A 72,089-nucleotide genomic window follows, 5' to 3' on the forward strand; every position below is an offset into this window, starting at 1 on the left:
GATTGATGAGTTAGGATTTTGTCAAGTCCTCGCTCATTTGATCATATCATCTTGCCCTGAAAAGCAAGATTGTTCTCGAGCTTAGTAACATATCGGTGGTTCGTGATTTTCCGTATATCTTCTCGGAAGTATTACCAGGTTGTCACCTGACCGCTATGTTGAGTTCGTGATCAAGTTGGTTTATTCCTGTAAACCACCCTTTCTCCAAGAATTCGTGTTGGATACCCTGAGCTAGTTGGATAAGCTAAACAACAACTTGGAGAGTTGGAAGATAAAAGCTTGTCCGACTTAGTTCATGTTAAGGGATATCTTTTTGTCTGTGTGTTGAAGAAAGATGATATCTTCATCAATTGGTCCTTGTGAACAATTGTTGGATCTATTATCTTACCCAAACCTTTGATTGAGTATGGGCTATCGTCAAATCAAATTAGAACCAACGATATTCGTAATGTTGTCTTACTCGTGGTTTTTTCCTCGAGCATACACCATTATATTCTTTGGTCTGACCAATGCTATCACCGTGTTCACTTAACTATGGAATTCCTTTTAAAAAGGGAACCCGGATGAGTTGTTGTTGAGCCCATTGACAACATCCTTATCTCCTCCATGATTTTGTTGAACATTAGGCTATTATTGGAAACTTCTATAAGCATTATCTTCATGTTTCGTGCATGAAGCATATGTTTCGATGAAAGAAGTGACTTCCTTTGATTCACGTGCATTTGATGTAAGTTGCCGTCATGAATTCGAGAAAGTTTGTTTTTGCTCCTCTGGAATCATGCCAAGTTAGTCATGCATGTGCAAAGTATACTATGGTTTGGTAGATTAATTACCTCCACTCCATATGTATTCCGTAGCACCCCAAGCCACTAATTGATTTGTTCAAGGAGAAGGAGTTCCTTCATAAGAGCTAATCTGGACTTATGAAAGAACTTCGATATCCTCAATGATGGTTCCCTACCAGAACTCGGTAGTGTTTTATTGTAAGACTACCATGTGATCATGTTTGCCTGGAACAGCGTGTTCACACGTGCGTAGCAGAACCAGCTCATGCTTTGGAGCTTGCTATCGTAGTTCATTTCCCGAGAATCTCGCAACGTCATCTCGTCGATTTGTGTTGCAAACTTTCATTTTTCTTCCTAGACTTGATGAGTCTGGAATATTCTGACACCAACCAGTTCTGAATCTCAGGCAGATATGATGGTTGGAACATTTCCCAAGAACTATAATATTGGTCCCTCGATAACCAGTAAAGTGGATGTCGTGGCCAACACACCCAGCCGGAAGACCTATAATTGTAGTATCTTGTTTGAAGAAGTTGGCCACCTCCCCATAAGGATTTCGCAGGATTTACCTCCGTAGTTATTCCTTATGGATTTTTGTGTTTCCGAAGTCCGACCTTTACTTGATGTTCTAGATATTAAACCATAATTATCTATGGATTACGCTAGCACATCAAGGAGAATATTAGAAGCGGAGTGCTAAATGTCTCTCGGTCGATCATCCAGATTTTGTTTCCTTGGCCTCGCCAAGGGTGAAATCTGAGAAAGTGTTATCTTCCTTTGCATCTGCATCATCCATCATCATTCATCATGGTAGCAAGTTGTGTTGCCAGGATCCTTGACACGGATATTGGTAAAATCTTGATGATTATGGAAATGCTCAAGTTCTTGAGAGCACGCGCAAGTGCTAGGTTTGATCGTCGGCATTAACTGTATAGTGCTCTCAGTTTCCTCGGCAATGCTATGACCTTTTCAAACAGTGAATTCACTCTCTATTGTTGGGTTCTTCCCCAGTTACCAGAATCATTCCCAGCATTTGCATTTTGTTCCCAGCTTGCACCGCCAATGTGCCATTCTACCATGGCTCTCTTCCATTTCCGGTGGTAAGCAAATTCATCCATTACGTTGTCTTCAACAAGGTAATCCACATCATCCAAGTCCGAGTATGCCATTCTACCGACCCCCTCCAAACAATCGCTCGAGAATTGCCTTAGCTGGTATAAAGAGTTCCAATGATCTTTGAATCAAAGATAATTCTTTTTGCCACTGAAGGGGATATTTCTACGAGTCACCATCCCTAAGGTGCCCCATTATGGTATCATGGCAATTCAACTCCTCGCTACGTTGACAACCGATCACCACATTCTTAAGTCTGGAATTGTTGTCTACCTAGTGAACCCTCGTCATCTGTCTCACTCCAATTCTTTAGATCTATGCCTCGTGTCTCAGCTCAAGAGATGTGTCAATGTCTCATCCCATGAGTTGATCCTGAGTTGTTCGATCTTCGAGAAGATCGATCCTTCTAGAGTTTTCCTTTCCTCTTCTTGTCATGATTAGCTAGAGTTCTCAGAGGAAGACGTCGAGACAATGATGGTGATCAAATCAACGTTCTTTTGAAGTGCAACCTGGATCGTGAAGTTTGTGTTAGGTTGCGTTCCCCATCGTCTTACCCTACGCTTGAATCTCGGGACGAGATTCTTGTTTAGTGGGGGTGAGTTGTCACATCCCTAGCTTCTGGTGCTGCCTAGTGTTTGCATCATGTTTAAATTTTTGAAACTTGAACTGAGGAAATTTGGAAGCCTCAAAAACTTAAATAAAAGAAGGGCAAAAACCCTAAAATCTCATTCATTGTTCCAAAATGCTCTTCTTAGATGTTTAATATTTTTGGCAAGGGTTTTGATCCAAACCAAAAATAATGAACATTTTAAAAGGATTTATTTTTGGGACTTTGAATTTAAATCATTAGTTATTTGAATTTGAATTATATTCATATAATTAGAATATAATTTCAAATACCCCTGAAATATTTTATGAGCTTTTGGAAAAGTCCATCTAGCAAAACAAAAATATTCAGAGGAGTTTTTGGCATTGTTTGAATTATTTTAAATTCAAAACAGTGGCAAAACAAATTTAAAAAAATAAAACAGAACAGAAAAATAAAAGAGAGAAGCCCAGCCACTTACCTGGCGCTCACCTGCAGCAGAGCCGGCCCAGCTTCTGTTGGCCCAGCCCATCTTTCCCCCCCTTGTCTCCTTCCAGCTCACGCCAGAAGGACTGGAGCGCGCGTGGCCAACGCCCGCCGGCACGCGTCCGGCCACCTCCTGCTTCTCCGCCACCTCCTGCTTCCCCGGCCACCTCCTGCTTCCCCGGCCCCTCCTAGACGATGCCACGGAGCGCCACGCAGCCCCTGGCTCTCTCTCACTCTCTCCCGACCCCTTCCCCCTTCTCTGCTCTCTCCCTCTCTCGCGCCCGAGCGCGCTCACCGCCACCGCTCGCTGCTGCCATGGCCACAGCCACTGCCCCGCCTTGCCGTTGCGCCCAGAGGCTCCGCCTCGACCCCCTCTTCCTCTCCACCGAGCCACGGGGCCCCGAACGCGCTGCAACACCGCCACCATCGCTGTTCCCGTCGCCGGCCACCGAAGCTCACCGCCGTCGATTCACGACGTCTGGCGCGCCCCCGAGCCCACTGACCTTCTGCGCCGCCTCCCTGTGAGCTCCTCATCTCCTCTCTTTGCTCGCCCCCTCCGTTCTCGTCCCCTAGCTAGCTGCCCCGCCGAACCCGAGCTCCGGCCGCCGCCATGGACGGTGAGCTCCGTGCCCCGAGCACATCTGCCTCGCATAGTAGCTCCGACATGCTCCTGCTGCCCTTTAGGTGCTGCCTAGCACCTCCGTTCACTCACCTACGAGCTGCAGCACCGCGCCCGCACTTAGCCGAGCTCCGGCCGCCGCTGCCGAGCTCGTAGCCGTCGCCTCCGGCCACCACAGGCCCGGCTAGCACCTCCTAACGACGCGCGCCGGCGAGGGCACTCCGACGCGCCTAGCCGCAGCTCGAATCGTGCCCTGTGGGCGATTCCCGAGCCTCCGCCGCGTCTGGTCATTGCCGGCGGCTAGACGCCAGTGGATTAGCCCCGGTTGACCAGGGATTTGACCCCCCTGGGTCACTAACGTGTGGGCCCACCCTGCTGATTAAACCTAAGATTAGGACTAACTAAGATTAGTTAGTCTAATGACTCTGACCCCTGGGTCCCGCGCCACAGGTTTGACTCTGGTCAACCCTGTTGACTTGCTGACGTCACACAGGCGTCATGCTGACGCAGTAAAGTATTTCTGGAATTAAAATAAATCAAGAAATGATTTATAAATTTCAGAAAATACCCCAAACTTCTAAAAATCATATAAAATCAACCGTAACTCCAAATTAAATAATTTATATATGAAAAATGATCAGAAAAATCCAATCTATCCATATGTACCATTTTCATGCATGTTAGAACAACTTATGACCACTGTTTAGGACAATTCAATTAAATGGCATTTAAATAACCACATGTGGAATTTGAATTTGAATCCTGGATTCAAACCAACTCCATTTAACTTGCTGCTAGTTGCATTAGCCCAATCAACAACATATTGCCATGTCATGATCATGCATCATATTGTGCATTGCATTGATTGTGTTTCTTCCTTGTTTGTCGGTATTTGTCCCCTCTCAGTAGACGATGTTCCAACGATGAGATCGATGACACCGATGAAGAGCTATATCATCTTCAGAAGTGCCAGGCAAGCAAACCCCCTTGTTCATTTCGATAAAATCCCACTCTCTCGCTCCTGCTCTCTTTTACTGCATTAGGACAACAACGATTCATCTGTTACTTGTTGCGGTAGCTGAACCTCTTTATCCTTTGCATGACCTGTCATTGCCACAGTAAATAGATGAAACCCACTAGCATGAGTAGGAGTTGTTTGAGCCCTGTTGTGCCTACTCATTCATGCTTGTTTGTCATGCCTACTACTGCTTAGAGTTGAGTCAGGTCTGATTCATCGGGGATGAACCAGAGGTGTGTGAACATGTCCTACCGTTGAGAGCTAAGTGTGTGAACACGATTTGGTAAAGGTAGCGGTGAGAGGCCATGTAGGAGTACATGGTGGGTTGTCTCATTGCAGCCGTCCTCACAAACTGAGTTCTGTGTTTGTGATCCATGATCAGTTACTACCACACATTGGGCTCCGGGCGCTCCAAGCTCTCTCAACTTATTAATCAACTTGATCTCTGTCCAGGAGTTGCAACTAGTTTCTGGTGTTTGTAGGTAGTGTTAGTAGTCTACCAAGTGGCACCCGGTACAGGTGGGCTTGGGACAGACTAGGCACAGTGGCCCGGTGTACCAAGTAGCACCCGGATGGTGGGCTTGGGAACCCTGCTCACATCGTTTGGGGCCGTGAGCGACACCCCGGCCGGATCTCCTTGCGGATGGAACCCGAATAGGCGATAAACCTGGACTAGAGACTTGTTCGGTTAGTCAGGTCGTGGCCGACTCCCTCGCCCGGCTTCCGCTTGAAGGTTGCCGAGGTACATGACGTGTACAGGGCGATAAGTGGAGAAAGCGTGTGTGAAGAAGTACACCCCTACAGGGTTATCATTATCTATTCGAATAGCTGGATTCCTCGGATATGGAAACTTGGACCCCTTGCATAGTTCATAGACAAGTGAAAGTGGATACTCTAAAATACGCAAGATAAGTGTGAGTGCTATGGATGGCGTTCTCGTAGGGAGACGGGAGCGGATCCATAGTGGTGTATTGATATGGTGAATATGTGGACTCGTGTGCACCACCTCAAAGAGTTACATTGCAGTCGTAGTTCAGGATAGCCACCGAGTCAAAGCTGGCTTGCTGCAGTTAAACTCCACCACCCCCTTTGTTGATAATGATGCATATGTAGTTAGTTCTGATGTATGTCTTGCTGGGTACATTTGTACTCACGTTTGCCTATTTTATGTTTTTGCAGAGAGACTTTAGTCTCACTAGTAGTTCCACGTGGACTTCGATGTTTAGCTTGTTACCTCAGCTACGATCTTGTGCCCTCGGCAGGATCTGGTAGATAGTCAGGCTTCTCAGCCTTTTTCATTTATAGATGTCTGTACTCAGACATGATAGCTTCCGCTTGTGCTTTGATTTGTATGCTCTAAATGTTGGGTCATGAGACCCCTGTTTGTAATATCTCGCTCCTCGGAGCCTAATGAATACTTACTTGTGTCGTAGAGTCATGTTGTGATGCCTTGTTGTATTTGCACATATCGAGCATATTGTGTGTATGATTGAAATGCTTGGTATGTGTGGGATCTGACTATCTAGTTGTTTATCTTTAGTAGCCTCTCTTACCGGGAAATGTCTCCTAGTGTTTCCACTGAGCCATGGTAGGTTGCTACTGCTCCGGAACACTTAGGCTGGCCGGCATGTGACCTTCTTCGTTCCTGTGTCTGTCCCTTCGGGGAAATGTCACGCGATGAATACCGGATTCATGTTAGCCCGCTACAGCCCGGTTCACCGGAGTCCTGCTAGCCCAGTGCTACAGCCTGGATTCACTCGCTGATGACCGACACGTTCGATGCTGGGTCATGGATGCCTGTCCCTGTAAGTTTGTGCCACTTTGGGTTTACGACTAGCCATGTCAGCCCGGGCTCCTTATCATATGGATGCTAGCAACACTATCATATATGTGTGCCAAAAGGCGCAAACGGTCCCGGGCAAAGGTAAGGCGACACCCGTGGGGATACCGTGCGTCAGGCCGCAAAGTGATATGAGGTGTTACAGGCTAGATCGATGTGGCATTGAGTCGGGGTCTTAACAAATATAGCATGGAGAAATCAAAAATTATAGATACATTGGAGATGTATCACTCCTCAGGGTGGCTCACCCAAGCCCTAGGGGTCATCGCTTCGGGAGTCCCAGGCAACGTCGGTTCTTCAGCAACACGTCGCTACCGTTCGACGACAATCGCCCCCCTGCGCCCACTTCTGGGGCGAGCGCCATGCTGGTGGCGGGCAAGGGAACCACAAAGATAGGGATCTCACGGGGCCGTTCGTCAGATGGGGGCATCTGCCTCGCGAACTCCGTCCTATTCGAGCATCAATAGAAGAGGCAACCCTCCTCCAGGGGATTGGCTGGCGTCGAGTCACCCGTCAGGAGCTCATGCACAGCCCGTTGCGCCTCAGGAGGAAGCTCGGGCGCGTGAAGCCTTATGGGGTCCTTGCTGCCGAAGAAGGTCCACATCGGTCGAGAGTGGCGCTTGAGCGGAGCAATGCAACGCCGGATGAACTCCTTTGACACCATAGGCGCTGTCACCCCGAGATCCTTCATCCTGGTCAACCGACGCTAGCCATGGGTCAACGAGCCTTGCATGACCCCAGTCGGAGCTAGGAGCAGCTGGCGCCATTGGAAGCAAGAGCAGGGGCTGAGCACGCTGGCATCCACGAACACCCACCGCTTCCAGAACCGGCTCACAACCGGCGAGATATCGAAGTCAATCCTCGAGCCGGCCGTCACCATGACGGCCTGGAAACTCAAGCATCCTGAGCAGTGCGGGGCATCAGTCAGATGCAGGGAGAAGAAATGGCGAAGCAGAACCACGGAGGGAGCAATGCCCACCATGGCCTCGCAGACAAAGGCGAAGACGGCAAGGAGAATGATGGACTGGGGATCCAGGTGCAGCGCATTGACTTGATAGTGATAGAGCACGGCGTTGAAGAAAGCAGAGAAAGGAGGAATCAGGCCATCCCAGAGGGCATGAAGATGAATGGGGATCTCGGTGGCCGTCTTATCAACCGCGACGCGGGAAGTAGTCCAGACCATCGTCGCCCTCCATTCATTGGAGTCTGCAGCAAGCGTAGGACGGACCTTGTCCATCGCTTCTTGGTTGAGCACCACCTACCGCTCGACGGCGGGCTCGAAAGCCGATAGCGCTTCGGCTGAGGCCTGCGACTTCTTCTATCCCTTGTTCTTCCGGCTAGGCGCCATGACAATGGAGAGGGTTGGATCTCGGTCGGGTCAGAGGAGGAGACCACTGTTTTTTGGAAGACGGAGGACTTGGGGGAGCGCGCTTCTAGCGATGGCGGTGGAGCTGTGTAGACAATGGTGGCCGCCTAGCCTGGCGGATATCAACGCCGCGTGGGGAAGTGGAGGCGCCCACGTACCATCAATCATCACGCGTCGACCGAGGCCACTGGCTGTTGGGTCCCGCGGTGCTCTACACTTGCCCTTTGGCTTCGCCTCGAAGCCAAGCTCGAGCCCGCCTTGGGACCAGGGGCTACTATTAGCGTTCTGGGACAGGGGTGCCCAGACTTGCCTGCCTGCGGCCCAGAGCGTGGCTCCACCAACGACCTGGTACGGCCCATCTTCAGCAGCAGCAGCTCAAGACCCTCGTGAGGGGCCTAGCCTCGCGAGGCAGACGACGCGAAGACCTCCCTAGGGGCATCTCCCTAGGTTGTCTAATGACCCACAAGTATAGGGGGTCAATTGTAGCTCTTTTCGTTAAGTAAGAGTGTCAAATCCAATGAGGAGCAGAAGGAAATGACAAGTAGTTTTTAGTAACGTATTGTCTACAAGTGTTGAAATTGTAAGTAGTGAGTAGTTTGGTAGCAAGATAATCTGTAACAAGCAAGTAACGATAATTGGAACAAGTATGCAGCAAGGTGGCCCAATACTTTTGAGGCAAAGGACATGCCAAAACGGTCTCTAATGATAGACAAAATGTTCTAGAGGGTACATGGGAATTTCATCTAGTCACTTTCATCTTGTTGGTTTGATTTGTGTTCGCTACTTTGATAATTTGGTATGTGGGTGGACCGGTGCTTAGGTGCAAGCATCCGCAACTACGAGAAAAGTATTAAGGATAAATCCTAACCATAGCATTAAATTCTAGGATCCAATCGGTCCCTTACGGGATAGTGCATAAAATGGGCTTTAAGTTTTTGTCACTCTCGCAACCCACCATCTATTTACTACTCCACAATGCATTCTCTTAGTCCCAAATATTGTGAAGTGTCATGTAATCGACGTTCACATGACACCACTAAGGGAATCATAACATACATACTATCAAAATATTGAACACATATCAAATTCACATGATTACTCGCAAAATGATTTATCCCGTGACCTCAAGAACAAAAGTAACTACTCACAATCAACAAACATGCTCATGATCAAAGGGGTATTAATATGCATAATGGATCTGAACATATAATCTTCCACCAAATAAACCATATAGTAATCAACCACAAGTTGTAATCAACACTACTAGCCACCCCTTGCAATAGTCTATAGTTCGGTAACAAGATTGAATACAAGAGATGAACTAGGGTTTTAGATGAGATGGTGCTGGTGAATATGTTGATGGAGATTGCCCTCCCCGAGATGGGAGAGTTGTTGGTGATGATGATGATGGTTTCCCCCGCCAGGAGGGAAGTTCCCCCGGCAGAATTGCTACTCCGGAGGGCAAAAGTGCTCCTGCCCAAGATCTGCCTCGAGGCGGCGGCGCTTCATCCCGTAAGTACTCCCTTTATTTTTTCTAGGTCAAAACCACTTATATAATAGAAGATGGGGACCAGAGGTGGGCCAAGGAGGCCACAACCCACCAGGGTGCACCAGGGGGCCTGGCGCGCCCAGGTGGGTTGTGCCCACTTGGTGGTCCCCCCCTCTGGTGTTTATTGACTCCAATATTTGCTAAATAGTCCATAAAAATCTCCGTAAAGTTTCAGATCATTTGGAGTTGTGCAGAATAGGTGCCCTGGCGTAGCTTTTCTAGGGCCAGATTTCCAGTTGCCGGGATTCTCCCTCTTGGTGTGTTCCTTGTAAATTATGAGAGAAAAGGCATTAGAATTACTCCAAAAAGCATTATTATGGATAAACACATTATAAATAACAGCTAGGAAACGTGATGCAAAGTGGACGTATCAACTCCCCAAGCTTAGACCTCCCTTGTCCTCAAGCGAAAACCGAAATCGAAAAACATGTCCACATGCTTTGGGAGAGAGGTGTCGATAAAAACAAAATACGGACATAGAGGCATCATGTTGATTATTATAACAACAACAAGATTAAACAAAGGACTTTTATCATAGGAATTTTATCATATAATTCTCATGAATAAGTAATGGTTCATCAGACAATCGAAGTATAAAGCAAAAACTCTATTAGAAACCAACAAACTATGTTCTCAATCAACTTTGCAACTACAATTCATCATCTTTTCAGGAAGAGTTGCATGCTGGAGCCTTTAAAGCAAGTCCACATACTCAACCATCATATAGCCCTCTATGATTGGTAACACTCACCTTGTACCCATGAACAAAACGTTTTAGCCAGACAGATAGAAAGATAGGGTCTTATGATTTTGCCTCCCAACATACTCACCTTAAGGGTGATGTCAACATTAATAACTCATGCCATCTATATTCAATTGGACATATGTGCGTAGATCTTTCCTCACCACATGATGCTTTCTGAAAGAGAAAATAAAACGGAATATAAGGGAAACTTTGACTCTTTGCATAAAGGTAAAGGATAGGCCCTTCGCAGAGGGAAGAAGAGGTTGCCATGCGCTTATTTGTTTGCGTGCTCAATCCCTTAGTGCAAGAGAACGTCATGTTGTATTGCCCCTTAAGATGACAACCTTTATTATGCAGTATGTCGCTTTTATTCTTTGTCATCCAAGTTTGTACAACGCTCAATTTTCTCTTACATTAAATGATCTCACATATTTAGATGTAATTTTTATTGTCTTTTTGCACCGATGACAACTTACTTGACGGATCTTGCTCAATCCCTAGAAGGTATGGTGGTCTCTTTAAAAAGATTTGGGTTTAAGGGTTTTTGGATGCACAAGTAGTATCTCTACTTAGTGTAGAATTTTTGGCTAGCAAAGATAGGAGGCAAGCATCACATGTTTAAGGATCTATGACAATATTACTTCTATGTGAATATACATAAACATAAACCATTAAGTTGTCTTCCTTGTCCAACTTCAACAATTTTGGCATATAATATTTTGATGAGGGCTCACAATTACAAAAGATTTCTAGGATAGTATATCTATATGTGATTCTTCTCTTCCCTTATTAATTCTTTCATGAGTTGCATCATTGACTAATGCTATGTTTGTCAATCTCTAATAAAATTTTCTTACTTATACTTTTCCTTATGTGGTGCTATCACCTACCATAGGATTAGTATATGATCTTATTGATCCATTTCCTTTCTTTTATTTATTTCTCTCTTATTTCTTTTCTTTATTTGCAACAAGGAATTAAATAAAGTAAAAAGTCAAACTAAACTTCATTATATAACTTGCACATGATAACAATGATGTATCACTAAGATCCTTCTGAAAGAAGAAAATATCGGACTAAACTTTATTCATCTAAGCAAAAGATCCAACTAAGATAAGTAAAAGCAAAAGATAGTGGGATGATACGATTCCGAGGCACCTCCCCCAAGCTTGGCGGAAGCCAAGGGGAGTGCCCTTACCCGATATTCAATTCTCCTTTGTTGGTGTCCGTAGACTCCTCCCGCTTCGTCTCGATCTTCATCAGCCAAACATCTTCTTCCATGTGTTTGGAGGAGCAGGAAGACATGATTCCTAGCTTGATAAATCTGACCGAAAATAGCAAGAAAAGAGAACAGAGGATTTTCTCTGCGATACTGTGGTTAAAAGGTTAGGGAAGTATATATGGAATTTGTATCTTGCAAGGCAAGCATATAGAAGAAAAACGGAGTACGGGAGGTGTCCCAAGTGGCCACAACCCACCTGGGCGCGCGAGGCTGCCTGGCACGCCTTGGGGTCTTGTGCCCACCAGGGGACGACCCCTGGAAGTTTCTTTATTTCCAAAATTTTAAAATATTTCAAAACTGATAAAAAATATTTTCGTAGATTTTTTGGAGTCTGTTTGCTTATCGTACTATGTACCTCCTTATTTTTACGATTCTGGAGTGTTCCGGAAGGACTCTTTTATGTCTTCTTCTGGTGTCAAAGTTTGGATAATATTGCTTTCAACATTAATAGGCATACCTGAGATATAATGCTTTATTCGTTGTCCATTGACAACATTCGGGTTAGTGCCTTCAGAATTATTTATTTTGATAGCACCGGACCGGAAAACCTCCTTGATGACATAAGGGCCTTCCCATTTGGAGAGTAGTTTTCCTGCAAATAATCTGAAACAGAGTTGTAAAAAAGAACATATTCTCCGACTTTAAACTCACATTTTTGAATTCTTTTGTCATGCCATCTTTTAAATTTCTCTTTGAATAACTTTGCATTGTCATATGGTTGGGTTCTCCATTCATCTAATGAGCTTATATCAAATAACCTCTTTGCACCAGCAAGTTTGAAATCATAATTGAGTCCTTTAACTGCCCAGTATGCTTTATGTTCTAATTCAAGAGGCAAATGACAAGCCTTTCCATAAACCATTTTATAAGGAGACATACCCATAGGATTTTTATATGCTGTCCTATAAGCCCAAAGTGCATCATCTAATTTCCTAGACAAATTCTTCCTGGACCTATTAACAGTCTTTTGCAAATTAATTTTATTTCTCTATTGCTAAGTTCAACTTGACCACTAGACTGAGGATGATAAGGTGATGCAATTCGATGGTTAACATCATACTTAGCAAGCATTTGACGGAAAGCACCATGAATACAGTGTGAACTACCATCAGTCATTAAATATCTAGGGACTCCAAACCTTGGGAAAATAACTTCCTTTATCATTTTAATAGAGGTGTTGTGATCAGCACTGCTAGTTGGGATATCTTCTACCCATTTAGTAACATAATCAACAGCAACCAAAATATGTGTATACGCATTAGAGGAAGGAAAAGGTCCCATGTAATCAAATCCCCAAACATCAAAAGGTTCAACAGAAAGTGAATAGTTCATGGGCATCTCCTGTCGCTTACCGATATTGCCTATTCTTTGGCATTCATGACAAGATCATACATACTTAAGAGCATCCTTGAAGAGAGTAGGCCAATAAAATCCAGACTGTAATACCTTATGAGCAGTTCTATCTCCAGCATGATGCCCTCCATAAGCTTCGGAGTGACATTTCCGTAGGATTTTTCCATGTTCATGCTTAGGTACACAACGTCTAATTATACCATCTACTCGTTCCTTATAAAGATGTGAGTCATCCTATAAGTAATGTCATAAATCATAGAAGAACTATTTCTTTTGTTGGTAAGTAAAGCTAGGTGGTAAATATTTAGCAACAATGTAATTAGCATACTCAGCATACCAAGGAGTACTATTAGCAACATTTATTACAGCTAACTGCTCATCAGGAAAACTATCATCAATAGGAAGTGGGTCATCAAACACATTTTCAAGCCTAGACAACTTATCAGCTATAGGGTTCTCAGCTCCGTTTCTATCAATGATATGCAAATCAAATTCTTGCAACAAGAGAACCCAACGAATAAGTCTAGGTTTAGCATCTTTCTTTTCCATAGGATATTTAATAGAAGCATGGTCTCTGTAAATAGTTACTTTGGAATCAACAATATAAGGTCTAAATTTATCACAAGAAAGCACCACTTCTAAGAATTCTTTTCCAGTTGTAGCATAATTTCGTTGAGCACTGTCTAGAGTTTTACTAGCATAGTGAATGACATTCAATTTCTTATCAACTCTTTGTCCTATAACAGCACCAACAACATAATTACTATCATCACACATGATTTCAAAAGGCAAATTCCAATCAGGTGGTTGAACTATATGTCGGAGTAATGGGCCACGGCTAGGCCAACCCGAGCCCCATGACCTTTCAAGACATCGGTGCAGGCTGCGCCCCTCAAGACCCCAGGACAAAGAGCCGCCTCCTGAGGCTTCGACGGCAAGGCGGCCGAGTGCCCGCTCACGACCGAGTCCCAGGGACGACTTCCAGAGAAGCCGGCTTTGGGGAGTCGGCCTGCGACTCCAACAAACCCCATGACCTCATCAAAGGGGACGAGGCAGGGGCGTGGCTACAGCAAAACCCACCTGCGCCCCTCACCAAGGGCAGGCATGGCCATAGCATGCCGTACCCCGGAAGATCTCCGTGCGGCGTGGCACTGTTGCCATGCCGGCCCTGACATCAGCACCACAGGGCCGAATCCTACACCCACGACGCCTTGTCTGTACGGCCTAGAGGCAGCAGGGCCCGCTAGTCAGTGAGACCTCAGGAGAAGGTGGGAGAAGCACTAGTCGGACCCGTCGGGAGTCGGCCCGGGGGAGTCGGCCGAGCCCTCCCCGGGGGCCCACGTGCCATTAATCAAGATGAGATGGGGAGTGGCAACAGTGATCGCCCGCCAGGCGGCGGGGCTGTTGCCACGACCTCATGATCAAGCCCACGTCATCGGAAGTACGGCTACAGTAATTAGCAGCCGGCAAGACCCGCCCGCGGCGGACGCGGCCTGTCGGCTCCGTACCCGGCCAGTCGGCGGGCCCCAGCGGTCAGCAGAGAAGACGGAGGCCCGAGACACTGACGACTGGGCCCACACCCAGCCGGATTACCATTGTACCCATGAGGGGGTAGGCCTATATAAACCCCCCCAGGGAACCCATGCAAAGGGTTGGAACCCATGAGCTCTAGACCAGATCATATAGAAGGGAGAGAGCTAGCCTTGCCCCTCCTACCACCAGAAAACAGCTCAAGGAGCAACCGTGTAAGCACTTTGCCATAGTGATCATGCGGAGACCCCGCAGAGCAGCTGTAGGGGTATTATCTCCCCGGAGAGCCCCGAAGCTGGGTAAGATTCGCTGGCGTGCATGTCTTCGCCTCATCCCGTTTCCAGGCACCGGCAATGTTCTACTCACCCCCACCATGATACGCCATCCGTTGGCATATGTCGCACCAAACCCCCGACATTTGGCGCCCACCGTGGGGCCTGGTGCACCACCGTCCGGAGATCTATTCTGGACGGGAACACTTTTCCTCCCTGGCGAGCACAGCCAGCCTGGCACGCGAGATGGAGTTTGCTCCGACGCGCTAAGCGGCGTTGAGATCGCCTGTGCGGTCAGCTCCTTGGCCGAACTCGTCGGCGAGGTCCGCCTCTCCGACGAACCTGCATCCAACGCAGGCACGGACGGCACCAAGAACCTCCTCGCAGGCCTCCTCGATCAACTCCACGTTTCCGGCGAGCCTGCCGTAGACTTGGAGTCCGTAGGCTCCACCGACTTGATGTTGGTCGACTCCGATATCGTGTCGCTCGACGCGTTCCCCACCAATGTGGTGGTCTACGACGAACCACTCCCCCACATAGAGAGTGACGGAAGCACCGTCACTGAGGTCCTAGTCATTAGTCATGACGAGTTCCCCGGCGGAGGAGCGCCCGACTCACTCGGTGCGGCGCTGCAAGACCTAACTGCGCCCATTCCGGAAGACGCTGACGCAGAGACGTTGGAGGCGTGCCGCCTTCAGCTCGTTGAAGGCGCGAAGAAGCTGGCCAGCATGAGGCGCTTGTCAGAAGCCTACCAGCGGGAGATGGATCGCGCCGTCGGCGGCTCGCCGGCCCCGGCGGAGCCCAGCCGCCTTGGCGCAGTCCGGCAGCGCGGCGTAGCCATCGCCAACCTGTTTGGGGCAAGCCGCCCTGTGTACGCTACACCAGCAGAGAACATCCGAGCCGCCCAGGAAGCGGCGGACGAGCTGGACAATTTTGAGGGCGAAGAACGCCGCCTCATGATGGAGCGAGTCCAACAACTTCTCGACGCGGCCGCCGCGCAGAACGAGGCTGGCTGCCATGCGGAGGCGCCTCAACGGCCCAACGACGACCTTCACCGAGACCAAGGCGCGACCTCTCGGACGCCGACTGGCGGCGGCCGAGGAAGAAGAGACAAGGAGCTGACTGTCAGCCACAGTCGGACTCGCATTACCATAGAGCGCGACCGAGACGGCCGCCCAAGGACAGTGGAATGACGGGACGACTGTCCGCCTCCCCCTCCCCGCAAGGAGAGGCGAGTCTCCCCGCCGCCTATTGACCATCCGACTCTCGGTGACCGCCTTGGACGCCGAGAGGGAGTTGGAGAGAACGACGCCCGCCATCGGATCGACTGACTTCACCGATCCTTAGCACTGGAAGAAGAAGATGAGCTGGGTCCGCCTTATTTTGGGCCCCGCATTCGGGATGAGCCCTTTCCCAGATGGTTCACGCTCCCAAGAGACATGCCCAAGTATACCGGCTCCGTGAAGCCGGAAGACTGGCTAGTCGACTACTCCACGGTTGTCAGCATAGCAAACGGCAACAAGCGTGTCGCCGTAAAGTACGTTCCGCTCATGCTCCAGGGCACGGCCCGGACATGGCTGAATAGCCTAAAGCCCCGCAGCATCAACAGCTGGGTCGACTTCTCCGAAGCGTTCGTCCGCAACTTCACCAGCACGTACAAGCGTCCTCCCAAGCCTCGTCAGCTCTCCTTGTGCGTGCAAGGCCCCAAGGAGTCGACTCGTGATTACCTCACGCGTTGGGCCGAGCTCCGGAACTCCTGCGAGGGCGTGCACGAGGTGCAGGCTATCGAGTACTTCACGGTCGGGTGCAGAGAAGGCACCCTCCTCAAGCACAAGCTCCTTTGCGACGAGCCAGAAACCCTCGACGAGCTGCTGATCATAGCGGACAAGTACGCCACGGTCGACTCCTCCATGAAGGCAGAAATTCAAATCAACACAACTGGCAAAGTGGCTCCTCAAGCTCCAAGAACTCCGGCGGCAGACGCCGGCCGGTGACAATAGCAGGGCGACAACGAGCGCAAGGCCCCGTAGCCGGCTTCTAGCAGCCGGCAGGTCGCGACCGTTGAAGCCCAGCTGCCAGAAGAGCAGCCCCTGCCCAAGCGACAGAAAGGCGGCAAGCCAAACTGCTTGCCGGCCTTCTCCTATGAGCAGACCTTGGATGGACTTTGCAAGTTCCACAGCTGCGCAAAGCCGTCGAATCACACCACCCGGAAGTGCCACTGGCTCACCAGGATCGCCAAGGGAGACGACCTCCTACCTCCCCCGTCTGCTGGGCAGCCGCCTCCACCTCCGCCCCAGCAGCCAACTGTCAGGCCAGTCGGTGCAGTACAAGACGAATACCCTGAAGAGCATGGAGCCTATGTGGTGTTCACCAGTGTGGCTGACGATCGATGCAGCAGGCGGCTGCAGCGACAAGAGGTGAATGCGGTGGCGTCAGAGACGCCAGAGTTCATGCACTGGTCTGAAAATCCCATCAGCTGGAGCAGGGCTGACCACCCAGAGGTGATGCCGAGTCCGGGCTCCTACGCCTTGGTCTTGGACGCCACATTTGCTACGGACAAGCGAGCCGCGCATTTCTCATGAGTTCTGATAGACGGGGGCAGCAGCATCAATATCCTGTAAAAGGACACCATGAAGAAGTTAGGGATCAAGCAAAGATAGCTTCAGAACAGCCGAACTGTGTTCCACGGCATTGTTCCTAGGCTTTCCTGCTCCCTAATCGGCAAGATCCTGATGGACGTCCTCTTTGGGGACAAAGATAACTTCCGTAGAGAGCCCGTTTGGTTTGAGGTGGTGGATCTTGAGAGCCCATACCATGCGCTGCTTGGCCGACCTGCCTTGGCCAAGTTCATGGCGGTCCCCCACTGCGCCTACCTCAAGATGAAGATGCCCAGTACCAAGGGAATTCTGACTGTGGCTGGCGACTACCGGAAGTCGTCCGCTTGCGCAGCAGAGAGCAGTCGGCTGGCCGAATCCTTAGTAATTGCGGCTGAGAAGCGGCTCCTTGAGCGAGTTGTGGCGATGGCCGGCAAGCAGCCTGAGGTGTCGCCCAACCCAAAAGAGTCGGAGACTGAGGGTTCGTTCAAGCCAGCGAAAGAGACAAAGAAGATACCATTGGACCCGGAGCACCCAGAGAGGTACGCCGTCGTAGGTGCAAACCTCGACAGCAAATAGGAAGGCGAGCTCATCGATTTCCTCCGTGAGAATAGAGACATCTTTGCAAGGTCCCCCAAGGACATGCCAGGTGTACCGACGGAATTCCCCGAGCACAAGTTACATGTCCGATCTGATGCAAAGCCGGTCAGACAGCCCCTGTGCCGCTTATCAGAAGAGAAGAGAAGAGTTGTCAGAGAAGAGATAGGCCGACTCCTAGCAGCCGGCTACATTATGGAAGTATTCTTTCTAGAATGGCTAGCAAATCCGGTCTTGGTACTAAAGAAGAACAAGCAGTGGTGAATGTGTATTGACTACAGGACCCATTTGCTTTACCAAGAATCTATCAGGTGATAGACTCCACAGCCAGATGCGAGCTGTTGAGTTTTTTGGATGCATATTCAGGATATCACCAGATCAAGCTAAACCCGGCCGACCGACCGAAAACCGCCTTCATCACACCGTTTAGAGCCTTCTGCTACCTCACCATGACGTTCGGCTTAAGGAACGCCGGCGCCACCTTTCAGCGTTGCATGCAGAAGTGCCTCCTCAAGCAGCTCGCACTACTAGGAAAAGGCCTACTAATGGCGCACCACCGGTGCGCCATTAGTATCAGGCCACTAGAATTTTTTACTAATGGCGCACCACTGGTGCGCCATTAGTATCTGGTATGCTAATGGCGCACCAGGCAGTGCGCCATTAGTTTTGTCCATGGTGCGCTAGTGTCTGCTATACTAATGGCGCACCACATGGTAGTGCGCCATTAGTAACAATTTTTTTAATTTTTTTTCTTAATCTCAGGTCACTATTTCACCTATGAGATATCCAACACATATATATACAAGAAGCATCCATATAACAATCATAGCCAACACACAAGTTCCATCATATATACATACATAGCCAACACACAAGTTCCATCATATATACATACATAGCCAACACATAATTCCATCGTTACATATTACAAAAGTTTCACATTGTTCTTCCAACACCGTTATCCATCAATTCACAAAAGTTTCACATTGATACAAAATAAAAACACAAATGGAAAAGAAGCACTCCATCCATGCAAGCTTCCGTGAATTAAATCAAATCTGCAAAATGATAAACAAGAAGTTAGAAGAAGAAAAAGAAGAAGACTAGAAGAATACTAGAATAAGAAGAACACTAGAAGAAGAATAAGAAGAATTTTGGAAAAGAAGAAGAATAAGAAGAAGACTATAAGCTTATTATGTAAACTTGATCATTTTGTGCTAACATAAGTTATTTTGGAGCTAACCTATAGGAAACTAAGCATATAAGCTCTAAGTTAGTATATTAGAGCCAACTTAGGTAAAATGAAGCTAACTTATGTCATTTTGGAAAAGACGAAGAATAAGAAAAATACTATAAGATTATTATGTAAACTTGATCATTTTGTGCTAACATAAGTTATTTTGGAGCTAACCTATAGGAAACTAAGCATATAAGCTCTAAGTTAGCATATTAGAGCCAACTTAGGTAAAATGAAGCTAACCTATAGGAAACTAAGCATATTAGAGATAACATAGGTAACTAAGTATATATATATATATCATTTTGGAGATCTGACATACCTGACAAAGTTCAGTTCTCATGCATTGTTCTTCTCCTTCTCCTTCCTCAGCCTGATGCGCCAAGAGCGGCGAGGCGGTGGAGGCAGTGGGATGTAGTCTTCTACCTCAATTGGCGTGGTCATGTCGCCCAGCTGTGGGATCGCCGACGCCACCACCGGTGCGTGGTCATTGTCAGGCACCACCACCATCGCGAGGCCACCTTCAGGCACGACCATCGCTAGGTCATCCCCAGCCACCTCCATCTCTTGCCCATGGCCAGCCACCACCATCTCTTGCCCATGGTCAGCCACCACCATCTCTTGCCCTTGGTCAGCCACCACCAGTGCTAGGTCATCCTCAGCCTGATGCCCATCGTCATCCTGCAGCTCCTCATCCCCACTCTGCTCCTCTTCTCCCGCACTCCAGTCCGGATGATCCTTCTTGTTGTCTATGTTGCTGCCAGAATCGCTGCTGCTTTCGCTACAACCAGAATCGCTGCTGCTTTCGCTACAGCCATAGTCGCTGCTGCTTTGGCTGTAGCCAGTGTCGCTGTTGCTGCTCCCATTACCTGTCCAAATGCAACAATGACCGTTAACAATCGATGTGAGACAAAGCCAAATGTAGAGGAATAAGAAGAGGTAGAACGCACCGGCATCATCATCGTCAGCGTGGCGCATGCGACACATAGTCGCGTTGAACACCTTCATGATGAGCATGGTGGCGTCATCGTCGTACCTGAAGAGAAGGAAGTACCCCAGCCGCAGGTCGTAGGCACGGTAGAACTTCTCCCACCCACGAGACAAGTACATGTGGCCCTCCTTGATCACCAACTCCACATCCCACTGCCTACGAAACCCGCTGCCGTCCTATCGCAGCTTCACATTATTTGGCGGATCTTCACCCATCAGCATGTTCATAAAACTGTCAGGCAGCCTCTGCAGTTTGGGACAATGAGTGATGTAGCAAACAACAGATATCATAATGAGATGGGTGAAGGGGAGATCTCTCATTTTATATACCTGCGTCATGGAAGATATTGAAGTCCCAAGTATGATAGTGAAGAACTCGGAAGCATCCAACTCATACTGCGTTGTCGTAGAGCGGCGGTGGCTGCTTCCCGCCATCTCTGATAAGCAGCAGAAGAGACCAATTAGTACCCTTACAACAGATCATAAAACATGCATGATAACAGGCATTAATCGCAAGTACCCCATATGTTCTATTTTTAGCAAAGTCATGCTAAAATTCACGGAAAATTTCAGCATGACCTTTGCTGAAAATAGGACATATGGAGTACCCGAATTTGCCAGAACATAAGTTAATCAACATTCCGGCAAACTCAAGGGCCTCTCGGGGTACCTGCAAAATCATTATCCCCGCGTAATGAAGTCGCCAATGGGTCATTTCAGAAGATCACAAGTAGCATCATCACAAGTACAACATCATCACAAATACAGCAGCAGGGATATTTTTATGATACAAGAAGAAAGCAGCCACAACTACAGTAAAAACAAGCAACTACACACACATGAGTTGTAAAATATCCCTGCTATTCTTTTCTACATAAACATGTAATTAGTCAAGACAACTTCTCTCATATTTTTAAACTTCCATTTATTTTAATCTACGGTAGAGACATGACATCATCACCCTCCAGAAAAAACCAACAAATATGGCATCAGAAATATATGTGCCACCTATCAGAAAATATAGAAAAGAAAGCACATAGTTATAAAGATTAGTATTCGAGACTTTGTAGCGAGCTCTGGTTTCTCTTAATGGCAATTTGGGTGAACCTTTCCATGTAAAAAAATTAAACTTTTATACAGATTTTGGAACCCATCATACGCTAAGCAGGTGTGATGGTTCAGGCTTAATATGAAGCAAGCAGTAGATGAGGTGCAAACAAACATTTTTTTTAAACAAATTGTGGTGGGATATTTCAAGACATTGCGGTTCGAGTGCTTCAGAATGGCTGTGAGATGAGAACTACAGACAATCAGATCCTCTTGACTATAGTACAACATAAACTGAAGGATAAAAAGGGTGTTTGGATTCAGTTAACTGAATATGCTACTCTAGTTCCTGGAGTTGGTTACTTAATTCTGTCTATTCCCATTGGTCTAGCTGACCTTTGGATAATAGCTACTTATACTTGTTGTTACAGGTTACTGCTATTATATATACTTACAGCAGCACTGCTAATGATACTAGCCCAAGTGCTTGTGGTTGTGGTGTCCTATTTGCAGAAAAATACCATGTGTAAGTGGAGTGCAGTGTTCTGCAGAAGCAAATGTTCAGTTGGGTGCTACCCTGTCTATTTCTTCTATGCTATCCTTATACTCTGCTTAAGAATATATGCTACTTGTCTTGGCTATATTCTACTTTCTTATCTATTTTTCCATCCCTCTCTCTTCTATTAAACTAATAAGAACAGATGTTGCCTGATCTTATTGCCTATGATGCTGGTCTGAGGCCTCTCTGGGTTCTAAAGTTATTTTTGTGGCTACAAGAACTCCTACAAATCCTGTGATGCATGACACAACCTTTCCGTGTGAATTTTTTTGTAACTGTATCTAACTGTACCTAACAGAAAAATTTACTTGAGAATCAACAACAATTTACAAGCCATGGCCATGGTCTCCACTCCCAAACCCTAACCCTATTTACAAGCCATTTTTCTGTAACTGTACCTAACTGTCACCTGCGTGGTGGTGCCCTGCATAGCGGTCGTTGAGCTCGCGCGGTGTGGTGAGCTCGCCGGAGATGGACGGGCCCTGCATAGCGGTCGAGACTCAGAGCAGAGGTTGAGGGCAAGAGGAAGAAGAAGAAGAAGGAAGTGGAGGGGAGGGGCTCACGTGTAGTAGAGGGAGTACACGGTGCTGGCCTGGCTGAGCTGAGGTAGGGCAGAGCAGCGCGCGGACGGCGGCGTCGCGTGGCCTGGCTGAGCTGGCGGTCGTCGTCTCCTCCTCCTCCTCGTCCTCCTCCTGTTCCTCCTCCTCTGGCTCAGGGCGCGGGGGCGGCGGCGCGGGGGAGCTACAGTGGTGGGGGGCGTGGGGGCGTGGGGGCGGCGGCGCGGGGGAGCTGCAGTGGTGGGGCCCGCGGGGGCGTGGGGGCAGCGGCGCGGGGGAGCTGCAGTGGTGGGGGGCGTGGGGGCGCGGGGGCGGGGGTCGGGGCGGCGGCGGCAGGGGACGGAAGGGACGGAGGGGGCATGCAGGCGTGGCGGTGCGTACGGTTGGGGCGGAGGGGGCAAATTAGGTCGAGTGGGGAGGAAGGGAGGGAGGGGAATAGGTGGAGTGGGGGGGAAGCTTACTAATGGCGCACCCAGGAGCGGTGCGCCATTAGAATGTTTTTTATTACAGTTCAAGCCCTCAGGTTATATTCCACCTAACCCAATCTAAATCAGAACCTGCCCACTAGCCCGACTGGTCAGCACACAGCACACACACTAGAGGTCCTGGGTTCGATTCCCAGGCTCCCCAATTTTTATTTTTATGCATTTAAAATGCTGTTTGATATTTATTTGTGTTTAAATATGTTCAAACTTGTTTAAATCATAACAGTAATATTTTTTTATAAAAATAGTAATAATTTTTTTAAAATATATTCAAATTTGTTATTTGAAAATATTTATGAATATGAAAAAGGTGGAGTGGAGGGTGCGGTGGGTCATCAGCGCCGGTGGAGTGGGGGAGGGTGCGGGCCGGGGGTCGGCGGCGGCGGCCGGTGGAGCGGGGGAGGGTGCGGTTGATTGTCAGCGGCGGTGGAGCGGGGAGGGTGCGGTTGATCGTCGGCGGTGAGGGGGACGTCGATGTCCCATGAACATGGTTTTCTAAGACCCGAGATCTCTATCTAGCTGGCGATACGTTGTGTCATTTATGCACCTTACGCATCCAAAAAATCCGTGGACTACCTGCCCCGCGAGATAACCGTAACCGAGATAGTCGTGTAGTAGTGCATTTAAAATGTTGTTTGATATTTATTTGTGTTTAAATATGTTCAAACTTGTTTAAATCATAATAGTAATATTTTTTTTATAAAAACAGTAATAATTTTTTTAAAACATATGTTCAAATTTGTTATTTGAAAATATTTATGAATATGAAAAAGGTGGAGTGGAGGGTGCGGGGGGTCATCGGCGACGGTGGAGTGGGGGAGGGTGCGGGCCAGGGGTCGGCGGCGGCGGCCGGTGGAGCGGGGGAGGGTGCGGTTGATCATCGGCGGCGCTGGAGCGGGGGAGGGTGCGGTTGATCGTCGGCGGCGAGGGGGACGTCGATGTCCCATGAACACGGTTTTCGAAGACCCGGGATCTCTATCTAGCTGGTGATACGTTGTGTCACCCATGCACCTTACGCATCCAGAAAATCCGTGGACTACCTACCCGCGAGATAACCATAACCGAGATAGTCGTGTAGTAGTGAAATATATATATATACTAATGGCGCACCGCGTAGTAGTGCGCCATTACTAGTTTAAACTAGGAATAGCGCACTTTGACACGGTGCGCCATTAGTTGTTTTGCAAAAAAAAGAATAAAAAAAATTCAGTACTGGCGCACTCCTTGTCCGGTGCGCCATTACTAGTTAGAACTAGTAATGACGCACTTCCGTCGGATGCGCCGTTAGTATGTATGTAAAAATGAAAAAGAAATTATCACTAGTGGCGCACCTTTTGTCTGGTCCGCCATTAGTGTCTTCCACACTAATGGTGCATCACCAACAGGTCCGCCATTAGTATATAGTAGTGGCGCACTACTTCCCTGGTGCGCCATTAGTGTCAATCCTATCTATTGCCCTTTTCCTAGTAGTGATGGCAGGAACGCCCATGTTTACGTGGACAACGTGGTGGTGAAGACAGAAAAGCATGGGACGACTCGGTACGGTATACCACACAGCATCATCACAGACAACGGCACAAATTTCGCCAAAGGCGTCTTGGCCCATTTCTGCGCAACACAGGGCATCCGACTGGACCTAGCGTCCGTCGCCCACCCGTAGTCAAACGGCCAAGTGGAGCGAGCAAACGGCCTCATCCTGTCCGGCCTCAAGCCTCGGTTGATCGAGCCTCTGGAGCGCTCGGCTGGCTGTTGGCTCGACGAGCTGCCAGCCGTCCTCTGGAGTCTGCGCACGACTCCAAACAAGTCAACCGGCTTCACGCCCTTCTTCCTCGTCTACGGTGCCGAAGCCGTCATCCCAACGGACATAGAGTTCGACTCCCCACGAGTCACCATGTACACCAAGGAGGAAGCAGAAGAAGCACGACAAGATGGTGTCGATCTGCTGGAAGAGGGCCGGCTGTTGGCACTCAGACAGTCCAGCATCTACCAGCAGAGCCTGCGCTGATACCACAACAGGAAGGTCAGGCCAAGATCTTTCCAAGAAGGCAACCTTGTGCTCCGGCTGATCTAGCGAATAGCCGGCCAGCACAAGCTGTCGACGCCTTGGGAAGGCCCTTTCATCATCAGCAAAGTACCGGGCAACGATTCCTACTTCCTGATCGACGCTCAGAAGCCCCGAGCACACAAGAGGGACGACTCCGGCAAGGAGACAGAGCGGCCATGGAATGCAAATCTCCTCCGAAGATTTTACAGTTGATGCAGTATGTACCACGCTACCTTTTGTATTAAAGTACCAAGACTTCGGCCCCCCCGAGGCGAGCTCGGGGACTGCCCTCTTTTGTCTGTATGATAAAAATTATGACTGCGAGTATGTTACTCCTTTTTATGCCATTTGGCACCGGGCTCGACAAGTCGGCCCAGGGACTTGCCGCCTTGCACTATGAAATGCTTCCTGCGGTCGGACAAGTAGTGTGTAAACGCCTAAACCGTCTCCTGTCAGAAGCCGCAGCTTGCAGAGCGACTGTACGGTGGGCAGCAGTCAGGTAGAATGGGCATTTGCATGAAAAATGGCTAAGGACTCAAAGCATAAAACATAGCTCAAGACAGCTTCCAGCCTTTCTCGCAAACAGACTCTCGGATAGTCGGATTGCCGTCTTCTATCTAACTCGCTCAAAAAATCTTGAAAACGGCTAAGTACTTGCTTTCCCAAAGTAGCCTAGCACTTGATCCTGCGATAGTCCGCAGAGCGGCTGTCCGATTGGCAAGGCAGGCAACTAAGAGAAAGTGGCAAAGGAAAAAAGCCAAAAGAGCAATGAGCAAGAAAAGATATATATATATATATATATATATATATATATATATATATATATATATATATATATATATATATATATATATATATATATTTACATAACATAGGCCCTTCGCCGAATTGTCGAGTAGAGGTTAAAAATACACCCGTGGGAAGCAGACAAAACAAAGATACAGCGGCAGCTTAGGAAGCAGCAAACAGATTCGGAGGGTCGGAGGAGGCGCCACCGCCAGGCATCGGGGCGGCCGACTGGCTAGTCTCGGCTTGATCGCCTCCGGCAGCAGTCGGGTCGGTTGCACGCAGCTCGTTGCTGGAGGCACGGTCGAGCTGAGGCTGGTCGTCTGCTCCGTCTTCTGGTGCCTCCGCCTCGCCTCCGTCCTCCGCCTCGCCCTCTTCCTCGACGCTGGAGCCAATCACCTCCATCGAGTCCTCGCCGTAGTCTGGGTTCATCCCAAACCACTCCGGCGGTACCTCCTCGCCATCTTCAGACCACTCGGGGACGAAGATGCTGGTGTCGGTGTACTTAGCGATCGCCGCAGCATGCTTGACGAGGGCGTCTTCTGTGGCCGCCAGCTCCGGCTGGGCCTCCGACCGAAGCGTGGCCAGCCGATCTAGGTCCAGCCCCGGATACCATGCCTTGACGAACTCTAAGTCCCGGCGCGCTCCAGCTCGGGGCGAAGAGCCCTTCCAGGCCTCAAGACGACCAGCCGCGACCTCCAGCCAGTCAGCCGTCAGGCTGGGGGTGCGCGGAGCCTGCATATCCGGCCACAGGGCGGCAATCACCTGGGCACCGACACGCTGAAGCCGGCGCAGCATCCGGTGAGCCGGCCGGAGGCGAGCCTCGATGCTTAGGATGTGCTTGTCAAGAGTTCGGGGGGCATCGGTGGCAATCTCTGCGCCCTCCACCCTCCGACCTTCACGGTCAGCCTCGATGGCTTGGATGGCGGCCTGCGACTGCCCAGGGAAGAAGTCTGCAAAGACGCGAAGAAACAAAGCAGCTAGTCAAAAACCAGGAGTCGGCACGACTTAAATCGGCAGCTCGAAGAAAGAAAATAAAGAGACTCACCATCAATGATGTCTTCAATCTCGTGGAAGCCGGAGGACAGCAGCGCCTCCTTGTCAGACCAAGAGGAGCGCTCGCTCGCGAACTCGGCCAAGAGGGCGGTTTCCGTCTCCTCCGCCTCCCTCTGCGACTTCACAAGCAGCTCCTTCTGCTCTGCCAATTGAGTGGCCAGCAGATCGCGCTCCGTGGCGAGCTTGCTGCACTCCTCCTCTTTGGTGCGCAAAGCGGAGTTGGCGTCGCTCAGCTGCCGTTGAAGAGCAGCATTGGCCCCTGAGAAGAAAAAAGAAAGAAGGCGTCAAGCCAACAGTAAAGAAGGTCGCCGGGGAGATCCGGCCCGACTGCTCAGCAGTCAGCCCGAATCTCAGGGACTACAGCCCGCGGGTGTGCCAGCGCGCCCCCGTGAAGAAGGAAAAGGACTTACTCTGGCTCTCCGACAGATCAGCGGTCTGCTTGCCCAACTCTTCAATGTTACGGTTGAAGGCAGTGACGCGGAGGTTGTGGTAATCCTGCGACGAACGTTTCAGACAAAAAGTTAATACCCAAAGTTCATCAATTGAAGTTCCGGGCTGCCTGCTCAGCAGCCAGCCCGAAACTCGGGGACTACACCCAGTGGGTGCGCTGGCGTGCCCCCACAGAGAGGAACAAGAAAAACAAAGGCCAAAAGGAAAAACATACCCGGACGGCTGCCCGCGACGCCAGGTACGCCTTGGTGCAATTCTGGAGAGCGTCGCGCTCGGCACGAAGCTTCGCCTGGACGTCCAGAAGCGCCTGGTTCAGCGGCCCTGTGCCGCCTCCTCGCACCCACCCAATGGGCGCGGCGCTCGTCGCCTCGGCGTCTGGGATCGCCGAGATGGCAGCGCCGGTTTCCAGGGGACGGGGCGCCGAGGTCGCCTTCTCTAGACGGCGGCACGTTGGCGAGCCGACTTGGAGGAGTAGCTTCACCACGGCCTCGTCTTCGGTCGGCGGCACCAGAGGGCCCGCCGGCTGCTCGCCCTGCGCACCTTCAGACGGCGGCAGAGGCGGCGGCGGAACGTTCGCATCCGGCGTATAGGGGTCGCCGCCCTCCCCCTCCACGGCGGGGTTCTCCCCGTCGGCTTCCCCAATCTACCCCGTGAACTCTGGAGGCGGCGACACAGAGTTCAATGGGGTAACGAGCACTGCCGACTGGCGGCGTGCGGCTTCCTCAGCCTGCTGCTTCGCCGCGGCAGCGGCTTCGGCCTCCGCTAGTTTTTTCTTAGCGGAGGCCTCCGCCTTCTCCAGGCGGAGGGCCTCTTCTTCGTTGCGCTTCTCCTGCGCATTCCGCTCCGTCGCCTCCCGCAAGTCAGCAGCGGGGTCAATCCGTCGAGTGGTGGCGGACGTCTCCGTTGACCCCATGACGGAGGCGGCGGTGACCCTCTCAAGAGAGAGGGGAGCCCTGAAGCAAGAGGGGCAAGCAGAGACTCAGACAAATCACAAAGAAAGAATAAAACTTTGAAGACAGAATACTTACGCGGAGACCAACGGCGGCTTCTTCACTTCCTTACGGAAGCGGATGGCCTTCGCGGCCGCCTCGTCCCGCCGGGTCGCCGCAGCCGAACCCTTGGGCTTCTTCGGCCGACTGCCGAACAAGGTCGGCATGGCCCTGGGCTTCTTCCCGCTGCCTGGAGCGCCCGGCGCGGTAGAAGAGCCCGCGCCAGGCTGGCTGGCTCTTGGCCGATGGCGAGGGGCGACTTCTCCCTCGGTGTTATCGTCAGGCCAGTCGGTGAAAGTGGCCGAAGGCCTGAAGTCGCCCACTGTTCCTCCTCCCTCGGCGTCATCTTCCAAAGACGCTGCCCCCAGATCAGGGTCGTCGGCGTCGCTCTCCGCCCGGTCGGCGAGGAACTCGCGGGCCGGCCCCGAGGTGCCGGCTGGTGGGTGAAGGAGGGGATTCTAACCAAAGCCGACTGGTCAAAACAAAACTCGGCAAGAAGAAGACAATCCAAAGAAAGAAAAGAAAGGTGACCCACCATGGCGGGGGGTTGGCACGGGAGTACGGCTCCTTGCCGAATCGCTAGTCCTCCAGGAGCCTGCTGTCCGAGAGATAGTTCACCATGAAGGTCACCTCTTCGTGAGGCATGTCCTTGGTGCACATCCGACTCGGGTCGCGGTGCCCGCTCATATGGCATAACATATGAGGGCGGCCTTGAAGTGGGAGAACCCGGCGCGAAACGAAGGCGGCCAGCAGATCCGAACCAGTCAGACCCTCTGACTACGTCAGCACTTGGAGTCGCGTGATGGCGTCGGCTCCCGCAGGCGTCAGCGACTTGGTCCCGTACGAACAGTTGGGCAGTCGCCCAGCCGGCGGGCCGGCTTCGAAAGCCAGCAAGTTGACCCAGTCTCCCCTCGCGGAGGCGTTCTTGACGTAGAAGTAGGATCTCTGCCACATCTTCACCGACTTGATCAGCGAGATGGAGGGGAAGGGATTGTCGGCCCCCGACCTTCACACGACGATGAAAGCACCGCACTGAGCCGGCATGCCCGCAGCTTGGGTGCCGAGCTTGGAGAAGAAGAACTCCCCCCAGAGCTCGAGGGTGCAGAGGACTCCGAGGAAGCCTTCGCACATGGCCACGAAGGCGGATAGTAGCAACACTGCGTTGGGGGTGAGGTGGTGCGACTGGAGGCCGTGGAACTCCAGAAATGACCGGAAGAAACTGCTCGCCGGCAGGCTCAACCCGCGCAGGCAGTGCGAGCAGAAGATGACTCGCTGGCCCTCCCGCGGTGCGGGGAAAATCTCCCCTTTTGGCGCAAGACGCACCTGCACGAGATCCTCGCCGGGAAGACGACAGGTCCGGCGGAGGAACTCAATGTGGTCTTCATGAACTTCGGAGCCGTCCCAGGTGCCGGAGCGCACTGGGGGAGGCGCGGCGGCGGAGGAACAACTCATCGCGAGTTGTCGCCGTAGCGTTCGCCGGAGCTTGGGCGTGCGGCGGAGCGAAGAAGAGAAGAGGAAGGAGGAGAGTGAGGAGCCGCAAGGAGGAAGAGAACAAGGATTAGTGGGAAGGAGGGGCGCGCGTGCCCCCCTCTTCCCCCTACTTATAGCCTCGTGGGCTGCGAAGTCGAGGGAGCGGACGTGGGGATTTACTGCGCCCACAACCCCACTACCCCCACGATCCACGATAAAGTTACTGCGCACAGTAACTCCGCAGGAATCCCAACCGTCCACCGGGGCCGCAACAGATCTGCTCGGGCGCCAAGGCGCGGTAGTGGCGAGCCCCGCCTATGGGCCTGTCCCGTCACGCCCGTAGGCTGGCAGGACGGCCTAGCCATGTGCCCTCGCATGACAGGCCAAGAACGGGCGGCGTCCTGGAGGCTTAGCTAGCACGCCACTTAAATCCCGCCGCGACGTTCGAAATACTGAGCGAATCGGAATTGAGTGAGTCCGAGTTGAGCAAGTCCGACTCCTTCTAGTCGGCCCGGCAGAAGTCAATCAAAGACCATGTGTTGAGCACCCAGAAAGAGAAACTGCTAAGGCTTCTCGGCCGATCGTCCGCGACGCCTCACCAGCTTCGGGGACTACTGTCGGAGTAATGGGCCACGGGTAGGCCAACCCGAGCCCCATGACCTTTCAAGACATTAGGGTAGGCTGCGGCCCTCAAGACCCTAGGACAAAGAGCCGCCTCCTGAGGAGTCGATGGCAAGGCGGCCGACTGCCCGCTCACGGCCGAGTCCCAGGGACGACTTCTAGAGAAGCCGGCTTTGGGGAGTCAGCCTGCGACTCCAACAAACCCCATGACCTCATCAAAGGGGACGAGGCAGGGGCCACTAGTAGAAAAAGGGGCTTTTGTCCCGGTTGGTAAGGCCCTTTAGTCCCGGTTTTCGAACCGGGACTAAAGGGTCGGTACTAATGCCTCTCCCCTTTAGTCCCGGTTCAACCCAGAACCGGGATTAAAGGGAGCGGCCACGTGGAGCTCCACCTTTAGTCCCGGTTGGTAACACCAACCGGGACTAAACGAAATTTTATGATTTTTTTTTTGAAATTTTTTTTTGAATTTTTTTTATTTTCAAATTTCTTAATTATTTTAACCTCTAGTGTGTAATCACCACCCCTCATCACTGCTCAATTTATCCTCTAATCACCCCTCATCATTCCAAATCATCTAACTTCCCGAACAGTCACCCATCCTCCCACTCCCCTAGCCTGAGCACGGTTAACTTCCGGGTTCTATTCTCTCTTTTTTCCAAGTCTGCACTTGTTGTTTTCCTAACAATAGTAAGATGTCAATCCTATTAACCTTCATGAATTTTGCTTGAGCATGAAGTGACACATTTCACTGTTTGAGTTTGAAACTATTGTTTTAAAAAACAATAATTATTTAGTAACACTAATATTTCTTGAATAATTAGTTTGACCATTGTTTGACCACAGTTTGAACACAGTTTGACCAGATTTGACCAAAATTCAAAATAACTGAAATAATTATTTAGTAACACTAATATTCTAGAATAATTAGTTTGACCATTGTTTCACGACAGTTTGACCACTGTTTGACCAGATTTGACTAGTAATTTTTTCGATTTTTTCCACTCTAGATCTTAAAAGCCCCGTAACTTTTTTTCTGTTAGGTTTTTGAGGATTTTGAAAATGTTTAATGGGGTTCCCTCACTTAAATTCGGAAGTAACTTTTCAAGTAGATGATTTTTCATATAAAAAACTTTTTAATCCGAGTTCATATGCAAAAGTTATGCCCATTTTACAAATTCCACAGAGATTTTGCAAATAAAGTCGAAATTCATATTTGTAAATTTTCCCAACAAGTAGACCACATATCACATGGGAAACTTAATTTATTTATTTTGACATTTCCATCATTTTCTTTTGTTTTTTCTAAAACTGAAAAGGCGGTCCACGGGGGGGGGGGGGTTGAAAATGGGACCTTTAGTACCGGTTCGTGCCTACTAATGCCTAAAAACCCATTAGTACCGGTTGGTGGCACCAACCGGTACTAAAGGTCTAACCTTTAGTCCCGGTTGGTGCCACCAACCGGGACTAATGGGCATCGCACCCTTTAGTCCTGGTTCGTGGCACGAACCGGGACTAAAGGGCCCAGGTGAACCGGGACTAATGCCTTAGCCGCACGAACCGGGATAAATGCTCATATTAGTCCCGGTTCTTGACTGAACCGGGACTAATGGGCTGACTCGGCCTGGACCAAAGCCATGTTTTCTACTAGTGGGCATGGCTACAACTAAACCCACCTCCGCCCCTCACCAAGGGCAGGCATGGCCACAGCACGCCGTACCCCGCAAGATCTCCGTGCGAAGTGGCACTGTTGCCATGCCGGCCCTGACATCAGCATCGCAGGGCCGAATCCTGCACCCACGACGGCTTGTTTGTATGGCCTGGAGGCAGCAGGGCCCGCCAGTCAGTGAGACCTCGGGAGACGGCGGGAGAACCACATGTCGGAACCGTCGGGAGTCGGCCCGGGGGAGTCGGCCGAGCCCTCCCCCGGGGCCCACGCGCCATTAATCAAGATGAGATGGGGAGTGGCAACAGTGATCACCCGCCAGGCGGCGGGGCTGTTGCCATGACCTCATGATCAAGCCCGCGTCATCGGAAGTACAGCTATAGTAACCAGCAGCCGGCAAGACCCGCCCGCGGCGGACGTGGCCAGTTGGCTCCATACCCGGCCAGTCGGCGGGCCCGCCAGTCGGCGGGCCCCAGCGGTCAGCAGAGAAGACGGAGGCCAGAGACACTGACGGCTGGGCCCGCGCCCAGCCGGATTACCATTGTACCCCTGGGGGGTAGGCCTATATAAACCCCCCAGGGCACCCATGCAAAGGGTTTGAACCCATTAGCTCTAGACTAGATCATATAGAAGGGAGAGAGCTAGCCTTGCCCCCTCCTACCACCAGAAAACAGCTCAAGGAGCAACCGTGTAAGCACTTTGCCATTGTGATCATGTGGAGACCCCGCAGAGTAGCAGTAGGGGTATTATCTCCCTGGAGAGCCCCGAAGCTGGGTAGGATTCGCCGGCGTGCATGTCTTTGCCTCATCCCGTTTCCAGGCACCGGCGACGTTCTACTCGCCCCCAGCATGATAAGCCATCCGTTGGCATATGTCGCACCAAACCCCCGACACTATAGGTGCAGTAATTAAGGCTTTCTTGAGTGTTTCAAAGGCTTCAAGGCAATCATCATCAAAGACAAAAGGAATATCCTTTTTGCAAAAGATTAGTGAATGGCCTAGAAATTTTTGAAAAGTCTTTGACAAATCTCCTATAGAAACTAGCATGACCTAGGAAACTACGAATACCTTTGATGTCCTTGGGACATGGCATTTTCTCAATAGCATCAACCTTAGCTTGGTCCACTTCAATACCTTTTTTAGAAATTTTATGTCCCAAGATAATGCACTTCTCCCAATTCAAGACAAGATTTGTTTGTTCACATCTCTGCAAAACTCGACCAAGATTGCTTAAACAATCGTCAAAAGACTTCTCATAAACAGAAAAGTCATCCATGAAAACCTCAACAATCTTTTCACAAAAGTTAGAGAATATAGCCATCATACATGTTTGAAAGGTAGCAGGTGCATTACATAAACCAAAAGGCATACGTCTATAAGCATAGGTTCCAAAAGGACAAGTAAAAGTGGTCTTTTCTTGATCAGGTTGAGAAACAGGTATTTGCGAGAAGCCAGAATATCCATCAAGAAAGCAAAAATGTGTGTTCTTAGATAATCTTTCAAGCATTTGGTCAATAAAAGGCAAAGGGTAATGATCTTTTCTAGTAGCTTTATTTAATTTTCTGAAATCAGTTACCATTCTATAGCCTGTAAAAATTCTTTGTGGAATAAGTTCATTCTTATCATTAGGAGCAACAGTTATACCTCCTTTCTTATGGACACAATGAATAGGACTTACCCATCTACTATCAGCTATAGGATAGATCACTGGTGCACGTCGGTCGTAAATAAACGGTTTTAACCCCTTTCCACGGTGGCATTTGGAACCGTTGCCAAGTGAGTGTGTGCGATAGGGTGTCCTTCCCACACGACCCAGAAATGGTCGGGGATAGGCCCTCCTGGGACCTAGGTTGGGGCCGTGTGTGATCGGGCGAGGCATCGAAACCCAATCATTTCCGTAGGTATGTACATCCCACACGGTAATCCGAGAAAATCATTTCCGTAGGTATGTACATCCCACACAATGATCCGAGAAAATCATTTCCGTAGGTATGTACATCCCACACGGTAATCCAAGAAAATCATTTCCATAGGTATGTACATCCCACACGGTGAATCCCAGAAAAACATTTCCGTTCATATGTATATCACACACAGTTAATCCAAGGAATACGTCTCTGTTCTTATGTACATCCCACACAGTCAATCCAGGGAAAATGTTTCTGTTTGGACGTACAGCCCACACAGTTTTATGTGTAGGCTCATGTCTGAAAGGTGTAACTATCACACACGGTCTTCCTTGGTTGACTGTTTGCTTTTATGAACTATATCACACATGATTTGATGAAGAAAATTGTGTGGCATTAGGCTATCCATCACAAGCGCTTTTACTGCTAGAACCATTTCCAAAGATCCATGACACATTTAGCAGTTTTATTAGTTTACAATTAATAATTCTAGTATTACGCAAATTCACATTTCATATCGAACAACTATTTGCCAATTTCACATCAGGCACATAAATATATTATAACATCATAGTGCGGTAGCTACATGAAAAACAGCACAGTACAACATATATCTAGTTCAACTTCACAAGAACAATATATTCATTTCCCTAATCAAGACCATCCAGGCTCGTCTTAGCCACCTCTGCTTTCAGTTCAGTAAGAACCCATTTTGCACGGGCCAACTAGGAAAGTGCCTCCTCCTTCGCCAACACCATCTTAGCAAAGACTGTGGCCACTCTTGATCAACCCACTCCAATTATAACACTTCCGTTCATGCTATAATATTTAAAACTAGATCAGTAACAATTGTAGGGGAAATGGGTTTATAGCAACATAGAAAATCATCAATGCTTATTTTGAAAAAACTGAAGAAACATGTTAATCATGACATATCTTCTCAAAAAGATCAATGTGCAAATGAAATAATTGGTACCGAGACAACAAACAAATTCTAGAACATTAGAAGCTATAATTAACTACAACGATGCTACAAGTTCTTACTCATGTACAATAAATAACAAATTGAACATTTTATGAGGAAGGTAAATATAACGGCAACAGCATAGTGACAGTGTTTGGATGACAGCAAATTGTTACTAACAGGTGTGTACATGCAAAAATTTAGTAACATAGAACTAATAGCACTAAGGCCGTCCACTATGTATGTGAAAACAGGGGTAAAGACAATTGTTCCTACATCTCGCACCGGTGCCCTGCACTGGCGAGCCGATGCAGCGGAAAAAAATCAGGGACCCGGACTCCGGAGCACGTAGTTGCTCCGATGCCCAGTTCCTTTGTGCCATAAAGATTTAGTATTTTACTGCTTGGCTGCTCGGATGTGTGGACCAAAGTGGGCTGCACAAATTTCTAAAGCGGTGCCAAATAATTTTCTAATGGCACCGCCGATAAGATGACACCAATTTAAGATACTAGGTACAAACTATGACAGTGTGCGTTTGGTTGAAGGTGTGGTATGAATGGGTTGGGACCGTGACAGTGTCTGAATCACATCTAACAAATGATTTGTAACAATGAAATAGGGTCTAACCTTCTCTGCACTAGGTTCACGCATGAAGATTGATGGTGACAACGAGCGAGAGATCTTCAGCCACCCCGCTCCATTAGTTGCCACTAATGGTCTTAGGGATCTACAAGTGGAAGAAACGACTCAAATCGACCTCCGGGTGAAAATCCTTCATTCCAAGTCATAGCCCGAGAAAGAGAAGAGAGGCATACCCAGGTGGTGCTGGAGGAGGAACTGCTGGAGATGTCTTTGAAGAAGACCATGGCGACCCCGGCGGTAGTATGTGAGACGGCGAGAGCGAGGAAGCGGCTATAGCTTAGAAAGGAAGGAAGGAAGGAGGAAACAAGGGAAATGTGACTTGTGATCTGGGAGAAAAGGTGGTGGGGAAGGGGGGAATGGGGGCGGGGGTAGATATGTTGGCGGTAGGCCAACATTTTGGAAATGTGGAGGGAAACTTTGCGCATGGTGCCGCCGGACCATTCAATGTGAACGATTGTGTGCATCGCAAACGTTTCTTCTACTTTACATGCATGGGATGAGTTTGATAATTCAAATTTTGGTCTCAAGGCATGGGCACACTCACTTTGAACGTGCGCGGTGCCGCTGGACCATTCACTTTGAATGATTGTGTGCTCACAAATGATTCTTCTGCTTTACGCGCATGGGATGAGTTTGATAATTCTAATTTTGGTGGAAATTTCCCCGGGTACATCATTGCATAATTTAACATCGCTTGCTAATTTGGCCACACAAAAGAGAGTACAGCAGATAGACCACACTTACTGAATCAAGCACTTTTAGTAATTACACAGAGCAAGTTGACCTAAACATTGCTCTAACAAAAGACCAGCATTAAAAACAAAGCCTAAGTACGCATAATTAAAAATCCACCGCCGCACCGGCCTATGCATCGCCGGTGTGAGATGAGACGTCGATGACTTGTCCTGGCGACATGACGCCGTTGGTGGACTCCGCGTCCCGCCTGCCGAAGTCGACCGCGTCCTCGTCCTCGTCCTCGGCGCCACCCTCAAGGTTGTAGTACTCGTAGTAGTGGCTACGCTAGAGCTCGCGTTGGTAGTCCACTGCCGATTCCTCGACGAACAGACTCTTCTCTACCTCGACCTTGGCCATGTGCAACTCCTCCTCCCGGCGCTCCTCGATCTCCGCCACCTCATGCATCTCCAGTTCCCGCTCGGCGACCTCATGAGGAAGCAGGTGCTCCATGGCCACCACAGCCTTTTCAGATGTGAGTTGCATGTTGGAGTCCGAGGTGGCCTGGAATATCTTGGCGTGTGCATCCTCGATGTTGCCATGGATGGCCTCGACCCAGGCCAGGGCGACATCAGCGGCACATATGGCAGCTCAAGCACTCTCGGCGTTTGCAGCCGCCGTCACAGGAGCAGCTGCAGCCGTCTCGGCTACTGCTGCTGCCCTATCAGCTACCGCAGACGCCCTCTCGGCAGAAGCGCCAGCGCTCAATGCGGATGCGGCAACACTATCAGTGTAGGCGGACGCGCTCTCGGCGCAGGCGGCAGCGCTTGGGGGGGTGGACGCGACCATCGTACATGCCTTCACGAAGCATTTCCACAATTTCATCTTTGTAAGAAGGGGGTGTAGGAATGGGGATCAGGATTCGGGGGTTGCCGGCACTAGAGCAGATGAGCCAGCGAAGCTTAAGGAGGGAGACTTAAATAGACCCCGATATTTTCATCGCAAACGGTTCCTAGAAAACAACTGTGTGTGATGTTGTAGATATTTTTTATTAGCTATGAAATACGAATTTGGAATAAGGTGCCAACAGATGGTGTTTTAAATGAACAAGAAATTTTGTAGTACTAATACAACTATCATGTCAAATTATGGAAAATTCCATTGTTAATTTGACCTTCAAAGACATTTAAGTGATTTTCTAGCCATTTAATGACCGTAATTGAAATTTGAACTACATGTACATGCAGCAGCTAACCATAACGGTTTGAAAATTCATATTTCGTGTACTTGTTTGCGATTTAATTCCATGTGCAGTAAATTGGAAGGAATTTTCAAACATATTGGTCTAACAGCTATGACACAATTAAGCATGGAGTGACATGGCATTTCAATTCCAAAAAATATTCAGAAACACATGAAACCTTGGTTGATGTAATGTCATGCCACGAAGATGATGTGGTAAAAAAATTGGCATGTTTGACCAAAGTTTGGACACACACCCCTCACAAACCGGAGCAACTTACTAGAAGGCTCGTGGTTCCGAGAGGGAACAGTGCATCTTGATGACGAACGACAGATAGCTTCCTCTTACGGCCTTCAAATTTTTTCTACGTCTAATGTGCACTATTACAACTGTAATGTGAATTTTTTGAAAATTCTAGGGGTCATTTGACCTTTTAAAGACATTTAAGTGATTTTCTAGCCATTTAATGACCGTAATTCAAATTTGAACTACATCTACATGCAACGCCTAACCAAAACGGTTTGAAACATCATATTTGTGTACTTGCGTGCGACTTAATTCCATGTGTAGTAAACTAGAGGAAATTTTCAAACATATTTGTATCACGACATGGACACATATGCATGAATATGTATGCATGGAGTGGCATGGCATTTTAATTGCAAAAAAAATCAGAAACACATGAAACCTTGGTTGATGTAATGTCATGTCACCCAGATGAGTTGGCAAAGAAATTGGCATGTTTGACAAAAGTTTGGACACACACCCCTCACAAACCGGAGCAACTCGCTAGAAGGTTCGTGGTTCCGAGAGGGAACAATGCATGTTTGATGACGAAATGGGAGATAGCTTCCTCTTACGGCCGTTAAATTTTTTCGACGGTTAACATGCACTACTACAACTGTAATATAAAATTTTGGAAAATTCTAGGGGTCATTTGACCTTTTAAAGACATTTAAGTGATTTTTAAACCATTTAATGATTGTAATTCAAATTTGAACTACATCTACATGCAACACCTAAGGAAATCAGTTTGAAAAATCATATATGTGTACTTGTGTGCGAGTTAATTCCATGTGCAGTAAATTAGAAAGAATTTTCAAATATATTGGTCTCACAACATGGACACATGCATATGTATGCATGGAGTGACATGGCATTTTAGTTGAAAAATACAAAAATGATCAGAAACACATGAAACCTTGGTTGATGTAATGTCATGCCACCAAGATGATGTGGTAAAGAAATTGGCTTGTTTGACGAACGTTTGGAAACACACCCCTCACAAAACGAAGCAACTCGCTAGAAGGTTCGTGGTTCTGAGAGGAAACAATGCATGTTTGATGACGAATGGGAGATAGCTTCCTCTTAAGGCCTTCAATTTTTTCCTATGTTTAACATGCACTAACACAACTCTCATGTGAAAAATGGGTAAATTTTAGGGGTCATTTGACCTTTTATAGACATTTAAGTGATTTTCTAACCATTTCATGACCGTAATTCAAATTTGAACTACATCTACATGCAACGCCTAACCATAATGGTCTGAAAAAACAAATTTTTGTGTACTTGTGCGCGAGTTAATTCCATGTGCAGTAAATTAGAAGGAATTTTCAAACATATTGGTGTCAAGGCATGGGAACATGCATGGGGAGTGGATGCCATGGAATTTTAATTGCAAAAAATTAAAAAATATCAGAAAAACATGAAACCTTGCTTGATTTAATGTCATCCACCAAGATGATGTGGTAAAGAAATTGGCATGTTTGACGAAAGTTTGGGCACACACCCCTCACAAGCCGGAGCAACTCGCTAAAAGGGAACAATGCATGTTTGATGAGGAACGGGAGACAGCTTCCTCTTACGGCCTTCATATTTTTTCTACATCTAACATGCACTACTACAACTGTAATATGAAATTTTGGAAAATTCTAGGGGTCATTTGACCTTTTAAAGATATTTAAGTGATTTTCTAACCATTTAATAGCCGTAATTAAAATTTGAACTACATCTACATGCAACGCCTAACCAAACGGTTTGAAAAATGATATCTATGTACTTGTGTGCGAGTTAATTCCATATGCAGTAAATTAGAAGGAATTTTCAAACATATTGGTCTCACGACATGGACACATGCATACATATGCATGGAGTGACACGGCATTTTAATTCAAAAAAATAGAAAAATGATCAGAAACACATGAAACCCTGGTTGATGTAATGTCATGCCACCAAGATGATGTGGTAAAGAAATTGGCATGTTTGACGAACGATTGGACACACGCCCCTCACAAACGAAGCAACTTGCTAGAAGGTTCGTGGTTCCGAGAGGGAACAATGCATGTTTGATGACTAACGGGAGATAACTTCCTCTTATGGCCTTCAATTTTTTTCCTACGTTTAACGTGCACTAATACAACTCTCATGTGAAAATTTGGTAAATTTTAGGGGTCATTTGACCTTTTAAAGATATTTAAGTGATTTTATAACCATTTCATGACCGTAAATCAAATTCGAACTACATCTACATGCAACGCCAAACAATAATGGTTTGAAAAATCAAATTTTTGTGTACTTGTGTGCGAGTTAAATCCATGTGCAGTAAATTAGAAGGCATTTTCAAACGTATTCGTGTCAAGGCATGGGAACATGCATGGAGTGGATGCCATGGAATTTTAATTCCAAAAAATTAAAAAGTGATCAGAAAAACATGAAACCTTGCCTTATTTAATGTCATCCACCAAGATGATGTGGTATAGAAATTGGCATGTTTGACGAAAGTTTGGGCACGCACCCCTCACAAACCGGAGCAACTCGCTAGAAGGTTCGTGGTTCCCAGAGGGAACAATGCATGTTCGATGACGAACGGGAGATAGCTTCCTCTTACGGCCTTCAAATTTTTTCTACGTCTAACATGCACTACTACAACTGTAATACGAAATTTTGGAAAATTCTAGGGGTCATTTGAGCTTTTAAAGACATTTAAGTGATTTTCTAACCATTTAATGATCGTAATTCAAATTTGAACTACATCTACATGCAACGCCTAAGAAAAATGGTTTGAAAAATAATATATGTGTGCTTGTGTGCGAGTTAATTCCATGTGCAGTAAATTAGAAAGAATTTTGAAAGATATTGGTCTCACGACATGGACACATGAATACATATGCACGGAGTGACATGGCATTTCAATTCAAAAAATAGAAAAATGATCAGAAACACATGAAACCTTGGTTGATATAATGTCATGCCACCAAGATGATGTGTTAAAGAAATTGGTTTGTTTGACGAACGTTTGGACACACACCCCTCACAAACGGGAGCAAATCGCTTGAAGGTTTGTGGTTCCGAGAGGAATCAATGCATGTTTGATGACGAATGGGAGATAGCTTCCTCTTACGGCCTTAAAAAAATTTCTTATGTTTAACGTGCAGTAATACAACTGTCATGTGAAAATGTGGTAAATTTTAGGGGTCATTTGACCTTTTAAAAACATTTAAGTGATTTTCTAACCATTTCATAACCGTAATTCAAATTTGAACTACATCTACATGCAACGCCTAACCATAATGGTTTGAAAAATCAATTTTTTGCGTACTTGTGTGCCAGTTAATTCCATGTGCAGTAAATTAGAAGGAATTTTCAAACATATTGGTGTCAAGGCATGGGAACATGCATGGAGTGGATGCCATGGAATTTTAATTCCAAAAAATTAAAAAATGATGAGAAAAACAGGAAACCTTGCTTGATTTAATGTCATCCACCAAGATGATGTGGTAAAGAAATTGGCATGTTTGACGAAAGTTTGGGCACACACCCCTCACAAACCGGAGCAACTCGCTAGAATGTTTGTGGTTACCAAAGGGAACAATCCAGGTTTGATGACGAACGGGAGATAGCTTCCTCTTATGGCCTTCAAATTTTTTCTACGTCTAACTTGCACTACTACAACTGTAATATGAAATTTTGGAAAATTCTAGGGGTCATTTGACATTTTAAAGACATTTAAGTGATTTTCTAACCATTTTATGACCGTAATTCAAATTTGAACTACATCTACATGCAACGCCTAACCAAACGGTTTGAAAAATCATATCTGTGTACTTGTATGCGAGTTAATTCCATGTGCAGTAAATTAGAAAGAATTTCCAAAGATATTGGTCTCACGACATGGACACATGAATACGTATGCATGGAGTGACATGGCATTTTAATTCAAAAAATAGAAAAATGATCAGAAACACATGAAACCTTGGTTGATGTAATGTCATGCCACCAAGATGACGTGTTCAAGAAATTGGCTTGTTTGACGAACGTTTGGACACACACCCTTCACAAATGGGAGCAAACCGCTAGAAGGTTCGTGGTTCCGAGAGGAATCAATGCATGTTTGATGACGTATGGGAGATAGCTTCCTCTTACGGCCTTCAAATTTTTTCTTATGGTTAACGTGCAGTAATACAACTGTCATGTGAAAATGTGGTAAATTTTAGGGGTCATTTGACCTTTTCAAAACATTTAAGTGATTTTCTAACCATTTCATAACCGTAATTCAAATTTGAACTACATCTACATGCAATGCCTAACCATAATGGTTTGAAAAATCAATTTTTTGCGTAGTTGTGTGCTAGTTAATTCCATGTGCAGTAAATTAGAAGGAATTTTCAAACATATTGGTGTCAAGGCTTGGGAACATGCATGGAGTGGATGCCATGGAATTTTAATTCCAAAAAATTAAAAAATGATCAAAAAAACAGGAAACCTTGCTTGATTTAATGTCATCCACCAAGATGATGTGGTAAAGAAATTGGCATGTTTGACGAAAGTTTGGGCACACACCCCTCACAAACCGGAGCAACTCGCTAGAATGTTCGTGGTTACCAAAGGGAACAATGCAGGTTTGATGACGAACGGGAGATAGCTTCCTCTTATGGCCTTTAAATTTTTTCTATGTCTAACTTGCACTACTACAACTGTAATATGAAATTTTGGAAAATTCTAGGGGTCATTTGACATTTTAAAGACATTTAAGTGATTTTCTAACCATTTAATGACCGTAATTCAAATTTGAACACATCTACATGCAACGCCTAACCAAACGGTTTGAAAAATCATATCTGTGTACTTGTATGCGAGTTAATTCCATGTGCAGTAAATTAGAAAGAATTTTCAAAGATATTGGTCTCACGACATGGACACATGAATACGTATGCATGGAGTGACATGGCATTTTATTTCAAAAAATAGAAAAATGATCAGAAACACATGAAACCTTGGTTGATGTAATGTCATGCCACCAAGATGATGTGTTAAAGAAATTGGCTTGTTTGACGAACGATTGGACACACACCCCTCACAAACGGGAGCAAATCGCTAGAAGGTTCGTGGTTCCAAGAGGAATCAATGCATGTTTGATGACGAATGGGAGATAGCTTCCTCTTACGGCCTTCAAATTTTTTCTTACGTTTAACGTGCAGTAATACAACTGTCATGTGAAAATGTGGTAAATTTTAGGGGTCATTTGACCTTTTCAAACATTTAAGTGATTTTCTAACCATTTCATAACCGTAATTCAAATTTGAACTACATCTACATGCAACGCCTAACCATAATGGTTTGAAAAATCAATTTTTTGCGTACTTGTGTGCCAGTTAATTCCATGTGCTGTAAATTAGAAGGAATTTTCAAACATATTGGTGTCAAGGCATGGGAACATGCATGGAGTGGATGCCATGGAATTTTAATTCCAAAAAATTAAAAAATGATCAGAAAACAGGAAACCTTGCTTGATTTAATGTCATCCACCAAGATGATGTGGTAAAGAAATTGGCATGTTTGACGAAAGTTTGGGCACACACCCCTCACAAACGGGAGCAACTCATTAGAATGTTCGTGGTTACCAAAGGGAACAATGCAGGTTTGATGACGAACGGGAGATAGCTTCCTCTTATGGCCTTCAAATTTTTTTCACGTCTAACTTGCACTACTACAACTGTAATATGAAATTTTGGAAAATTCTAGGGGTCATTTGACATTTTAAAGACATTTAAGTGATTTTCTAACCATTTAATGATCATAATTCAAATTTGAACTACATCTACATGCAACGCCTAACCAAACGGTTTGAAAAATCATATCTGTGTACTTGTATGCGAGTTAATTCCATGTGCAGTAAATTAGAAGGAATTTTCAAACATATTGGTCTCATGGCATGGACACATGCATACGTATGCATGGAGTGTCATGGCATTTTAATTCAAAAATAGAAAAATGATCAGAAACACATGAAATCTTGGTTGATGTAATGTCATGCCACCAAGATGATGTGGTAAAGAAATTGGCATGTTTGACGAACGTTTGGACACACGCCCCTGACAAACCGGAGCAACTCGCTAGAAGGTTCATGGTTCCGAGAGGGAACAATGCATGTTTGATGACTAACGATAGATAACTTCCTCTTACGACCTTCAATTTTTTTCCTACGTTTAACATGCACTAATACAACTGTCATGTGAAAATTTGGTAAATTTTAGGGGTCATTTAACCTTTTAAAGATATTTAAGTGATTTTATAATCATTTCATGACCGTAAATCAAATTTGAACTACATCTACATGCAACGCCTAACCATAATGGTTTGAAAAATCAAATTTTTGTGTACTTGTGCGCGAGTTAATTCCATGTGCAGTAAATTAGAAGGAATTATCAAACATATTGGTGTCAAGGCATGGGAACATGCATGGAGTGGATGCCATGGAATTTTAATTCCAAAAATTAAAAAAATGATCAGAAAAACATGAAACCTTGCTTGAATTAATGTCATCCACCAAGATGATGTGGTATAGAAATTGGCATGTTTGACGAAAGTTTGGGCAAGCACCCCTCATGAACCGGAGCAACTCACTAGAAGGTTTGTGGTTCCCAGAGGGAACAATGCATGTTTGATGACGAACGGGAGATAGATTCCTCTTACGGCCTTCAAATTTTTTCTACGTCTAATGTGTAGTACTACAACTGTAATATGAAATTTTGGAAAATGCTAGGGGTCATTTGACCTTTTAAAGACATTGAAGTGATTTTCTAACCATTTAATGATCGTAATTCAAATTTGAACTACATCTACACGTAATGCCTAAGCAAAATGGTTTGAAAAATATTATATGTGTACTTGTGTGTGAGTTAATTCCATGTGCACTAAATTAGAAAGAATTTTCAAATATATTGGTCTCACGACATGGACACATGCATACGTATGCATGCAGTGACATGGCATTTTAGTTCGAAAAATAGAAAAATGATCAAAAACACATGAAACCTTGGTTGATGTAATGTCATGCCACCAAGATGATGTGTTAAAGAAATTGGCTTGTTTGACGAACGTTTGGACACACACCCCACACAAACTGGAGCAAATCGCTAGAAGGTTCATGGTTCCGAGAGGAAACAATGCATGTTTGATGACGAACCGGAAATAGCTTCCTCTTACGGCCTTCAAATTTTTTCCTACGTTTAACGTCCAGTAATACAACTGTCATGTGAAAATGTGGTAAATTTTAGGGGTCATATGACCTTTTCAAGACATTTAAGTGATTTTCTAACCATTTAATGACCGTAATTCAAATTTGAACACATCTACATGCAACGCCTAACCAAACGGTTTGAAAAATCATATCTGTGTACTTGTATGCGAGTTAATTCCATGTGCAGTAAATTAGAAAGAATTTTCAAAGATATTGGTCTCACGACATGGAGACATGAATACGTATGCATGGAGTGACATGGCATTTTATTTCAAAAAATAGAAAAATGATCAGAAACACATGAAACCTTGGTTGATGTAATGTCATGCCACCAAGATGATGTGTTAAAGAAATTGGCTTGTTTGACGAACGTTTGGACACACACCCCTCACAAACGGGAGCAAATCGCTAGAAGGTTCGTGGTTCCGAGAGGAATCAATGCATGTTTGATGACGAATGGGAGATAGCTTCCTCTTACGGCCTTCAAATTTTTTCTTACGTTTAACGTGCAGTAATACAACTGTCATGTGAAAATGTGGTAACTTTTAGGGGTCATTTGACCTTTTCAAAACATTTAAGTGATTTTCTAACCATTTCATAACCGTAATTCAAATTTGAACTACATCTACATGCAATGCCTAACCATAATGGTTTGAAAAATCAATTTTTTGCGTACTTGTGTGCCAGTTAATTCCATGTGCAGTAAATTAGAAGGAATTTTCAAACATATTGGTGTCAAGGCATGGGAACATGCATGGAGTGGATACCATGGAATTTTAATTCCAAAAAATTAAAAAATGATCAGAAAACAGGAAACCTTGCTTGATTTAATGTCATCCACCAAGATGATGTGGTAAAGAAATTGGCATGTTTGACGAAAGTTTGGGCACACACCCCTCACAAACGGGAGCAACTCACTAGAATGTTCGTGGTTACCAAAGGGAACAATGCAGGTTTGATGACAAACGGGAGATAGCTTCCTCTTATGGCCTTCAAATTTTTTTTACGTCTAACTTGCACTACTACAACTGTAATATGGAATTTTGGAAAATTCTAGGGGTCATTTGACATTTTAAAGACATTTAAGTGATTTTCTAACCATTTAATGATCGTAATTCAAATTTGAACTACATCTACATGCAACGCCCAACCAAACGGTTTGAAAAATCATATCTGTGTACTTGTATGCGAGTTAATTCCATGTGCAGTAAATTAGAAGGAATTTTCAAACATATTGGTCTCACGGCATGGACACATGCATACGTATGCATGGAGTGTCATGGTATTTTAATTCAAAAATAGAAAAATGATCAGAAACACATGAAACCTTGGTTGATGTAATGTCATGCCACCAAGATGATGTGGTAAAGAAATTGGCATGTTTGACGAACGTTTGGACACACGCCCCTCACAAACCGGAGCAACTCGCTAGAAGGTTCGTGGTTCCGAGAGGGAACAATGCATGTTTGATGACTAACGATAGATAACTTCCTCTTACGACCTTCAATTTTTTTCCTACGTTTAACACGCACTAATACAACTGTCATGTGAAAATTTGTTAAATTTTAGGGGTCATTTAACCTTTTAAAGACATTTAAGTGATTTTATAATCATTTCATGAACGTAAATCAAATTTGAACTACATCTACATGCAACGCCTAACCATAATGGTTTGAAAAATCAAATTTTTGTGTACTTGTGCGCGAGTTAATTCCATGTGCAGTAAATTAGAAGGAATTATCAAACATATTGGTGTCAAGGCATGGGAACATGCATGGAGTGGATGCCATGGAATTTTAATTCCAAAAAATAAAAAAATGATCAAAAAAACATGAAACGTTGCTTGAATTACTGTCATCCACCAAGATGATGTGGTATAGAAATTGGCATGTTTGACGAAAGTTTGGGCACGCACCCATCATGAACCGGAGCAACTCACTAGAAGGTTTGTGGTTCCCAGAGGGAACACTGCATGTTTGATGACGAACGGGAGATAGATTCCTCTTACGGCCTTCAAATTTTTTCTACGTCTAATGTCTAGTACTACAACTGTAATATGAAGTTTTGGAAAATGCTAGGGGTCATTTGACCTTTTAAAGACATTGAAGTGATTTTCTAACCATTTAATGATCGTAATTCAAATTTGAACTACATCTACATGCAACGCCTAAGCAAAATGGTTTGAAAAATATTATATGTGTACTTGTGTGCGAGTTAATTCCATGTGCACTAAATTAGAAAGAATTTTCAAATATATTGGTCTCACGACATGGACACATGCATACGTATGCATGGAGTGACATGGCATTTTAGTTCGAAAAATAGAAAAATGATCAGAAACACATGAAACCTTGGTTGATGTAATGTCATGCCACCAAGATGATGTGTTAAAGAAATTGGCTTGTTTGACGAACGTTTGGACACACACCCCACACAAACTGGAGCAAATCGCTAGAAGGTTCATGGTTCCGAGAGGAAACAATGCATGTTTGATAACGAACCGGAAATAGCTTCCTCTTACGGCCTTCAAATTTTTTCCTATGTTTAACGTGCAGTAATACAACTGTCATGTGAAAATGTGGTAAATTTTAGGGGTCATTTGACCTTTTCAAGACATTTAAGTGATTTTCTAACCATTTCATGACCGTAATTCGAATTTGAACTACATCTACATGCAACGCCTAACCATAATGGTTTGAAAAATCAAATTTTTGTGTACTTGTGGGCCAGTTAATTCCATGTGCAGTAAATTAGAAGGAATTTTCAAAACTACATCTACATGCAACGCCTAACAAAATGGTTTGAAAAATCATATATGTGTACTTGTGTGCGAGTTAATTCCATGTGCGATAAATTAGAAGGAATTTTCAAACATATTGGTCTCACGGCATGGACACATGGATACGTATGCATGGAGTGACATGGCATTTTAATTCAAAAAAATAGAAAAATGATCAGAAACACATGAAACCTTGGTTGATGTACTGTCATGCCACCAAGATGATGTGGTAAAGAAATTGGCTTGTTTGACGAACGTTTGGACACATGCCCCTCACAAACCGGAGCAACTCGCTAGAAGGTTCGTGGTTCCGAGAGGGAACAATGCATGTTTGATGACTAACGATAGATAACTTCCTCTTACGACCTTCAATTTTTTTCCTACGTTTAACACGCACTAATACAACTGTCATGTGAAAATTTGTTAAATTTTAGGGGTCATTTAACCTTTTAAAGACATTTAAGTGATTTTATAATCATTTCATGAACGTAAATCAAATTTGAACTACATCTACATGCAACGCCTAACCATAATGGTTTGAAAAATCAAATTTTTGTGTACTTGTGCGCGAGTTAATTCCATGTGCAGTAAATTAGAAGGAATTATCAAACATATTGGTGTCAAGGCATGGGAACATGCATGGAGTGGATGCCATGGAATTTTAATTCCAAAAAATAAAAAAATGATCAAAAAAACATGAAACGTTGCTTGAATTACTGTCATCCACCAAGATGATGTGGTATAGAAATTGGCATGTTTGACGAAAGTTTGGGCACGCACCCATCATGAACCGGAGCAACTCACTAGAAGGTTTGTGGTTCCCAGAGGGAACACTGCATGTTTGATGACGAACGGGAGATAGATTCCTCTTACGGCCTTCAAATTTTTTCTACGTCTAATGTCTAGTACTACAACTGTAATATGAAGTTTTGGAAAATGCTAGGGGTCATTTGACCTTTTAAAGACATTGAAGTGATTTTCTAACCATTTAATGATCGTAATTCAAATTTGAACTACATCTACATGCAACGCCTAAGCAAAATGGTTTGAAAAATATTATATGTGTACTTGTGTGCGAGTTAATTCCATGTGCACTAAATTAGAAAGAATTTTCAAATATATTGGTCTCACGACATGGACACATGCATACGTATGCATGGAGTGACATGGCATTTTAGTTCGAAAAATAGAAAAATGATCAGAAACACATGAAACCTTGGTTGATGTAATGTCATGCCACCAAGATGATGTGTTAAAGAAATTGGCTTGTTTGACGAACGTTTGGACACACACCCCACACAAACTGGAGCAAATCGCTAGAAGGTTCATGGTTCCGAGAGGAAACAATGCATGTTTGATAACGAACCGGAAATAGCTTCCTCTTACGGCCTTCAAATTTTTTCCTATGTTTAACGTGCAGTAATACAACTGTCATGTGAAAATGTGGTAAATTTTAGGGGTCATTTGACCTTTTCAAGACATTTAAGTGATTTTCTAACCATTTCATGACCGTAATTCGAATTTGAACTACATCTACATGCAACGCCTAACCATAATGGTTTGAAAAATCAAATTTTTGTGTACTTGTGGGCCAGTTAATTCCATGTGCAGTAAATTAGAAGGAATTTTCAAAACTACATCTACATGCAACGCCTAACAAAATGGTTTGAAAAATCATATATGTGTACTTGTGTGCGAGTTAATTCCATGTGCGATAAATTAGAAGGAATTTTCAAACATATTGGTCTCACGGCATGGACACATGGATACGTATGCATGGAGTGACATGGCATTTTAATTCAAAAAAATAGAAAAATGATCAGAAACACATGAAACCTTGGTTGATGTACTGTCATGCCACCAAGATGATGTGGTAAAGAAATTGGCTTGTTTGACGAACGTTTGGACACATGCCCCTCACAAACCGGAGCAACTCGCTAGAAGGTTCGTGGTTCCGAGAGGGAACAATGCATGTTTGATGACGAACGGTAGATAACTTCCTCTTACGGCCTTCAATCTTTTTCCTACGTTTAACGTGCACTAATACAACTGTCATGTGAAAATTTGGTAAATTTTAGGGGTCATTTGACCTTTTAAAGACATTTAAGTGATTTTATAACCATTTCATGACCGTAAATCAAATTTGAACTACATCTACATGCATCGCCTAACCATAATGGTTTGAAAAATCAAATTTTTGTGTACTTGTGCGCGAGTTAATTCCATGTGCAGTAAATTAGAAGGAATTATCAAACATATTGGTGTCAAGGCATGGGAACATGCATGGAGTGGATGCCATTGAATTTTAATTCCAAAAAATTAAAAAATGATCAGAAAAACATGAAACCTTGCTTGATTTAATGTCATCCAACAAGATGATGTGGTATAGAAACTGGCATGTTTGACGAAAGTTTGGGCACGCACCCCTCACAAACCGGAGCAACTCACTAGAAGGTTCGTGGTTCCCAGAGAGAACAATGCATGTTTGATGACGAACGGGAGATAACTTCCTCTTACGGCCTTCAAATTTTTTCTACGTCTAATGTGCACTACTACAACTGTAATATGAAATTTTGGAAAATTCTAGGGGTCATTTGACCTTTTAAAGACATTGAAGTGATTTTCTAACCATTTAGTGATCATAATTCAAATTTGAACTACATCTACATGCAACGCCTAAGCAAAACAGTTTGAAATATAATATATGTGTACTTGTGTGCGAGTTAATTCCATGTGCACTAAATTAGAAAGAATTTTCAAATATATTGGTCTCACGACATGGACACATGCATAAGTATGCATGGAGTGACATGGCACTTTTGTTCAAAACATAGAAAAATAATCAGAAACACATTAAACCTTGGTTGATGTAATGTCATGCCACCAAGATGATGTGGTAAAGAAATTGGCTTGTTTGATGAATGTTTGGACACACACCCCTCACAAACCGGAGCAACTCGCTAGAATGTTCGTGGTTCCCAAAGGGAACAATGCATGTTTCATGACGAACGGGAGATAGCTTCCTCTTACGGCCTTCAAATTTTTTCTACGTTTAACATGCACTACTACAACTGTAATATGAAATTTTCGAAAATTCTAGGGGTCATTTGACATTTTAAAGACATTTAAGTGATTTTCTAACCATTTAGTGGCCGTAATTCAAATTTGGACTAGATCTACATGCAACGCCTAACCAAACGGTTTGAAAAATCATATCAGTGTACTTGCGTGCGAGTTAATTCCATGTGCAGTAAATTAGAAGGAATTTTCAAACGTATTGGTCTCATGGCATGGACACATGCATACGTATGCATGGAGTGACACGGCATTTTAATTCAAAAAATAGAAAAATGATCAGAAACACATGAAACCTTGGTTGATGTAATGTCATGCCACCAAGATGATGTGGTAAAGAAATTGGCATGTTTGACGAACGTTTGGACACACGCCCCTCACAAACTGGAGGAACTCGCTAGAAGGTTCGTGGTTCCAAGAGGGTACAATGCATGTTTGATGACGAATGGGGGATAGCTCCCTCATACGGCCTTCAAATTTTTTCCTATGTTTAACATGCACTAATACAACTGTCATATGAAAATTTGGTTAATTTTAGTGGTCATTTAACCTTTTCAAGACATTTAATTGATTTTCTAACCATTTCATGACCGTAATTCAAATTTGAACTACATCCACATGCAACGCCTAACCATAATGGTTTGAAAAATAAAATTTTAATTCCAAAAAATGAAAAAATGATCAAAAAACATGAAACCTTGCTTGATTTAATGTCATCCACCAAGATGATGTGGTAAAGAAATTGCGTGTTTGACTGTAACACCCCAAAATACTAAATTTTGGAATGTTATAATTAATAGATAGATAGATTGATTGTTTGATTGTTGAGTGATTGATTGAGTGAGATTCGAAACCTTTTTGAAAGTTAAATGAGAGGGAATAAAAGGACTTTCCCAAACTTTCATCTTGCTTTTATGATCTCCGTGAATTCAAATTCTTTTCATCACAAAACCTCGGAGAGAAGATGACATGACTTCTTCCATTTATTTAAATGACAAGGGGTGTTGAAAATATTTGAATTTCATTGGAAAATATTTCCAATTCTGAAACTTTATGCAACTCAATGATTTTCACGAGCGAAGATAAAATGACTTCTTCAAAACTTATGAAATATGAGTTGGGAGTTTCAAAGAATTAAATTCAAAGTTATTTTGAATTTATTTTCAATTTGGAGTTATTTGAGTTTTATTCAAATTATTTTTCTCCAAAAATAAAATTTATGGAAAATAGGGTAACATGATTCCCTACATCAGAAAATTGGAGAGAAATAAATTTGAATTAATTTTCGTATTTTTAAAATGATTATTATTGGATTTTAATAGACCAGTAGCACTCTTTGATTTATCTGAATTTGTGTGGATTTTATTTGAAGTTATAAAAATGTTCATGTTGTAGGAAATCTTTTTCTGAAAATTTTGGTATATTATATGCCTATATAATATTCTTAGTTATTTTGTTTTTATTATTTTAGTTCTCTGAAAAAAAATTTGTTTAAAAAAAAGTTTCCCTCCGCCGAACTGGGCCGGCCCAGCTAGCCAGCCAGGCTGCAGCCCAGCCCAGCGCTGCACCCCGCTCGTCCCAGAGCTCGGGCAGACTCCCGCACTCGCACACCGGACGCCGCCGCCGTCCTGCACCAGGACTCCGCCGCCGCCTCGACCTCGCCCCCTTCTCCAAGTCCTCCTCCTTTCCCCTATAAAACTCGAGGCCCCGGGCCCCGTTCCTCTCCTCCTCGCCGCATCGCCGCCTCTCGCATCCCGTCGTCGCCGCGCCGCTGCTCGCCGATGCCGCCGCCCGCTGCATCGCCTGCGCCGCCGCCTGCTAGTGCCGCCGCGCCGCTGCCTGCCGCGCCACGCCGCACCCCGCCACCTGCCATCACCAGCTGCCTCGCTGGACGCCGCCGCTGCCCCGACGCCCGCGCCGGAGTTCGCCGCCGGCCGGATCCGCCCCGCTGCCGGTTTTTCACCGTAGACCGCTACCGAACCGGTATAAACCGCCCCCGGTCTGGTTTATTTTATATTTTTATAGGTTTTCTCTGGTTTTCTTTTAAAGCCGATTTTTGTTTAGGTTTATTTATTTAGAGAAAGTTCGCAGGTTAGGTTTATCAAATGAACGTTCATTATTTAGTCTTTTTCTTTTTCTGTAGTTTAGTCAGGGACTTCTTTGTAGATGTTTTATTTACAGTTTAGCCCCTGATCTTCAAAACACCGTAACTTTTTACTCGTTAGTCCAAATCCAACAAAACCAACGCTCACGTCTTCATTATGATCTCCTCTATCCATATAAACAACTTAAACATGTTTTTGAAAGTTTTTAAAATTTGAAGTAGATCAGATTTAGATTCAAACTTCGTTTGATCATAACATGAGTTTCGTAGCTCCGTTTGAGTTGATTCTTTTTGCAAATCGAAGCTCTTGACCTAAACTTTCTGATAAGGCCAAATTCACATAATTTTGGTACTGGTAGAAATTGTTTTATGTTGCAAGAGTTATTTGCTTAGTTTTGATGTTTTCTGAATCGACTTCTTCGATCTTTCTGGTCTTTTGAGTGATTGCTTATGTGTGGTTACTATTGCTTGATTACGATAGATTGACCGGAGTGTGACGAGTAGATCTATCAAGAGTTATGAGTGCGAATCATCTTCATCAAAATTGCAGGCAAGTTCACACTTTGATCATATCCCCTTTCATACCCAGTTTTATTACATTAGATCAATCCTCAAACATTGCATGATTAGGATCTAATTAAATTGTGGATTGGGAAGTAGTTGATGAGGTAGGAACCTATTGCCCTGCATTCAAACCTTGGGAGTTACTATTACGTTATGCTTACTTCGCCATGCTATGCTCGTAGATGTGGATTGGGTTTTGAGAGTATCCATGACAGATGTGAGATTGTTAATTAATGGTTTACTTGAGGTGGCAACTTAAACACACATCTGGGTGGATTGAGGCACCTGGTTATTCCAGGATTGCCCGTTTTTTTATGGACCGCCACCCAGGCTCAAAGGGATCATGAGATTGTTCATACTAGAAACTTCCGTGTGCAGCCACAAGCTATTATGGGCTCTAGCATAGTTGATTAAGTCATGCGAACTCTTACAGGGGTAGACTAGCAGATGTAGGGGAAAGTAGGTGTAATGGTCTATCCATCGTAAGGTGCTAGCGCTTCCGAAAGACTATGTCTCGGTCATCCGTCTTCTCAAACACCATGTAGTGCGAGAAACCAAATGGAGGCGATCGGGTCTTGTGGGGAAAAGTGCGCAAACCTCTGCAGAGTGTATAAACTAATCATGATTAGCCATGTCCCCGGTTATGGACATCTTGAGTATCTGGTACTTGGATTATCATGTGAATCTCATCATGTTACTTTACATTAAGTTTGTTGGGTTTAATGATGTTATTTAATTGGGATTGAGAATGTTGTCAACCATTCTCAATGTTCAACAACCACCATGATAGTTAAATAAAATTTATTCCTTTGCAGTAGGGAAAGATTGGCTTTACGCAAAACTATAACCATAGAGCTTTTCCACTAACCAAATATGCATGTAGTGATAGTCTTTATTCATCATTCTCTATGGTGTGAATTTGCCAGTACATTCAATGTATCGACCCTTTGTGGCTGCAACGTCTCATGTTGCAGGATTATCTTACGACGAGTAAGTGATACGTTAGGGTTACGATTTCTACACTCAACTTTGCCGTTGGTGTTGATGGGAATCCAAAACCTTGTTACTTCCGCTATTTGGATTGAGGTAATAGTATTTACGTTACTTATACATGTGATTTACCTCTGTTATAAATCCTCGAGTACTGTGTGTGTCAGCATACCGATCCAGGGATGACACTTAAGCACAAAGACTTGATCCATTCGGGTCGGGATGCTACATTGACGAAAGTTTGGGCACGCACCCCTCACAAACCGGAGCAACTCGCTAGAAGGTTCATGGTTACCAGAGGGAACAATGCATGTTTGATGACGAATGGCAGATAGCTTCCTCTTACAACATTCAAATTTTTCTATGTCTAATGTGCACTACTACAACTATAATATGAAATTTTGGAAAATTCTAGGGGTCATTTGACCTTTTAAAGACATTTAAGTGATTTTCTAACCATTTAATGACCGTAATTCAAATTTGAACTACATCTACATGCAACGCCTAACCGAACGGTTTGAAAAATTATATCTGTGTACTTGTGTGCGAGTTAATTCCATGTGCAGTAAATTAGAAGGAATTTTCAAACATATTGGTCACACGACATGGACACATGCATATGTATGCATGGAGTGACATGGCATTTTAATTCAAAAATATATAGAAAAATGATCAGAAACACATGAAACCTTGGTTGATGTAATGTCATGCCACCAAGATGATGTGGTAAAGAAATTGGCATGTTTGACGAACATTTGGACACACGCCCCTCACAAACCGGAGCAACTCGCTAGAAGGTCCGTGGTTCCGAGAGGGAACAATGCATGTTTGATGACGAACGGGAGATAACTTCCTCTTACGGCTTTCAAATTTTTTCTTACGTTTAACATGCACTAATACAACTGTCATGTGAAAATTTGGTAAATTTTAGGGGTCATTTGACCTTTTAAAGACATTTAAGTGATTTTCTAACCATTTCATGAACGTAATTCAAATTTGAACTACACCTACATGTAACACCTAACCATAATGGTTTGAAAAATCAAATTTGCGTGTACTTGTGCGCGAGTTAATTCCATGTGCCATAAATTAGAAGGAATTTTCAAACATATTGGCGTCAAGGCATTGGAACATGCATGGAGTGGATGCCATGGAATTTTAATTCCAAAAAATTAAAAAATGATCAGAAAAACATGAAACCTTTCTTGATTTAATGTCATCCACCAAGATGATGTGGTAAAGAAATTGACATGTTCGACGAAAGTTTGGGCACACACCCCTCACAAACCGGAGCAACTGGCTAAAAGGTCCGTGGTTCCCAGAGGGAACAATGCATGTTTGATGACGAACGGGAGATAGCTTCCTCTTACGGCCTTCAATTTTTTTCTACGTCTAACATGCGCTACTACAACTATAATATGAAATTTTGGAAAATTCTAGGGGTCATTTGACCTTTTAAAGACATCTAAGTGATTGTCTAACCATTTAATGACCGTAATTAAAATTTGAACTATATCTACATGCAACGCCTAACCAAACGGTTTGATAATCACATCTTTGTACTTGTGTGCGAGTTAACTCCATGTTGAAAGTGCGTTATATCGACTAGAGGGGGGTGAATAGGCGATTTTTATGAATTATTCACTGAGGAATTGATGTCTACTACACAACCTTCTTCTTGTAGATGTTGTTGGGCCTCCAAGTGTAGAGGTTTGTAGGACAGTAGAAAAATTCCCTTAAGTGGATGACCTAAGGTTTATCAATCCGTAGGAGGCGTAGGATGAAGATGGTCTCTCTCAAGCAACCCTGCAACCAAATAACAAAGAGACTCTTGTGTCCCCAACACACCCAATACAATGGTAAATTGTATAGGTGCACTAGTTCGGCGAAGAGATGGTGATACAAGTGGTATATGGATGGTAGATAAAGGTATTCGTAATCTAAAATTATAAAAACAGCAAGGTAACTAATGATAAAAGTGAGCGTAAACGGTATTGCAATGCGTTGAAACAAGGCCTAGGGTTCATACTTTCGCTAGTGCAAGTTCCCCCAACAATAATAACATAATTGGATCACATGACTATCCCTCAACATGCAACAAAGAGTCACTCCAAAGTCACTAATAGCGGAGAACGAAGGAAGAGATTATGGTAGGGTACGAAACCACCTCAAAGTTATTCTTTCCAATCAATCCGTTGGGCTATTCCTATAAGTGTCACAAATAGCCCTAGAGTTCGTACTAGAATAACACCTTAAGACACAAATCAATCAAAACCCTAATGTCACCTAGATGCTCCAATGTCACCTCAAGTATCCGTGGGTATGATCATACGATATGCATCACACAATCTCAGATTCATCTATTCAACCAACACATAGAACCTCAAAGAGTGCCCCAAAGTTTCTACCGGAGAATCACGACAAAAACGTGTGCCAACCCCTATGCATAGGTTCATGGGAGTAACACGCAAGTTCATCACCAAAACATACATCAAGTGAATCATGTGATATCCCATTGTCACCACAAATATGCACGGCAAGACATACATCAAGTGATCTCAAATTTTTAAAGACTCAATCCGATAAGATAACTTCAAAGGAGAAACTCAATCCATTACAAGAGAGTAAAGGGGGGAGAAAACATCATAGGATCCAAATATAATAGGAAAGCTCGCGATACATCAAGATCGTATCACCTCCAGAACACGAGAGAGAGAGAGAGAGAGAGAGATCAAACACATAGCTACTGGTACATACCATCAGCCCCGAGGGAGAACTACTCCCTCCTTGTCATGGAGAGCACCGGGATGATGAAGATGGCCACCGGAGAGGAGTTGCCCCCTCTGGTAGGGTGCCGGAACTAGTCTAGATTGGCTTTCGGTGGCTACGAAGGCTTCTGGCGGAACTCCCGATCTATTGTGCTCTCCGGTAGTTTTAGGGTATATGGATATATATAGGCGGAAGAAGTACGTCAGGGAGGCCATGAGGGGCCCACGAGGGAAGAGGGCGCGCCCCCCTTCCTCGTGGCCTCCTTGAAGCTTCCTTGACGTAGACTCCAAGTCTCCCGAGTTGCGTTTCTTCCAAAAATGAGTTCCGTGAAGTTTCAGGTCAATTGGACTCCGTTTGATTTTCCTTTTCTTCAAAACCCAAAAATAGGCAAAAAAATAGAAACTGGCACTGGGCTCTAGGTTAATAGGTTAGTCCCAAAAATAATACAAAAGTGTATAATAAAGCCGATAAACATCCAAAACAAAAGATAATATAGCATGGAGCAATCAAAAATTATAGATACGTTGGAGACGTATCAACATCCCCAAGCTTAATTCCTGCTCGTCCTCGAGTAGGTAAATGATAAAAACAGAATTTTTGATGCAGAGTGCTACGTGGCATAATTTCAATGTAATTCTTCTTAATCGTGGCATGAATATTCAGATCCGAAAGATTCAAGATAAAAGTTCACATTGACATAAAAATAATAATACTTCAAGCATACTAACTAAGCAATCATGTCTTCTCAAAATAACATGGCCAAAGAAAGTTATCCCTACAAAGTCATATAGTCTGGCTATACTCCATCTTCACCACACAACGTATTTAAATCATGCACAACCCCGATGACAAGCCAAGCAATTGTTTCATACTTTTGATGTTCTCAAACTTTTTCAATCTTCACGCAATACATGAGCGTGAGCCATGGACATAGCACTATAGGTGGAATAGGATGGTGGTCGTGGAGAAGACAAAAAGGAGAAAGTCTCACATCAATGAGGCTAATCAACGGACTATGGAGATGCCCATCGATTGATGTCAATGCAAGGAGTAGGGATTGCCATGCAACGGATGCACTAGAGCTATAAATGTATGAAAGCTCAACAAAAGAAACTAAGTGGGTGTGCATCCAACTTGCTTGCTCACGAAGACCTAGGGCATTTTGAGGAAGCCCATCATTGGAATATATAAGAAAAGTTCTATAATGAAAAATTCCGACTAGTATATGAAAGTAACAACATAGGAGACTCTCTATCATGAAGATCATGGTGCTACTTTGAAGCACAAGTGTGGTAAAAGGATAGTAGCATTGCCCCTTCTCTATTTTTCTCTCAATTTTTTTATATATTTTTTATTTTTTTTATTTGGGCCTTTTTCTCTTTTTCTATGGCCTCTTTTTTTATTTGGGCTTCTTTGACCTCTTTTTTTTCTCGTCCGGAGTCTCATCCCGACTTATGGGGGAATCATAGTCTCCATCATCCTTTCCTCACTGGGACAATGCTCTAATAATGATGATCATCACACTTTTATTTACATACAACTCAAGAATTACAACTCGATTCTTAGAAAAAAAATATGACTCTATATGAATGCCTCCGGCGGTGTACCGGGATGTGCAATGACTCATGAGTGACATATATGAAAGGATTATGAATGGTGGCTTTGCCACAAATACGATGTCATCTACATGATCATGCATAGCAATATGACAATGATGGAGTGTGTCATAATAAACGGAACGGTGGAGAGTTGCATGGCAATATATCTAGGAATGTCTATGGAAATGCCATAATAGATAGGTATGGTCGCTGTTTTGAGGAAGGTATATGGTGGGTTTAAGGTACCGGCGAAAGTTGCACGGTACTAGAGAGGCTAGCAATGGTGGAAGGGTGAGAATGCGTATAATCCATGGACTCAACATTAGTCATAAAGAACTCACATACTTATTGCAAAAATTTATTAGTTATCGAAACAAAGTATTACGTGCATGCTCCTAGGGGGATAGATTGGCAGGAGAAGACCATCGCTCGTCCCCGACCGCCACTCATAAGGAAGACAATCAATAAATAAATCATGCTCTGACTTCATCACATAACGGTTCACCATACATGCATGCTACGGGAATCACAAACTCTAACACAAGTATTTCTCAAATTCACAACTACTCAACTAGCATGACTTTAATATCACCATCTCCATATCTCATAACAATTATCAAGTATCAAACTTCTCATAGTATTCAACACACTCATAAGAGAATTTTATCATTCTTGAATGCCTAGCATATTAGGATTTTAAGATAATTACCATGCTATTTAAGACTCTCAAAATAATCTAAGTGAAGCATGAGAGTTCATCTATTTCTTCAAAATAAAACTACCACCATGCTCTAAAAGATAGAAATGAAGCACTAGAGCAAATGACAAACTACTCTGAAAGATATAAGTGAAGATCAATGAGTAGTCGGATAATTATGCAACTATGTGAAGACTCTCTAACATTTAAGAATTTCAGATCTTGATACTTAATTCAAACATCAAGCAAAACTAAATAAAATAAAATGACGCTCCATGAAAAACACATATCATGTGGTAAATAAAAATATAGCTCCAAGTAAAGTTACCAATGAACGAAGACGAAAGAGGGGATGCCTTCCGGGGCATCCCCAAGCTTAGGCTCTTGGCTATCCTTGAATATTACCTTGGGGTGCCTTGGGCATCCCCAAGCTTAGGCTCTTTCCACTCCTTATTCCATAGTCCAACGAATCTTCACCCAAAACTTGAAAACTTCACAGCACAAAACATAACAGAAATCTAGTAAGCTTCGTTAGTATAAGAAAGCAAATCACCATCATAAGGTACTGCAATAAACTCATTCTTTATTTATATTGGTGTTAAACCTACTATATTCCAACTTCTCTATGGTTTATAAACTATTTTACTAGCCATAGATTCATCAAAATAAGTAAATAACACATCTAAAACAGAATCTGTCAAAAACAGAACAGTCTATAGTAATATGGATGAAAATTATACTTCTGGAACTCATAAAATTATCAAATAAATTGCTGGACCTGATGAATTTATCTATTAATCATCTCCAAAAATAATTAACTAAATATCACTCTCCAAATAAAAATGGCATCAATTCTTGTGAGCGTTAAAGTTTCTGTTTTTTACAGCATGATCAACAAGACTTTCCCCAAGTCTTCACAACGGTTCTACTCGGCACAAACACTAATTAAAAGCGTAAAACCACATCTAAACAGAGGCTAGATGAATTATTTATTACTAAACAGGAACAAAAATAAAATTGGGTTGCCTCCCAACAAGCGCTATCGTTTAACGCCCTGAGCTAGGCATGATGATTTCAACGATGCTCACATAAAAGATAAGAATTGAAAAATAAAGAGAGCATCATGAAGAATATTACTAGCACATTTAAGTCTAACATACTTCCTATGCATAGGGATTTTGTGAGCAAAAAACTTGTGGGAACAAGAATCAACTTGCATAGGAAGGTAAAACAATCATAACTTCAAAACTTTAAGCACATAGAGAGGAAATTTGATATTATTGCAATTCCTACAAGCATATATTCCTCCATCATAATAATTTTCAGTAGCATCATGAATGAATTCAACAATATTACCAGAACCTAAAGCATTCTTTTCTTGATCTACAAGCATAGAAAATTTACTACTCTCCACATAGGCAAAATTCTTCTCATTCGGAATAGTGGGAGTATCATAAGAGACTCGAATACTATAAATTTTTTCCACATTAAAAGAGTAATGTTCAGAAAATGGGTAACCATAATCATGACAAGTTTTATAAATATAATCACTACTTTTTATAGCATAAGTATCATCACAATAATCATCATAGGTAGGAGGCATGCTATCATCATTATAAATTTGCATATCAAAACATGGGAGACTAAAAATATCATCTTCATTAAACGTAGCATCCCCAAGCTTGGGACAAACATTAATTGCAGCAAATATATTCTCAAAAACGTCATCTTAATCAAACATAGCATCCCCAAGCTTGGGCCTTTTCATAATATAAGCATAATCACTCTCATCATTAATAGTATGGATAGCACAAATAGTATAGCAATTATCATATTCTTCCAAGCAAGTGCCAAAAGATTTTCAAGATCATAAGAAGTATCATTATCTTCCACAATTATATTTTCATGAGGCACAATAGTACTAGGAGCAGCATTATTTGGGGGATATATCTTTTTACCTCTCTTCCTTTTTCTTTTCTTCTTCTTCACCACAACATGTGTGGGTTCAATCCTCTTTTTGGAGCTCCTTATTAATGAGATTGGTTGAATAGGAGGATCCTCCTCGTTACCTAATTCATCATAAGAAATAATAGGAGGATATTGGGAAGTCTCTTCCCTTTCATTAGTATTCTCTTCATCTTCTATTTGTTTTCTTTTCTTTATGTAGTTGGCAATATAATGATTTTCAATACAATTCACCGCACAATACATATAAATTTCCTCTAGATCAAAATGAAGAACTCTATCAAGGGCAAATTTTGGAATATCCTTAGTTATACGTTTCATTTTTTCATAACCCAAGAGCACACTAAGTTCATTATGATGTGCAAGGGAAATCAAGTCATCACAATTTTTGGACACGATACGATCATGAAACAATTTGCATTGGGTATTGAAATGATCATGTTCATTACAAAGCTCACAAGTATGGCCAATATAATTTAAATTTTCAGCACATTCATCTAGCCTTTCTTGCAACAATTTATTTTCTATGTACTTATGCCTCTTGCAATATCTATCTTCCCTATTTGGTGTGTTCATACAAACCCAATGTACTCCACAAAAATTAACATGTTTATAGGAGACATCATAACTAGTGCAATCATCATTAGTATCATGGATATTCAAAGAATTTGTACTAACAACATTGCAATCATGCTCATCATTCACATATTTAGTGCCAAACATTTTATAGATTTCTTCTTCTAGCATTTGAGCACAATTTTCCTTTCCATCATACTTATGAAAGATATTAAAATGGTGAAGCGTATGAGACAAACTCAATTCCATTTTCTTATAGTTTTATTTTATAAACTAAACTTGTGATAAAACAAGAAACTAAAAGACTCGATTGCAAGAACTAAAGATATACCTTCAAGTGCTAACCTCCCCGTCAACGGCGCCAGAAAAGATCTTGATGTCTACTGAACAACCTTCTTCTTGTAGACGTTGTTGGGCCTCCAAGTGTAGAGGTTTGTAGGACAGTAGCAAATTTCCCTCAAGTGGATGACCTAAGGTTTATCAATCTGTACGAGGCGTAGGATGAAGATGGTCTCTCTCAAGCAACCCTGCAACCAAATAACAAAGAGTCTCTTGTGTCCCCAACACACCCAATACAATGGTAAATTGTATAGGTGCACTAGTTCGGCGAAGAGATGGTGATACAAGTGGTATATGGATGGTAGATAAAGGTATTTGTAATATGAAATTATAAAAACAGCAAGGTAACCAATGATAAAAGTGAGCGTAAACGGTATTGCAATGCGTTGAAACAAGTACTAGGGTTCATACTTTCGCTAGTGCAAGTTCCCTCAACAATAGTAACATAATTGGATCACATAACTATCCCTCAACATGCAACAAAGAGTCACTCCAAAGTCAGTAATAGCGGAGAACAAATGAAGAGATTATGGTAGGGTACGAAACCACCTCAAAGTTATTATTTCCGATCAATCTGTTGGGCTATTCCTATAAGTATCACAAACAGCCCTAGAGTTTGTAGTAAAATAACACCTTAAGACACAAATCAATCAAAACCCTAATGTCACCTATATACTCCAATGTCACCTCAAGTATCCGTGGGTATGATTATACGATATGCATCACACAATCTCAGATTCATCTATTCAACCAACACATAGAACCTCAAAGAGTGCCCCAAAGTTTCTACGAGAGAATCACGACGGAAACATGTGCCAACCCCTATGCATAGGTTCATGGGCGGAACCCGCAAGGTGATCACCAAAACATACATCAAGTGAATCACGTGATATCGCATTGTCACCAGAGATATGCACGATAAGATATACATCAAGTGTTCTCAAATCTTTAAAGACTCAATCCGATAAGATAACTTCAAAGGGGAAACTCAATCCATTACAAGAGAGTAAAGGGGGGAGAAAACATCATAGGATCCAAATATAATAGCAAAGCTCGCGATACATCAAGATCGTATCACCTCAAGAACACGAGAGAGTGAGAGAGATCAAACACATAGCTACTGGTACATACCCTCAGCCCCGAGGGAGAACTACTCCCTCCTCATCACGGAGAGCACCGGGATGATGAATATGGCCACCGGAGAGGAGTTGCCCCCTCCGGCACGGTGCTGGAACGGGTCTAGATTCGCTTTCGGTGGCTACGAAGGCTTCTAGCGGCGGAACTCCCGATCTATTGTGCTCTCCGGTAGTTTTAGGGTATATGTAGATATATAGGCGGAAGAAGTACGTTAGGGGGGCCACGAGGGGCCCACGAGGGTGGAGGGCGCGCCCTAGGGGGTGGGCGCGCCCCTACCTAGTGGCCTCCTCGAAGCTTCCTTGACGTAGACTCCAAGTCAACCGGGTTGCTTTCCTTCTGAAAATGAGTTCCGTGAAGTTTCAGGTAAATTGGACTCCGTTTGATTTTCCTTTTCTTCGAAACCCAAGAATAGGCAAAAAAAAAGAAACTAGCACTGGGCTCTGGGTTAATAGGTTAGTCCCAAAAATAATACAAAAGTGTATAATAAAGCCCATAAACATCCAAAACAGAAGATAATATAGCATGGAGCAATCAAAAATTATAGATACGTTGGAGACGTATCTGGAATTTGCGGGTGAGGAAATTCCTGAGTGAAGAACTACCTGCAGCGGAATAAGTACTCAGAAGTAAACATAGCAGTGCATGAGTGTGGTCTCCATGATGAAATGAAAACAAGTACAGAGTACAGAAAGCGTAAACACAGGATAACACAGGATAAGACAAATAGACTGAAGAAATTGAACTGAGGAAATAGAGGAAGTCTTCAGTCAAAGTCTTCAAACAGATATGAACAAGCACTCAACACATAAAATAGGAAATGGAAGGGTTGAGGAAATGGAACCAGGTAACTTGGTGAAGACAATGATTTGGTAGACCATTTCCAACTCCTGTGACAGTTGTACGTATGGTTAGGGCGGCTAGGTATTTAAACCTAAGGACACACAGTCCCAGACACCAAGTTCTGAACACGTAGTTCAGAACACTCAGTCCTCACCGTATTCCCCTTGAGCAAAGGTCACACAGACCTCGCCCAATCACTCGTGGTAAGTCTTTAGGTGACTTCCAAACCTTCACAGACATGGTCACTCGGCTACCCACAATTTCCTCTTGGATGCTCTAGACCATGACGCCTAACCGTCTGGAAGATGCACAGTCTTCAAAGGTAACAAGTGTCGGATCCATGCAGGATCAATCTCTTCAGTGATGCTCAATCATTTTGGGCTTGTTGGTGTTTGGGTTTGGGTTTTCCTCACTTGATGATTTTCTCTCAAAGTCCTCGGAGGATGGGATGCTCTCAAATGACAAGTGTCAGTTTCTCTCGGAGCAGCCAACCATCTAGTGGTTGTAGGGGGCGGCTATTTATAGCCTAGGGAGCAGCTCGACATGATAAGACATAAATGGCCTTCAATGATATGACCGTTAGGTGGGTTGATATTTTGGGACAGCTGGCGCATAGCACAACAACGGTCGGAATTTTGAGTATCAAATTCCTCAGGGCTATCATGTTCCTCACTGTGTAGGAAATCCACACTGGCGAATTCCTAACTCCTCAGTCAGAAAAATTCCTTAGAGACCAGAAGAACTTCGTCTCTGTCACTGAAGAAATTGACTGAGATGTATGAGATTTCCAATGGCTTCACTCGAAAGGATTGGTAGGTAGGATTTGAGTTGAGCATCACATGGAAATTTTTCCATAGTATTTCCTCGACCCCCTTTAACAGTACGGTGTTTCCTATGACTCAAGAAAGAGAAAATGAAACTGTGAAAACAAAAGTCTTCATGCTTCATGCTCCTAGAATGAATACCAAGTCTTCAGGATTGCACCAATTTCTTCACTTTCAAAGTCTTCAGAATGCCAAAGTCTTTAGTCGGAGAACTTCATTTTTAGGGGTCGACTTTCTCTGTAAATATCAAACTCCTCATAGACTTACAGACCTGTGTACACTCATAAACACATTAGTCCCTTAACCTATAAGTCTTCAATACACCAAAATCACTAAGGGGCACTAGATGCACTTACAATCTCCCCCTTTTTGGTGACTGATGATAATATAGGTTAAGTTTTCAACGAGGATAAACATATGAAGTGTAAATACTGGAATTGAGGAATTTGATTGCAAGATATAGAAGAACTCCCCCTGAAGATGTGCATAGTGAGGAATTTGATTTTGAAGCAAAGCATTTGAAGAGTAGAATCATGGAGATCTCCCCCTATATCTTGTAATTCATACATGCATTGACATATAATATGAAGAATTTGAAATGCATGATGAAATATGGTGACTGATGTAATCCAGCATGCGTGCACAAACATTAATAAGGAATAAGCATGCAGGAAAGCACAACAAAAGTATCAGGCCATCATAGAGTTTAAGATTACAACTCGATCCAACAAAGTCTTCAAAAGAACGTGAGTTGTAACTTAAAGAAAAGCCCATAAAAGTAGAACCGCTTGAAGGCTAACTCAAATTTCTCCCCCTTTGTCATCGAATGACCAAAAGGGTTGAAAATGAGGACTAACACCCCTGAAGAATATCAAGTTGATGGAGGAGCGCCAGCATTGTTGGGTCGTTTGTCGTTGTAGGGCCGGTCACAGTGTTGTCCAAGTCTTCATACTCGTCGGTGTCGCGAGATGAAGAATATGAACTGGCCACCGAGGTAGGAACTTTGACCTTCTTGAATTTCTTCGGAGGAGGTGCAGACCAGTCAAAATGTTCCTTGAGACCCATTTTCTTCAGATCTTCTTCACCATACAGATGAGATAAGATAGCCCAGGTGTGACCGAAAACTTCATGGAGGTAGTAATGGTTTTTCTTCACTACATTATGTGTAGCAGTCATGTTGTGAAGAATAGAACCAAACTGACGCTTAACCCTTTTATGATTTCGATCCACCTTCTGGTGAAGACTAAGAAGCAGCTCACGGTCAGTCATCACACGTGGAGCTATGGCTTGAGGAGTAGACTTGGGTGCATTGGCAGCAGAATCATGAGTTGCAGAGTCATCATTGGTGGAGTAAGATGCAGCTTTGCGAAACTGACCATCCAATGGACGAATGCCTTCATCAATGACAAGAGGTGTCTTTCCCTTTTCATCAGTTGAAGTAAAAGTATGCTTGAGGACTTCAATCGGGGGCAAGTAGCTGAGGTGATTCTGAAAATCAGCCTTGTAGTTGAGTGAAGACCTTGTTCTGTGGAATCTCATAATCCAAGGAGCATAAGGCTTAAACTCAAATGGAGAGAGTGCAACATTTGCCAGAGTCCTCATGAAGAAATCATAATAATTGGTTGGAATGCTATGAATGATGTTGGATAGTAGATTCTTCATGATGCCAACTATTTCCTCATCAGATGAGTCATGGCCTTTGATGGGAGTCATTGTCCTCGTCAGAATGTGATAGACTGTTCTTGGCACATAGAGTAAGTCCTTTACAAGGAATTTGGTCCTTGGGGCTTGACTGAGCTTTAGAGGCTTCATTAACACTTGCATGTAATGAGCAGTGAGTTCAGGTTCTTGGTACAGGCAGTGAGCTCCTTCACTGGGTGGACTGATGGGCAGGGTGTGAAGCAATTCAGAGGCCTGTGCCTTATAATGAGTATTATCGGTCATCCAGTCCAAGACCCAGGAGTTGATATCTTCAGGATCACCTGTGATATGAAGTGTCTCATAGAACTGAAGAATGAGCTCTTCATTCCAATCAACAATGTCAGAGCAAAACTTGAGGAGGCCTGCGTCATGAAGCACACCAAGGACAGGAGAGAAGCAAGGCAATGATTCCATGTCCACATGAGGAATATGCTCATGGTAGAAGATTTTGTCCTTGTTGAAAAGCAGTGAAGAATAGAAAATTGACCTGGCTGGCAGTCCAGAAGCGTTTCCTCCTAAGACGAGCAGAGTCATAAGGATTGTAGTCAGTAAAGAATACATGCTCGCCAAAGAAGTCATCAGCCTTGAATTTTTGTTTCTTTGAGAAGGGATCCTGCTACCTCTTGTGCACTGCGTTGGTTTTCCCTGAGAGGAAGGGATGATGCAGCAAAGTAGCATAAGTATTTCCCTTAGTTTTTGAGAACCAAGGTATCAATCCAGTAAGAGGCTACGCGTGAGTCCCTCGCACCTACACAAAACAAATAAATCATCGCAACCAACGCGATAAGGGTTGTCAATCCCTACACGGCCACTTACGAGAGTGAGATCTGATAGATATGATAAGATAATTTTTTGGTATTTTTGTGATAAAGATGGAAAGTAAAATAAAAGCAAAGGAAATAACTAAGTATTGGGATATTAATATGATGAAGATAGACCCGGGGGCCATAGGTTTCACTAGTGGCTTCTCTCGAGAGCATACGTATTCTACGGTGGGTGAACAAATTACTGTTGAGCAATTGACATAATTGAGCATAGTTATGAGAATATCTAAGCATGATCATGTATATAGGCATCACGTCTGAGACAAGTAGACGGACTCCTGCCTGCATGTACTACTATTACTCCACTCATCGATTGCTATCCAGCATGCATCTAGAGTATTAAGTTAATGAAAATAGAGTAACGCCTTAAGCAAGATGACATGATGTAGAGGGATAAACTCATGCAATATGATGAAAACCCCATCTTGTTATCCTCGATGGCAACAATACAATACGTGCCTGGCTGCCCCTACTGTCACTGGGAAAGGACACCGCAAGATTGAACCCAAAGCTAAGCACTTCTCCCATTGCAAGAAAGATCAATCTAGTAGGCCAAACCAAACTAATAATTCGAAGAAACTTGCAAAGATAACCAATCGTACATAAAAGAATTCAGAGAAGATTCAAATATTGTTCATAGATAGACTTGATCATAAACCCACAATTCATGGGTCTCAACAAACACATCGCAAAAAGAAGATTGCATCGAATAGATCTCCACAAGAGAAGTGGAGAACATTGTATTGAGATCCAAAAAGAGAGAAGAAGCCATCTAGCTACTAAGTATGGACCCGTAGATCTGAGGTGAACTACACACACTTCATTGGAGGGGCTATGGTGTTGATGTCGAAGCCCTCCATGATCGATGCCCCCTCCGACGGAGCTCCGGAATAGGCCCCAAGATGGGATCTCGTGGATACAGAAAGTTGCGGCGGTGGAATTAGGGTTTTGGCTCTGTATCTGATCGTTTGTGGGTACGTAGGTATATATAGGAGGAAGGAGTACGTCGGTGGAGCAACAGGGGGCCCACGAGGGTGGAGGGCACGCCTGGGGGGGGGGGGTAGGCGCGCCCCCCTACCTCGTGGCCTCCTCTTTTGTGTCTTGACGTAGGGTCCAAGTCTCCTGGGTCTTGTTCGTTGAGAAAATCACGTTCCCGAAGGTTTCATTCCGTTTGGACTCCGTTTGATATTCCTTTTCTTCGAAACCCTAAAATAGGCAAAAACAACAATTTTGGGCTGGGCCTCCGGTTAATAGGTTAGTCCCAAAAATAATATAAAAGTGGATAATAAAGCCCAATAATGTCCAAAACAGTAGATAATATAGCATGAAGCAATCAAAAATTATAGATATGTTCGAGACGTATCAAGCATCCCCAAGCTTAATTCCTGCTCGTCCTTGAGTAGGTAAATCATAAAAACAGAATTTTTGATGCGGAGTGCTACATGGCGTAATTTTAATGTAATTCTTCTTAATTGTGGTATGGATATTCAGATCTGAAAGATTCAAGACAAAAGTTCATATTGACATAAAAATAATAATACTTCAAGCATACTAACAACGCAATTATGTCTTCTCAAAATAACATGGCCAAAGAAAGTTCATCCCTACAAAATCATATAGTTTAGTCATGCTCCATTTTCGTCACACAAGAATGCTCTCATCATGCACAACCTCGATGACAAGCCAAGCAATTGTTTCATACTTTAGTAATCTCAAACCTATAAACTTTCACGCAATATATGAGCGCGAGCCATGGACATAGCACTATGGGTGGAATAGAATATAATGAGGGGGTTATGTGGAGAAGACAAAAAGGAGAAAGTCTCACATCAACGAGGCTAATCAATGGGCTATAGAGATGCCCACTGATTGATGTTAATGCAAGGAGTAGGGATTTCCATGCAACGGATGCACTAGAGCTATAAATGTATGAAAGCTCAACAAAAGAAAGTAAGTGGGTGTGCATCCAACTTGATTGCTCACGAAGACCTAGGGCACTTGAGGAGGCCCATTGTTGGAATATACAAGCCAAGTTCTATAATGACAATTCCCACTAGTATATGAAAGTGACAAAACAAGACACTCTCTATCATGAAGATTACGGTGCTACTTTGAAGCACAAGTGTGGCAAAGGATAGTAACATTGTCCCTTCTCTCTTTTTCTCTCATTTTTTATTTGGCCTTTATTTTTTTGTATATGACCTTTCTCTTTTTTATAGTTCCTCACTTGGGACAATGCTCTAGAAAATGATGATCATCACACTTCTATTTATTTACAACTCAATGATTACACTCGATACTAGAACAAAAGATGACTCTATATGAATGCCTCCGGCGGTGTACCGGGATATGCAATGGACCAAGAGTGACATGTATGAAAGAATTATGAACGGTGGCTTTTCCACAAATACTATGTCAACTACATGATCATGCTAAGCAATATGGCAATAATGAATGTGTCATGATAATCGGAATGGTGGCAAGTTGCATGGCTATGGAAATGCCATAATAGGTAGGTATGGTGGCTGTTTTGAGGAAGATATAAGGACGTTTATGTGTGAAAGAGCGTATCATGTCACAGGGTTTGGATGCACTGGCGAAGTTTGCGCCAACTCTCAATGTGAGAAAGGGCAATGCACGGTACCGAAGAGGCTAGCAAGGATGGAAGGGTGAGAGTGCGTATAACCCATAAAGAACACACATACTTATTGCAAAAATCTACAAGTCATCAAAAACCTTGACACTATGCGCATGCTCCTAGGGGGATAGATTGGTAGGAAAAGACCATCACTCCTCCCCGACCACCACTCATAAGGAGGACAATCAAATAACACCTCATGTTTCAAATTTGTTACATAACGTTTACCATACGTGCATGCTACGGGAATTGCAAACTTCAACACAAGCATTTCTCAATTTCACAACTACTCAACTAGCACGACTTTGATATTATTACCTCCATATCTCAAAACAATCATCAAGCATCAAACTTCTCTTAGTATTCAAAACACTCATAAGAAAATATTACTAATCTTGAATACCTAGCATATTAGGATTTTAAGCAAATTACCATGCTATTTAAGACTCTCAAAATAATCTAAGTGAAGCATGAGAGATCAATAGTTTCTAAAAAACAAATCCACCACCGTGCTCTAAAAGATATAAGTGAAGTACTAGAGCAAAACTATATAACTCAAAAGATATAAGCGAAGCACATAGAGTATTCTAACAAATTCCAAATCATGTATGGCTCTCTCAAAAGGTGTGTACAGCAAGGATGATTGTGGTAAACTAAAAAGTAAAGACTCAAATCATAGAAGACGCTCCAAGCAAAACACATATCATGTGCTGAATAAAAATATAGCTCCATGTAAAGTTACCGATAGAAGTAGACGAAAGAGGGGATGCCTTCAGGGGCATCCCCAAGCTTTGGCTTTTAGGTGTCCTTAGATTATCTTGGGGGTGCCATGGGCATCCCCAATCTTAGGCTCTTGCCACTCCATGTTCCATAATCCATCAAATCTTTACCCAAAACTTGAAAACTTCACAACACAAAACTCAAAGTAAAAAATCTCGTGAGCTCCCTTAGCGAAAGAAAACAAAAGACCATTCAAGGTACTGTAATGAACTCATTATTTATTTATATTTGTGTTAAACCTACTGTATTCCAACTTCTCTATGGTTTATAAACTATTTTACTAGCCACAGATTCATCAAAATAAGCAAACAACAGACGAAAAACAGAATCTGTCAAAAACAGAACATCTGTAGTAAACTGTAGCTAGCACAAGATCTGAACCCCAAAATTGCTGGATGCGAGGAATTTATCTATTAATCATCTGCAAAAAGAATTAACTAAATAGAACTTTCCAAATAAAAAAGGCAGCAGTTCTCGTGAGCTCTAAAGTTTCTGTTTTTTACAACAAGTGTAACAAGACATTCCCCAAGTCTTCCCAACGGTTCTACTTGGCACAAACACTAATTAAACACAAAAAACACAACCAAAATAGAGGCTACATAAATTATTTATTACTAAACAGGAGCAGAAAGCAAGGAGTAAAAATAAAATTGGGTTGCCTCCCAACAAGCGCTATCGTTTAACGCCCCTAGCTAGGCATAACAAGCAAGGATAGATCTAGGTATTGCCATAATAATAAGATTGATCATTAAAAATCATTTCATATTCTGTACGTTCGGTGGCAAGTTTTTTTGAGGCAAGCGAAAGTAATCAAAAGGGCTAAATTTAATGGGGCAAAAGTCCCCAAGATCAACCTTAGTAGGTATAGGCTCCTCCTTTGGTCCTTCGTATTGCACAACCAATTCATCATTGTAAGCATTCTTTTGACAGAACTTTGTGAGCCTATATTCAAGAGAATATCCTAGTTCATTATTTCGAATAGCCAAATCATCATTAAGTTCAGAAATTCTATCAACTAAAACATTGGTAGGAACCCTTTTCTAAGATTTTCATTGAAAGCAACATAGTCTAGAGATTGAAAACGCATTATTTCTTCTTGATCAAAGAGGATGGCCTCTATGGGAGGACGACAAGCGTCCACCCTGTAATGCGCAAAGATTTCTTTGGCCTCTTTTATTATGAATCTAAACTCATGAGCCAAAAAGATAGTAGCGGCACGCTTAACAAAAGAATGTTCAATATTAGAAAATTCTA

This window comes from Triticum aestivum, chromosome 6A (assembly GCF_018294505.1).
Source record: "Triticum aestivum cultivar Chinese Spring chromosome 6A, IWGSC CS RefSeq v2.1, whole genome shotgun sequence".
Classification (NCBI taxonomy): domain Eukaryota; kingdom Viridiplantae; phylum Streptophyta; class Magnoliopsida; order Poales; family Poaceae; genus Triticum; species Triticum aestivum.